A 72089-nucleotide genomic window follows, 5' to 3' on the forward strand; every position below is an offset into this window, starting at 1 on the left:
CTTGCTTCACGGGGGAATGTCTACGCGGAGTGAATGCCCTGTTTGCGACGAAGGACGAATACTGTGTTGTCTCGAGGCCGCATCGCTAGGCGGCCCTCAGAGTGCGCAGGCCACTGCCGTTTCGGCCTGTCTCCTTCTGACCGCATATTTATTTTTATTTTACGCCCTTCTTCCCTTTTCTCCAGTTCAGGGTATCCAGCCGGAGCACCCTACAGGTTAACCTCCCCACCTTTCCTCTTCTTCAGTCTCTTTCGCAAAGGGTGGTGGCACTGGGACGAGCGAACACCCTTTTGTTACACCTACTGGGGTGTCAAAATACCGAGCGATTGTACCTATATGTATAATCCCTGGGCACGATCTGGGCTGACTGTGGGGCACTTTGAGTGTCCATTGCTTCGGACCATTAGAGACTACCATACTACAACTAAGCTTTGCAGCGTGGCCTCTTTGAAGAGATCCTTTGAAGGGAAGAGGTCAGCGCCAATGAAAAGGCTCTTCGCGCTTCATAGCGCAAGATAACTCGACGCGCGAAGCCGAAGCTAAACTCAGCCCGCTTGGAGGAAAGCTATACCTGGCGGTGTGGTCCGAAACAGTTCAGCATCTTTGGAAAACAGTGACAGCGCCAGAGTTGCAGCAAAGAGGGGGGCGTGGATAGGGTCACTGTAGGCTCGGCGGTGAGCAGTCTTGCTGCTTGTGGAGGGCAAAGTGCTTGTGCTCCTTTCCTGCATTGACAGGTGTCGCTTAGATACACTTTTTCCTAGTTGTCGTTTATATCCTGCTGGAGCATATACAGGAACACTGGTTTCACCTGACTTCATCGTACTTTGCGTGCTCTGTATTATTCTGGCCGCAGCTGTAGGTGTCTGTTTCTTCGTCTGCATTCTTTTTTGCATAGTTTGACGGGTAATCCCATGAAACCATAAAGATGACAATCAATCAATCAATCAATCAATCAATCAATCAATCAATCAATCAATCAATCAATCAATCAATCAATCAATCAATCAATCAATCAATCAATCAATCAATCAATCAATCAATCAATCAATCAATCAATCAATCAATCAATCGATCAATCGATCAATCGATCAATCGATCAATCAATCCATCAATCCATCAATCAATCAATCAATCAATCAATCCATCAATCAATCAATCAATCAATCAATCAATCAATCAATCTATTTTAACCAAGTTCAAGGAACAGTTGACAGACATCCATATTTGCTCCGCAGCCTATAATGTGCTACATGAATTTTTTTCATTCGACAAGTTATGATGGTAGTGAATTTTTGTGGTGCAAGGCCATCTGCGGTCAAAGAGTGCCATGGAATAAGGTATTTTCTTTTGCTCAAGGTGGGTTCAAAAACCCATTACCCAAGCATATCACACTAATTAAGCCGAGCATCAGGCCAGGGGAAAGCTCGTACCCATTTTATCACCGGTGGATACGCGACGGCACTGGGGACCGAGCCCCGCGCCTACCGCATGTGAGACGGATGCTCAGTCACTTCAGCATAAGACGAAAGTCATGTAACCTTGTATCTCTCGGCCATCGGTATAAATTAGTCAGTTTTGTCGAGTGACTGAATACGTTCCAGCACTGGCGGGTGAGAGTTTCGCCAGGCAGAGTAGAGCCAGTCGTTAACAGGGAAGCCGAGGTTGTCCCGGTTCAGCTTGATGAGTCCACCTCGGAGCGACGAAGACTGGTGCAGGCGGCATGCAAAGAAGTCTGCCTGGAACTCGAAGTGCCGGCTCAGTGCCGTCATCAGGGCGGTGACCAACTGCAACACATCGCGGCACAGATGAAAATTGCATCGAATATTTTGGGAAATGAAAAGAATGAAGCTGATTTTTAGGAATAAGCCAGAATGTGTACGCTTTGGTGCCAGTCACAGTATTGAGAACAACAAATTGCTAATTAAAAAAAAGCTAAAACTAGAAATTGCGAGATGCTGCGCTTTAAGAGTTAGATACAGTGACATTCTAGACATTTCAAGCCACAAAATTACAGTATGTTAGCATACTCAACACAGGACTCTCTAAAATGCAGCTGCCGTGACCATTAGAATTCCACTATATTGGAAGGAAAAACTGTCAACCCAGCTGCCAAGCTGCCAAATTCCTACAAAATGTAACAATTAACTGGCACAAGGCATCACTTTTCTGAGGTTCTATGATTTGAAGCAGTCAGTGTCGCTCAAGCCTCTAAAACGCCAGAATAGATATAAATGCTTTTACATCTCACAGATTGGACTTGAGATATTAGAGAGTGGAAGAAAGCTGTGGAAGCTAATTTTTAATTGCAGTACTTTTTTGTAGGAATGGCGTTACTATCAACACGTGGAGTAAAGTACCTCCCAAATATGCACGGTAGAAAGGCGCTTGTTTTCAGCAGCGCATTATTTACTTGTGTACTAGTACATATGCACGAGCAACTTTCACTGTATGAAGCTTTTCAGAATAGATGACTGAGATCTTAACTGCATATAATCTATGGCTTTTAGCCAACGTTTTCGCAATACTAGAAGTTGATTTGCGTTCGTAACTTTTGTACTGCCCCACTTATTAACAGTAATTATTTACCGATGGAAAAACACCCTGATAAGGAAGTTTTCTTGACAGAGGGATTAAACATTTTTGCAGGCTGCCAAGTAAGTGATACGACTTTGTTTCCATCTAATCAAAAGAACTGTCTCAAAGCGCAAATTAAGACGCATACCTAGCTGTTTTACGAAATCTTTCATTGCTGCAGAGTTTCCTCTAAAAGTGTCCGATATTTTTTTCTTTTAACATCATAGCTTCAGTTTCTTTTTTCATTACAGAAATCAAAGTAATCCAATGATGAGTCTGTTACATTTTATCTCGAGGCGTATGAATTCTTTGTTTTTTTTTTTTTCGAATGCCAATTTCGGGAAATATTTTAGCAGAAAGCAGTATTACTATTAGTTATGGGGTTACATTCAACAAAAAAAGCTGGAAAGTTTTTGGGTCTCAATTTTTCTGAACCACTGGAGGAAACTGGGAGACGAAATTGGGCTATAACTACTGAAGTCTGGAGTAATTTTGAAATCATTTTTAAGTGAATCTGGTGTTCTCCACTGCAGCTGGAGAAGCTGTTAAAATTAAAAATATAATATGTAAATTTTGGTATATACTATGTAATGCGTGAACAGACATTAGTTGAAAATAAATGTCTATAAATTTACTTCTTTCTGCTTTGTTTTGAAATTAAACTATTCGTTAATTTCTATAAGAGCTGAAGAAACTGTTAACACCAGCGCTCTGAATATGTTGAATTGCACTAGAGTCATGTGTACTGCCTGCAAGAGCAAATTAACAGTTATAAATTTATCTACTGTATTCGTAATAAGGGAGTAATTACTCATTGACATCCACCCGAGAGCAGCCATACGGCTACAAAGGAAAGCCGTACAGCTTTCTCAGAAACTTCGTAGTTAAAGAAAAATTCGTCCTGGTCCGGACCAGGACGAATTTTTCTTTAACTACGAAGTTTCTGAGAAAGCTGTATAGCTTACCTTTGTAGCCGTATGGCTGCGCTCGGGTGGATGTCAATGAGTAATTACTCCCTTATTACAAATCTACTCCACCTTGGGAGATTCCCCTAAACATTTGACCATCTTCTGTATTCATGCTGGATTAATGATTGTTTAAGTTGATAACATTTCAGGCACGTCTTTTAATATCACATGTTGAAATTTTACGTAATAATAATCAAACTAGTTTAATTTGAGTGTTCCCCTCTCAAATTAATGACAGTTGGAAGATGTAAAAGAAATGTAGTGTGAGTCAGCTTATTAATAAAGAATCTAGGTCAGTGCGTGAACAATGCAAAAAGAAACGTGAAAGCAGCGCATGTCAGACAAAACTTCCGCCACTTGGCGGAATCGGGGAAGATTCAAGTGCAAGTAGAAAATGCTGCTGATTTGCGACAGGCCTGCTTACAGTGTTGCACGGCGAAAGTATCAGTCCTAGGATCAGATTAAATCCAATAAAGACGGGCTTGGAGTCGTAGAAGCCAAAAGCTTTATATACTTTTTCGTCTTCAAAAAGCTTGTAGAGAGCCATGAAACAGAAAAAACTGTAGATCTGCAAGAGGAACGCAAAAAATTAATAGGAGCAGAAGGACGTGATTTTCCTTATTGTCTCGAGAAAGAATGAACCGAATCTTTAGACTGCGCTTGATTAAGACTAATAAATAAAATACCTCAATGCTTTGCAAAAGCTGTTATTGTTTATTTGGCAATATGCACTCTTAAAAGAGCAGAAACACTTATGATCTTGACAGTGGTTTGTCACATCACGCGTCTAGTTTACCTCAGGTGCCACCAAATGACAAACATGCTATTCAAACCTATTCTGATGTCTCGTTAAACATCTAACTCCCAGGAACGATAACAAAAAGAACAACAGCAACAACATGTGACTATGTGGAAGAACGTTGTTGATAGAAAACTGGAGCACAATCCGTAATTCTACGCTAACCATTTCATCGTAAGCCTCTTTATGTGCAGTGCAGGGCAAAGCTATTCGTCTGACTTTCTCCCATGCCCTGCTATAGTACGTACTTTCAATACCTCGCTTCACGGTCCTGCATTTACATTCTAATGGCCGATGCTCCTCTTTATGGATGGCGAGAGCAGTTGCGTTCTAAACACATGCATTTATGTGACGTACCTGGCGTATGATGAACATTTTGGTCACGTGGGCATGCTTCCAGTGTCCCAGTTCGTGGGCGAGGATACCCAGAATCTCATCATCATTGCAGCCAACTCTTTTGTGTGGCTTCTTTATGGCTACTGTCTTAAGAGAGAAGGGCAGAGTAAAAAAAAAAAAGAAACGCAAAGAGTAAAAGGAAAACCGTCGATATGTATGATAGGAGATGGAAATTTGAGCTGAGTTTATTAACAAGGCTACGCTATATAACGACTTAAGCTGTATAGTGACTTTTGTATTGGGTTAACAGAATCGCCGCAATACGTTGTAACCAAGAAGTCTTGTGTTTATATGCCTGTTGGCACGTGTATATGCTATTCAAAAATGGGAGGAAGTGGGTGACAATGAGAGTTCAGCCTTTTGAGTGTTACGTATGCTAGGTGGATGTGGATGGTGAATGGGGGCAGTATGTGCATTTAAATATCGTTGTCACATCCCTGCACCAGGGAAGGGTAAATGATAAAGATGGTGATGACGAATTTCGATGACACAAGGTGTTTCGCAAGGTGGGATCAGAGGCCCATTTCATAATCATTTCTTCTCAGTAAGTCGAGCACCAGGCCGTGGAACAGCTTGCATCCTTTGTATCATACGTGGGTACTGGGCGGCACTGGGAGATCGAACCCCCTCCACATCCCGCATATATAGTGAATGCTTAGACAACTACCCTGCCGCTAAGGTTCAAGAATACGTGCTAATTAAATGCAAGTTCCTCGCTCTTTCAGATACCTTAGCTTCAGACGTGTCGTTCCCGCTTGTCACAGCCGAACCTTCATTCCCGGCCGACCGATCTGTTTCAAACAGGGTGTCAAATAAGACAATCTTTTTTTTAAACACGCCGTAGAAGTAGGCGTTGCTGTGCGACGACCTCTTTGAGCCTGCAATGTAAAAAGTTGTTGTTAAGCTTAGTGCACCTGTTCTTTCTGTGTGAACGACTGATTCCTATCATACTATGATAGTTAAAATCTTGAGGACCTTGCATAGTAACTCATAAATAAGCCGCATTATTGAACATGTGTCTTTGGTCTATCACAGGGGCTTTCACAGTGGGTCCTGTAAAACGCTTGCGCTGCTTGGAGTGCTTTTTGGGTAATCTGGTCGCATAAATCCAAGCATGTGCCAGCCCTAATATTTATTTTACCTAACTAGAGCGCAGCGTACGCGCCGAATCAGCATGTGTGTCGTCTTTCCTTCTGTCGGCCTTGCTTTTGCGCTGCTTTGCCTCTCGTTAATCAATGAACGAACTAGCACAAATTGCCAGTCTAAATTACCTACTTTATTCTGGGATGGATAATACTGTAATTGGCTACCGTAGCCAATTTCCGTACAAAGCCATTCATTATTCACTATACTTGCAAATTTCCTGTCAAGTAGAAAGGTAGCGAAGCTAAGACACATAGGGTTTCGGACCGTTAGGGATCATCCACGCTAAAATATTAAGACTTCTGGACTATTAGCAACAACTGCTTTCGATTTCATACTCCTGCGCTCGTTCCTTACAGCAATGAAATGTTGCCTGAAAGAAAACTATGAAGCATATGACTGTCAACAGTGGGGAAATTATGATAGTTGACAATGAGGAAGGAAAATGGTTTAGAGGATTATCACTGTCATTTGGCGTCCCACACTTACTCGGTCATGAATGCTTACCTTCAACTACTAAAATTTCCTTCAGGGGAAAGCCGACGCTACCCGCCAGCTTTTCGATTTCGGTCTTCAGCTTCCCTTCAGGCAGCGGCGTGAACTTGTCGAAGAGTGGCGCAATGTACTCCATGTAGATGAATGAGATAAACTGAAATGTGCCAAGAGCACATCATGAAGTACAGTACACAATCTAGACCGGCAAGCACGCCTGGAATGCCAGCGCGCACGCACGCACACGTAGATACGTACACACACACGCATACACACGCACGTACACGTAGATAAACACACACACACACACACACACACACACACACACACACACACACACACACACACACACACACACACACACACACACACACACACACACACACACACACACACACACACACACACACACACACACACACACACACACACACACACACACACACACACACACACACACACACACACACACACACACACACACACACACACACACACACACACACACACACACACACACACACACACACACACACACACACACACACACACACACACACACACACACACACACACACACACACACACACACACACACACACACACACACACACACACACACACACACACACACACACACACACACACACACACACACACACACACACACACACACACACACACACACACACACACACACACACACACACACACACACACACACACACACACACACACACACACACACACACACACACACACACACACACACACACACACACACACACACACACACACACACACACACACACACACACACACACACACACACACACACACACACACACACACACACACACACACACACACACACACACACACACACACACACACACACACACACACACACACACACACACACACACACACACACACACACACGCGCGCGCATGTACGCACGCGCGCACATACACGCACGCGCATGCGCGCACACACTTACGCACGCATACACGCGCGCACACATGCGCACGCACACACACTTACGCACGCACACACGCGTGCACACGCATGCGCATTGGCATGCAGATATACAGACGTGTACTCTGTTCGAGAGAACAGATAACCACATGACAAAAATTACATGCTGAAAACACGAGAGAAGCCAACAGCCACAGAAACCAAGGGGCACAGGGGATTTTTAATTCATTTTTTTATTTTGTGGTGTTGATCAATTGATAATATTACTGAATATGTTATCGCCTAAAGCTAATTGATTAGAAAAGCAGAAGGAAAAAGAACCACCCGCCGGTGGGATCCGAACCCACGACCTCCGAATTACGCGTCCGGTGCTCTACCTCTGAGCTACGGCGACTTTTTTTTTTCTTTATTGCCTTCAAAGGCGTGGGAATACAGTGCATTACAACATATGTGACTATTTACATGGCTATTTACATGGCTACAGCACTCCTCCCTTCCAGCGACCATTCCAACTTCTTCAGTTGGGATAGATTCTGGAAAAGGGATACAATTTCTTCGTCAAAACCTCGGTCTTTTAACACATCGTAAATTTTCAGGACACTCTCAACAAAATATTGATACACAGATCTGGCTCCAGGATCGCAATGGCGATATGCCATGGCACTACGCCACACAGCATGCAAGCCAAGTAGAAAAATGGTGTCATATGGAGCTCCATCGTCTTCGACAGGCAGAAACCTAATGCCGTGCGGAGTGAGCGGCAAATCTTTCTTTATGGTTCGCTGCAACACGTCCCAAAAGAAGATTGCATTATTACAGTCGACAAAAACATGGTCAATTGTTTCCTCCTTCCTACACAGAAGGCAATGGGTGCCCCACGGGACGTACATGTCTCTTTCATGTAACCAGCTTTTAACAGGTAAGGTACCTGTGTGCAGCTGAAAGAAGAAAGTTTTTGCTGAAGGTGTTACCCACATTCTTCTTACCCTCTTTAACACATTTTGTCCCGGTGAAGCCCCAAATGCCGACCGATACAAGGGAGCGGGAAAAAGGACGTGTAATAAGTCTTTCTTAAGTTGCCTTTTCTTCACAGTTGTCAAATATTCTCTGGAAAAACGGGTGACAAGAAATCGATAAGAGGCGAGTCGCCGAGGGGGGTCTCTCCCTCTCTCACTTGTTTTTAAGCCAATTGGTCATGCGCTTCATGTTTCTCCGCGAAAGAAGAAACCCTTTCCTCCAGTGTTTTGTTCAGTTTATGTTGCCAAATGCACTCCCAGACTTTGTAATCTCCTCTGCCGGAGGTGGTCGCTACAGTGTGTCTCGTTACCTTCGTGAGGTTGTCGCATCTGAGCTACGGCGACGGCTGTCAAACCTTCTGCTTTCGGGGGTATTTATGTTTTACACATAACCTAACCTTGGGAGTGTTCACCAGCGCCACCCACGCACGGGAGACTTGAGGGTAGAGACTATACTGCTGTAGAACCATTGCCTTAGTATGCATGTATCCCAACTAAAGCTAGAGCCAAAGACAGGTGGAGCCAACTTCGACATTGTTGTTGACCATTGTATGCAGTTACTCAGAATATTTTTGTATTTGTTCAGTTGAATAATGAATGAATGGAAAAATAATTTTTCAGCAATTTCATGCCAAAAAAAAAAAAACGTCTAACGCATGGCTTTTTATTTAGATGTGCCCTATAGAGCTTTTTTTCCCCGTTGAAAAGAAATGGCGCGAAATAGGAAAAAAATCTGACGTGATTATGCGCTTGTGCACCGCGACAGCAGCGTTATGAAAAACGCAGCTTCGTGACCGTAGCAACGTTCGATAGTGCCGCAAATAATGCGAGGCGAATGCTATTAGTGGGCGCTGGCAGCAAAGTTAAGAATAATACGGAGTGGCGGTAAGCGGTTCTCGTCTGGCGCCTCGCATGTGGCGTCTTAACATTCCGACGCGGCGCTGTGCTCTTGAAATTGGCGACTTTTCACGAGGGACCGACGACTACGAATGCTGCGCTGTTTTGGCCTGTGTGGAGATAACAGGAATTTGCGAGTCTGGTTTTCCAAACTGCGATTGTTTATGGTTTATGAGGTTTAACGTCCCAAAGCGACCCAGGCTATGAGGGACGCCGTGATTCTGGGCTCCGGAAATTTCGACCACCTGGGGTTAATCTTTAGCATGCACTGACATCGCACAGTACACGGGCCTCTAGAATTTCTCCTCCATCGAAATTCAACCACAGCGGCCGGGATCGAACTCGCGTCTTTCGGGTCAGCAGCCGAGCGTCGTAACCACTGAGCCACCGCGGCGGCAAACCATAAACCATGCATAAACCGAACCAAACTGCGATGGCGCTTCATTTATTGTTTGTATCATATACCATCATTTCTCCAGATAGCAACTGTGCAAGTGAATGAACTTTTTCCCGAAGCCGAACAACTTCATGCAGGATTTAATGTAATTCCTGATCGTTATGCTGAGCGCCTAGCTTTACAACGATTATAAACAGAAACGGAGCATGTCTGAGATATGACACCAGAACTATCAAGACGATGGTAAGCTAAGCAAGTTGACAGAGGTTCATGGCTGCAAACGACGCGCTAACTCAAAATGAAAAGAAAGATAAGCACAGAACATGACGAGTCTGGCTTCGGAAAGCCGGTTCGAAAAATTAAACAGAAGAAGAAATGTAGAAACAAGCTAACAGTCACTGAAGCCAAGAAAAGGCGAAGTGTTTGCCACTTCTTTTTTATAGTGGTGTCGGTTAGGGTGCAAGATTAGCCCTGCAATAATTTAATTAGAGAACCGTTTCACAGAAAGAAGGAGAACGACCACGCAACCGCTGGGATTTGAACTTACGACCTCCGAATGCCGTATGCAGATTTATGAAGGTAATTTTTTTCGCACAGAAACAGTTTATGCTACGAATTTACCCTTGCAAGGCGCTTATAGTAGGGGCTTTGGAAAAGCCAGTCGTTTGCTGCTTGAATACTACTGGTCTCCGAACATGGAGCAGTAACACCACTTCCATTGTGAGAAGATTTTGCTGCCCCTGCTTGAAGGAAGGGAAAAGAAAACTCACAGCAGCGACAGCCAAGGTGAAGAACCACAGGAGGACAAAGAAGTATTCGCCACCAATCTTGACAATCTGGACAATGCCACACGTGAATGGGAGCCTGATGACTTGGCCCAGGATGAACCTTTTCGCTGTGTCCTTTGCGAAAAATCTTGGGGTCTGGAAAGATAGGAAGCAAGAAAAATAAAGCTTAGCGCTATGTACCCCTTTTGCCAAAAGTAACCGAGCAACAGGTTCTTGCTTCTCAAACGTATAACGGAGAATTTGCAGCAGCCCTAAAGACCGAACGGTGCCATAATGTAAGGACAAGGTCTCGCCTTTCTTTACACAGAATCAGGGCTTAAGGGCTGCCATGATTGCTTCGCTACGCGCCTAAGAAACGAACCACCTGTGCCGGGTTACTTTCGGCAAAGACTGTACGTATATGCTCAGCTTGTTTGTGCGCTATCACTGAATTAAGACAGGTACGGGCCTCGTCAAAAGTATACGGCCCAAGGGGTTTGCTTGTGAGGCGTGCAGCATGCCTCGCTATGCACCCTCAGCGACAGTAATCTCTTAAAAGAGGAATGGCATCACGTCCATAAAGTGTCCAGTTTCTAGTTTTTTTGTGTTTTTTTTACTCGCTGAGTGTATGTCCAGGTTCGCTATTTTTGGCTTTGTTGTCCTAAAGACGTAGGAGGCATGCGATGCGGTTTTCGTTGTTTTTGGTTTGCGTGCTATTTATCCCCTTGCCTGTATGTTAATTCTGTGTATCTCATTGTTTGCTATTTCAATTTTTTTTTGTCCTAGAGACATTTTAGCTATGCGTTGTTGTTTCCTTCATTTTTCATTGCATCTGTGTTAATTATGTGTAACTCATTGATCTTTACATATAATTCATGTAGTACGTATGCGATGTTGTTGCTTTTCTTGTTTTTCCTTTGTGTACTTTACTGTGTAATTTGCCACCCGCCTGAGCAATGTAACGGGTGACGGGGCCACGTCAGGCAAAAAATGAATTGCCTTTTGTCCCGTCACCTCTGACAAATCGTTGTCAAAATAAACTTCACTTCACTTCACTTCACGTCCTCAATTCTCCCAAGCTTTGGACTGATAGATAAGCTAGGGAGCCACGCTAAGCAGCTTAGGCACAAACGCCTTGGGCTGTATACTTTTGACAGAGGCTGTACATTGAGAGTGAAACAGTAGTGATAAAAAACTCTTCACAGAGCTGTACGTAGCTACACTAGCCTGTAGAGAAACAGCGGACTGGTAACTGTTTCCAAATAAATCATAGGCAGCCAGACAAAATTTAAAAACAGTAGTCTAATAAGCAGGCTACTGCCTCCAGACAAATGATAGGAGAAAAGTACGATTTTTTCCACCTGTTTGTTAAACCCATGACGCTGCTCAATAACAAATATGTAGTATGTGTTCCAGGGTAAACCAAGTAATGTTGACATCAGCGATCCCGCAGATAGGAACAGACATGTGACCACCAGCTAGAAAAAAAAGGAAAAAAAGATCATCGTGAGTGTCAATCAAATACTATCACAAAAGAAAGAGGAATCGAAGTAGTGGTCTTGAAAGCACCTCATTATTTGGTGCGCCAAACCGTGCTGCCACTTTCTCACAAAATTTCCAGAAAGAGCAGATTCCACCAGACAGAAGTACCGCCTGCAAATAATAAGAGCAAAGATAAGGGACGATCAGGGGTCATATTCTGGACAGTAGATTCATATCAGTTAGCATTCTAATACAATTTTGAAGAACAAAACACAGGCTGAAATGCTGTCAAGACATGGTCCTCAGAAATAAACCTGTTGTTTCACTTTTGCTATATACCGGGTGTTGAGCGAACACTGTTAGAAATTTCTTAAAAATTAGGAGCTCGAAATTAAAAGGAAATCTTTTAACGAATTAAGTCTCAGCCGCGGCGGATGTCAGCCGTTCTAAATAACCCTGATAAAAATATATTTCAGTAAATAACTTTCAAATTAATGCAGTGTAGTGTTAGTGTCAATGAGGAGCTCGGAGTCATGTGCAAGGCGGTGTCAAATTATTTTTCAAAGGAAAAAAAAAAGTCACTCTCTAGAGTTCTGCAACACGAGAAATTTCGGCGCCTTTTTCCGCACGAAACGGAAACTGATCGCATGAGTCGCGCACAGAGCTCTTTTGTGTGTTAACCTGGTGTGCCTGCTTAAGTTGTTCCGTGTATAAAATGTTTATAAATATGCTGAAACATCGAACAGCACGCACGCATTTCTGCAGTGGGGTAATCGAGGCGTAACAAGGATTAGACCGTGACTTTTTTAGCGTGGCGGTCCCTTATTGTGGTAATGCGCCATGGGCCAAGAGCATACGCATTTGGCATAAGAGGCCCCTTTTCTGCTCCAACACCTACAGCTATGCTATCCAGCCGACGAATACAATAAGCATTACTTCGAGCAGCCATTAGCGGGTCCGATACCCTTAATGTGATTTCAAGAAGCGCTTTCCTGCCTTGGCTACCCGCTGGATGCAATGGTACAGGAGATAATTTTCACAGTGACGATCGTCGGATTTGAGGTACAAAGCTGACAGGAGTGCCAAAGACGCACAAGAGGCCGCCGGAAAGCGTTGTTGTGGTCACTGTCTACTCTGGGGCTCGCAACCACTTCGTGCGTGCTGATATTAGGTTCTGTACTATTGCTCTTGTGCATGGCATTGAGACCAGTACTGCCGCAGATACAGTTTACGCGGACCGGAAACGTTTCTCTGTGTTTTTGCAATCAAACGTTCGCGCCGCAATAGTGCATATATATAATAGTTCCAAATAACGAGGGCGCCAATGTAGTGTCTAGTTTAGAATAGGGAGGGCGCCACATTCATGGCAGAGCCCCGAGTGCCGGTCTAGGGCGAGCACCGCGAAACACGAATTTCACGAAACAGGAGAATGTGAAACTTAAAGAGGACAGGGCATAAAAGGCGGATGGCGAGTGCCGAGACAAAATTTGTAAGAATGCGAGGGCTTTAATGAAACCAGTTTAATCTAGCGTCGTCTCTTAGGGATTGCATAGATCTTTTCAGCGAGAACAATCGTAGCAAGGTAATAATGGACGCCACAAAAAACGCAACAATGGTTCGGGAGTGCCAGATTCACAAGCAAGTGGCATGCGATGAGCAGCTTAAATGAGCGACTTACCGTTGTCGTCAGCACATCCCAGATACCGCGGTAGAAACCAAAATCCATCGTGTCCAGCTGGTAGAGCCTTGCCTTCGAGAAAGTCTCTTGGTCTGTAATGTCCCTGAGTTCCGGAGGGACTTGATGGGCAGCGTTGCACACCTTGCGCTGGAAAATAAAGGGTACAGGTAGAACAGGTCAATAAACTATGGCGCAAGTTTTGCGCCTGCATATATGTAGTCAGCCTTACCTGTCTGTGGAATAGGTACCTGTACCAGAGGTATTTCAACCACGACATGATGATCGCGAAGGCAAAAATGTTTTGTTCAGTCCAATAAGGTTGTAGCAAATAACTGACGAACAAGGGCACCCTGGTTAACCAATTCATGGCTGCTTTGAAGCACATTGCTCAGAAATTTAGAAGGGTATGCACCGTCACTGGGGCGAGCATGGCATCTTCTCTCATCACTTCGGTCAACAGTACTGGCATCTACACGATCTAAAAAAAGACATCGACGCGGCGTCAGCGGTTACTTTTACCGTAGAGGATTTTAGGTGGCCCTGCATGCCTTCCCAGCACGCAGGCACCGGCCTGCTATTCGCCCCGGGAACCACCGGTCCCCCCTGCTGTGCCGACCGGCAGAGGGAGGGAGCGTCTTTCTTTTCTTCGTTCTCATGACGCCGAGAATGCGCTTGAGTTTATTGGTACCTAATTGGCTTAAGGAGCGATGCACGGCAAGAAATGTGTTTTTGATAGAAAAAAGTAAACGTTCCTGAATTTTGGTAATACAAGGTTCCTGAGCTTCTGAAGAACCTATTCTCCGATGTTCCGGTTGCGATATGCGCAATAGAAATGTAGAAAATGAAGTTTTTTTTTTGTTTTTCGTGAAGGTGGCGCGCGAAGTGTCTGTCAGGTCCCAAAAACGTCTATTTCAACGCTAAGCGTAGTGGCCGAAAGGCGTTTCGCACCTTGTTTTTGCCCTTTTTTGTGCTTGGTTCAAAACCCCGCCGTGCCAACACTTATTTTTTAGGCTCACAAGGTCCATTCAAGGTCAGGCTTCAACGGTGAAACGGCTTTTGCAGTTTTGATCGTGAAATAGCGCTTTCACTCTAAAAAGTACAGCACGTAATCGAAGGGACGGCGGAAAACGCGCGATTCTCAACTGTTAATTGAATTCCAGAAGTGGCTGAACATGTAGCCATGAGGTGAGGATGGAGAGAAGGGGGAGGAGGAAAAACAAGTATATGTGCACGCGGAATAACAAAGAAGGTACACATGTCCGTAAAAAAATTCTTAAAACATAACTAAGAACTGGCTTTCATTTTTATAAAAGATCAGTGATGGGGTGAAACCAGACACACTGCCACGTTTTCTAATCTGATGCGCCTCTATCAGTTCACCCGCAATCTTATCATTACTTGTTCTTAGTGTGCTGGTCGCTTGAAGTGTTGCTTCAATTCTGCATTAAATTAAATAGGTGTCTGATCATTTCTTCACAGCATTTAATTTGAGAGCCATTTATTTCTACGTTTACTTTTTGTATTTTGCATCTGAGCCTTGTATTTATTGCTGTATTTTGTGTTACAACTTGTATTTAACATTTTTCAATTTTGCTAAACCTGTTCTTTTTTGCATATATTATGTATTCGCCCCTCCTGCTTGGGCCTACTGTAGGCCTGCAGTATGTTCTAAATAAATAAATAAATATAGGCGTCCTTACAGTGGTGCGGCAAATGTAGACCAGTACCATTCTTTAACGATAGCTTGTGCTCTCGTAGGCGTTCATTGACACATCGGCCCGTTTGGTCGGTGTACACTTTACAACACGACAGCGGAATTCTGTAAACAACCCCCACTGCACAGTTCATAGGCAGGTTTGCATGCATCGTTTGACGTTGTTGTTTTTGTGCAACTAGAATAATAATGCGACACAGTGATGCGAGCTTCCGGAGAGCAGAAAAAAATAAACACAGGAACATTGTACTTGACGGCCACATGCTTGAGATTATGAGCAACTTTCTAGAAGTAAGTTATCACGCCTGGTCTGATTTTGTTTTCAGAAAGTTTGCTGTCCTGGCTATTTGTTTTTCTTTCTTTTTTCAACTCTTTCAGTAACGCCTTCTTTATTGAGCTTAGAACTAAAGAAGTTAAACCTGCCTGCTGTAGCTTTCGAATCTGAACATCGAAGCTTTTCTGCACTCCATGGCTGCACGACCTATTAAGGGCAAATTCAAGGCACATCATGGCAATCGCGTGTTTAACATTTTTGAGTGCACTAAATGTATTAAAACGCGAAGTGCATCATGCGCGCGATAGCGTTTGATGCGCTTTAATGCTTTTAATACAACATACTAAATGCAGAACATGTCTTGAAACAGCTGGAAGGGTTTAACTCATCTTTCACGCTGTAGATCAGAGCTTCACAAAAAGAATCACATTAAAAAAAAAACGGTCATGTTGAAGCATCTATCAAATGCACGATGTCAATTGTCATCTGTCAAAGGGCGTCTGCCAAATGCACGCTGATGTGCTTCCTGAAACAGGTGGACTAGCAGCGGCAAAGGAAGCGGCGAGGGAAACGAAAACCAAGCTGGCTGCCTTAATTGCTGCGCGCTCGGTCTTCAGAAGTGTCATTGCATGATTGAATACGGGAAATAATTATTCGACATGTTGATAAACGTCTTGTCTGGGAGGCCACCGCCAGGCTATGATAACCTCGTGTCCAAGGTACTAAGGTACTGAGGTGCAGTTGTGACTTAGGACCAGCCCTGCCGACAACCCATTGGAAGAAGCTGGCTGCCCAAGTGGGACGCGCGCAGTACGTCCAAATTCTGCAGTACCTCGAATCAAGTGGGGAAGAGATGCCATCACTACGACTGCTATTAGTCTAACATAGAATTAATATTAGTATTATTATATACCTCTAGTCGGCACCGACAACAGTGAGCCCCTTTATAAGTTGTCACAACCCCTGGTTCCCAGATGTTTTTTTTTTTGCAGCATTTTTCGTGATTGTAGAACACAACCTTTGATCTAATTAAATTCGAGCTGTTGCCTAAAAATCGAAGCCCAGAAAAGGCACTGAAAGACGAAGGCTTACAGAACTCTGCTAACAAAACCTTATCAACCATTACGAGAACTCGGGAGAGCGCCCGACCAGTGCCGCTAAGCCTATCGGCCTATAACGCGCTTCATTGGCAGCAACTCGGTCATTCTCTTCCTTTCATACGTCACGGATGCTGCCAACAAGCTATCTTTGAATGCGCAAAGCGATAGGACAGAGGCTGGCAGCAAAGTAGCAGCCAAGGGCACTAGAAGCGCCTTTTCCGGAATTCAACACCTATTAGGTGACGCTACTTTCATGGCAGACATGAAACACATCAGTCATAGACGAGGCCACTGACAAAGAGGAGGTTTAATAGGGGATGAAGGAGAGGCTATAGAAGTGCAGATGCATATCATGCAAGATACAAAACTAAACAAGCGCAGGTAGATTTAACCAACGTAGCCTCTGGATCATGGTTTTGTAGCTAAATATACGCCTCCACACTGCAGCCTTCCCTGCGGGACAGTGGGACGGAAGAGAACGAAGAAAAAAAACGGAAAGCAAATTTCAGGCTCAGTGCAAAGTAAAAAGAACCTTGAGACAACCAAATTTCTTGGTTTTTATACCCTCTTGCTATGGCAAATTTTCTTGGGGGCAAGTTGTTTTACGTTCTATAGACATAATTAAAACCATTGTTCATAATGCCCTTCGTTTACGCACCTATTATTTTTCGTTCCTGGCCGTCCGCGCGTGCTTGTCATGAGCCTAAGAGCTTTGTTTCTCCGAACCAAATGTTTTTTTTTTTCAACTAACGTCTCACACGCATCAAAAATCTGTAATAAACGAAGAAGTGCTGCCGACAACTCCGTTCGCACTTTCCATCTCGCAGATCCGCATTCTGTGCACATGCGTTCTCGACGGCGCGAAAGACCTCGCAGGGCAGTAGCGGGCATCTGAAAGCAGTTTTGGAGCTGTGCCAAGCGAAAAACAACGAGAACAAGTGGGGAGGGCAAGCGCCTGTAATCCAATAACAATGCACAGCTCGCGATGTCTGCGCGAAAGCAAGGCACGGCGCACAGCACACAGGCGTCGTACGTCCAAGCAAAACGAACAGGCGTCTAGTAAATATATTTTTTGCTCGTTTCCTGCGGCATAGTTCTGGCCGCTGGGCTCGTGCTTCGAGAGTGGCGCCGACGTCGTCAGAAGAAGAATGAATGCGAAGGGGAATCATAAATAAAGGTTATTACAGCTTTGTTCTCGAGCGTTGACTTTCCAGAGAAAGCGAGTGGCTGGTGAAGGGTGGTCGTCGTCGCTTAACAAGCAAAGAGGCTTCTGTGGGCTCTAAAAGCGAGCGGTTTGCACTTGCAGACTCCTCGTCGGAGCACGAGCAATCCGTGTAATTAATTTGTGTGTGTGTTATAGTCCTCATCTTTCTTTACCCTGCTTTCATGTTCACGTCCTTTATGCACTTCCTCACTCTCTCTTCCCCCCCCCCCCCTTCCCCTCCTTAAACCCCCTCACCCTTCACTTCCTCAACGCGCTTCATTTTTCATTGTTGAGGCTGACACATTATTCAGGGCAGAGGAATAGTTCCGGGATTCTGAGAAGCTTTTACGTCTCAGGAAACTTAGGAAAAAAAGAAATGGTACCTAAAGCAGGGTTTGCCTTTGATGCAAGGAGACCTTGAGATGCCTCGGCTTGAAGCAGTACTTGAGTTATGGAAGAAAGTGGAGGCGGGAGCTTAAAGGAGGAGCACTGTGCCGCTCTTTCCCATTGGCTCTATTGCGGGGTAGGTGGGCCAACATTTAACGCTAAGTCTCTTTTTCATCTTTCTCAACACTAGCGCGGGCTGTTCTAGACCTGCTTGTGTAAGCTTTATAATGCCTCTGTTGTTAAAATTACATTACTTCTTTGAGATTAGCGAGTGCGTTCAAATAGCCGTGTTTTAGAGTTGCAAGATCGAGTCTGCTTCGCGTTCTCTGCTTCCGTGTCATTTTTCAAGGACTGAAAAAATGGAGCTAATTTGCTTGCACTTTTAAACACTGCTAGCATAAAATGACATGCTTCGAAGACTGGTGTTCGTATGCAAAAGCGTATCCTCTGAATTTATCCTTCGTCGTTTATAACTTAATGTGAAAAATATATATTATCTGTAGGGTGAGCAGTCCTTGCCGTATTAACCGGACGACTATAGGCTGTCACCTCTTGGAACTTCCACTGCACTCGAAGCACCTAACAACTGTGAAAATATCTGGCGCGCTCATTTGAATTCAGTGCGAACAACATTTTGCGGTGTTAAGGTCAAGCAGGAGCTGTAGATAAATAAGCTTGGTGTGGACTTTATGGGGCACACTTGGAAGACTGCTCCTTCGTGTCGCCTTTCCATGTTGAAGTTATTTTCGTTCGCCTATCCCATGATTCGCTTCTGTATTTTTCTTAGTTTATGACGCACTGCTTCTGATATAAAATTCTTCTGCCGCTCATTTTTTCTCTTCATATGCTTACCCTCGCCTACAGGGGGCTTCCGTGGCTATCGGGCTGTTTAAACAAATAAATACGTCGTGTGGTCCCAGCGGTCCGTGTCGAAGCATGTGGTGTCAGTGTCAACACTCGAACGGTCGCCGATGCCGTTGGAATGCGCAGCCGAAGGGCCGGAAAATGAAAATGTAGAGACAGCGCCATCGTCGTTCTTGGTGATAAAGTAATAAATGTAGATATCGTACCATCGTGAAGAAAGAAGTTTGATCTTATGAAAGCCAAGAGGAGTGCGGTAGCCACCGCTCGTCATATATGCGCGGGTGGCTTGACCACTACACGCTAAACCCGAATACGACTATATGGGAGTAACAGGGAGTAAGCTGTCCTTTACCGCACTAAAGGAGTGTGGCAGAGGAAATCTTTACTCCCTTTTTAATCCTTTCTTTTTAAGGTGTACTAGCCTAAGTAGGGGAACCAGCAGGCTATGGAAATCGCTTTGGTTTCTACCGTCTTAATCGTTGCTGGAGGCAGGCGTCATGGCGGGTGCACACTAAATAATTATTTTTTATTCACATAGGCAAGTAAGGAGACGTTGATGCCTGAGAACGGCGCCGGCTATTTCTTTGCGCATTAGTGAAGATATCACACTATACCTTACGACATAATATAGAAAACACATCAACACAATATACACAGTGCACAGCATACAGCAGACAAGTGATGAAAGAATAATACTTAAGTGAGGCAAAGACACGCATGAGTCGTCGTAAACAAAATAAACTTATCTAGGGGTACAAATATTTTAAGAATTGTTTCACAGCAAAGACACGATGTCGCAGCATTCGACTGGAATAGTCTCACAAACCAGGTTCTAAACATACGATCTCTGCAGTCGTTTTCTGCCGTTCTTTCCAACATTGAAAACAAATAGTAGCGTCAATAGGTAACATATTTTATTGCCTGTACTGACAGTACTTACTGTGCTTTATCTTGCTGGTTGGGTATACAACAATTTGATGCATATAACCACTCCTGTCATACTATCGGTCGAGGATGGAACGATATTATGTATTTAAAAAATATCAGGTGCGATTCAACATTTACCGCATACGCACTAAAAAAAAAAGACAGAGTTGTAGCACGTCGTTTCCGAATACTCTTACAGTTACTTCCTCCATCGGGTGCCAGCCACGCAGGCACAGAATGCATATGAGAGCTTAGTCGAGCATTTCAGCTCAACGCTACCGTGCTATATGTAACCGCAGTTATTGAGACTTCAAGAAACAGCCTTACGCGCATGCGCAGTCAGCTCCCGATGGGAACGAGAATGGTAGCGGTATACGGCAGCGCTGCGCTAAAATTAACAACTCGGAGGAATGGCGCTTTGAAAACTTCGCTCGGTTGCTGAAACCAGTTGTTTCAGTTTCGCTTTAACTAAAGTGACCCTACAGGCTTCCACCGTAAGCCGTTGTTTAACTAGTGCCAGCTGGTAGGATGGTATTGTGAAATCTGAGATAGATAAAAAACAGAAAAGAGAGAGTCCGCAAAGGCGGCGCAAAGTTTTGGACGAGGCATTATATATTTCGCCTTAATTTTTCACATTCTTAAGTAGACTCATACTCGTCGCTTGACTTTCCCCACAAGAGCCCTGTTATTTTAATTCTCCCTGAAGGCTTGACCCGCTGCCTCTTTCACCTAATCTGCAGTGTTTTCTAAGCCTGACATTTTATTCCCTCATATCATATGATTCACTGAGCAGCCCGCAGAGATTTGCTTGTTCTGCCATCTTGGAACCTATTCATGAGCCGCTGCAACGAATGCAAATGCTAGTGATCGAATGCTGATGTACAAGAGCCGATATCATCTCTCGGATCGCTTCTTGCACCGCCTTCTGCGGTTGGGGGGCTTTGATCGAATGGTTCCCTTTCTTCTACGAAACTTCTCCTGCCTTTTTCTACTTTATTGTGCGCAATAACTGGACTCCACTCATCCGATTCAGGCATCATGACACGCGATGTTCCCCGAAGTAGAGCCGCTTTATTTCTTTGTGTTTTATATATTTTTTTCTGTGGTCAGCTTGGGAATAAACAGGAGTCAGCTGCTTCTGAACGTAATCCGCTTACGCTTCGTTTTTTGTGCGAAAGTTCCTGTCCGTCACCTTTCGTGTTAGCATTTTTTTCTTTTTTTGTACGTGTACTTTGAGAGAGCCCGAAAAAGTCATCGCTGCCGGACCAGTCCTTGAAGAATGCGAACGCATATTGGCACAGCCCGAAGGCCCGACCACGCCCACAAAATGGATTCGCTTCGGGGTAACGTCGTGCCTTTGTTTGAAAAAGTAAAAATGCTTTTCAAGCTTTCTACCCTCGTACTACTATGCCGACAATCGAAGACTTGCGCGCCCTTTCCATCTGCTTAGTCGCTGTAAGGCGGTGTCACGAATATGACTGCTGGCATAGAGAGGTTATGAACAGTGTATGCAAGGTCAGTTTTTATTATTTGAGATAGGGGAAGAGAGGAGAGGACAATGCAATGATGTTCGCAGGAAAGACAGAGCCAACAAACCATTTGACTATGCTGCACTAGAGAAAGAAATAGAAATGAGGGAAGCTAGCCTGAGAGGATTGTGAGCCTTCAGAGTGGAGGGTGGTGGGCGTATGGCCCTGCGGCTCTTTATTTCGCCGAACGTTCCGTGAAGACTTTCGGAAAAGTATCTAAACTAAAACCCCTTCTCTCGGGCATGCTAATTAACTCCTTCGAGATTGATGTGTATGGGTCGAGAGAGAAGAAAGGTAGAGAGAGAGACAATATAAAGGGAACGAAGGAAGGTTAACTTAGCATAACCCGCTTGCTACCTTACACGTTGGGAGGGGATGAATGGAGTTCATGAAAAAGATCACAGGAGTGGAACAAAGATCACAAACATCACGATGACTCAGCTTCTTTACGCCTCTTCAAAAAACTATATCGTGACATATAAAAAACTAGCTAGCTCTTTGCATTTAGCTTAATGTCGACGATACCAAGACAGTTATCGTTGCGAGGAAGAACACGCTTTCATCTGTCATTTTCGAAAAGGTAAAGGAGGAGGAGGGGGAAAGGCGGAGAGGTTAACTGGTAGATGAAACCAGTTTGCTACCTTGCACTGGGGAGAAAGGGATGAGGGGATATAAAGGTGAAGGAGAAAAGGGAAAAATAAGAAATAGCAGAAGGCAAAAAGGCGTCGGCTTTGAACGAACCCAGTACGAAAACGACAGGGCAAAGGTTGATTTCAAGTTGATCAACGCTGACTGACTTAGAGGAAATTGAGTTCCACGCACGCCGCACTTCCTTCTTGAGGCCACGCCCGAGTGACGGAAACACGAACGCGAGAGCGTTGACTTGGAAAGCAAAAATAAATAAGAAAAGTGATAGCACCTGTCCTGCAGACACGCGCTTGTGGCATCCTGTTCTGTTCGCGTTTGAGATTAATCCCGATAGTCTCTCCTCCGAGGGACATTTTTCTTATTTGTTCATGATCTGGTTCTCTGCGTTCGCCTCTTTATTTATTTGTTGTTTATTTCGTACGATGGATCCGATTCTGGGTTAAGATAGCGCAACGCGACAGGTAAAACTTGCACGAGTGTATCTTAATGCTGCACGTTAGTTTGAAACCAGATCTTTAGTTATTACTGTTTCGTTGCGTCTCTTGGTGCAGCGAAAGTCGGATGTGAACATGAGGTCGATATAGAGCTCCTAAGCGTTGTCTTCTGTGATGCGGCGGGTGTCAGGTTAAGCCTCTGTTAACAAGAATCTTGGCAGTATGGGATAGGTGGTATATCATTTGGAAGCAAAGGAAGATGACACCGACAATAAGGGGACAAGGAAAGCGTTTAGCCCTTTGCATTCCATGTAATGTAACTTGAACAGTGTTCCATTTGACCCCCACATAGTTGGGGAAAGGAAGTGGGAAGATAAAATGGAAAGGGCGAAGAGAGGGTTGAAGCAGAGATCTAAGAAGGTGAGTTAAATGTATTCTGCAAAGCAGAGAGCAAAATCTGCGCGTGGTGTCCGCATAGGTCTCAATCTCCGGAAGCTTGCTTGGCGCTGTATCGCTTGGGGAGGGTATTGTGCTTGTGGAACAGGTTGCGAGGTGCTCTTGATGGGCACATCCATCTTGGAATTTCACTTTGTGCACAAGTCTCGAGCCATTTCTCTCACGTCGGATGAAAAGCGGTAACAGTTGCACTTGTGCGACACCACCCTAGCCATCCCATGACATTAGAGCCCCCACTCTGATGGCCCATGTGGATACTTTTCTCATCGGCTAAATTAGCAGTTCATGTACACCGGCCGTCATAAGTTCATTGAACACGACTTTGGCAAAGAAGTTTAATTCCTTTTGTTCGAAATTTAATGTTTAGTACTGTAATTTGGTTATCCAGAATTAGGCTGAATTTTCTATTGAAGGTACACGCAAAGATGGTGCTCTGATAACCTTATCACGTGAGCCATTAAGCGCAGCACATTCGAGTCGTGGCGTGGTTGAAATCTGTCCAAGGTCAGAGATCGAAGCGGCTAGATGATAAAGTTGAGATAACGAATGAAGCGGCGACGATCAGAGAAAAAAGGGAAGAAGTAGGAGAAAAAATGATAGGATGTTGTTGTGGACAGAGGGCCTGGAAGAGATGAAACACAATCCCCAGGAGATAAAAAAGAAGACTGAAACAAGAAGAAAAGAAAGGCGACCAAAGAAGAAAGAAGAGAAGAACTGGGGGAATATGAAGGGACGCTGTTGCAGATAAATAGAAGGATCTGAATATCAAGCTACTGGTTAGCTGCTAAAACTTCCATGCGCGCGACGCCGCCCACCACTTGCTATCTAAGCCGCGCTATCGGGCCTGCGATACCCCCATCCCCCTTCTCGAATGGCTGCAGCTCGGAATCAGTCCTCGGTGAGAACGAGCTAAGATTCGTTCGAAATGCACAAAAACGCGTGTACTTTGCCATGACAGCGCATGTTAAAGAACCCTAGATGGTCCAGACTGATCTCGAGCCGTAAACTACGGCGTCTCTCGAACTGCACGTGCTGCTTTGAGCCTTTAATTACCGCATTCCACCAATGACATCATTGCCATGGACAGCGTTGTTGTTAGCGGCGCTGATATTGGCTACCGTTCTTGATATACCCTTCAATTAAACAAAAAAAAAGAATGTCCCATCATGCCACGCACTCGAAGTTCAGCTCGAAATGACCAACTCCAGACTAGCACTGACCGCTGGCGGGATGGGCTAAGAATAGCTAGAAAATAGAGCACGAAAGGAGAAGAGTGCATATGTTGTAGCGCGTTATATAAGCAACCCGTATGATGGTGGTTATTGCCGCTGGTCACGTGCTGGGCCCCATGTTGCTGACGACGTGAAGGGCGCCTCTGTAGGAAAGGGTCCGCTGAACAGCGTGCCTCGCCTTTGATATCGAGCCGGCACGTGTTTGCCACGTGTGGCCTTTGTCGCCTGGTGAAATGAGGTCGCAATGCGCGGTCTCATTCTTTCCCCTCGGCCCTTTCAAATAAATGCGTGCATTCACTGGATCCACGCGGATTGCGAAGCACAAAACACTTATACATTCTCTCGAAAGTGCCGCTTCGCGTTCAGAACCGTGCGGCGTGGTTTATATTTCGCAATTTCAGGAGGTGGTAGCGCAGCGAAGAGGACGCTTTCTTACAGATTCTGGGCCTGGCTGTATGAAAGAGACCTTAATTTGCCGTTTCATAACGATTTCTAAGAAGATAAATTAATAGTCGCGCACGTCTATGTCGGGAAGACCGGTTTGTTCGGCAGCGCATAGCACAAACTGCGATTTTTTGCAGGCATGCAAGCTGTTTTATGTAATCTGTTGAAATGGTTCCGAATTATAACACTAAAATTGACTGGACTTCTTATATAACCATTCGAGGGATCGTACAACCACACGCACGCCCGCACGCTCGCAGCAGGGGGAAGTAGTATGTTTATTGCAATTATAATTTCGACGCTAACGTTTGGCAATGAAAGGTAAAAAAAAATTATATAGACTATGTACACTATGTACATAGCCTATATATCTTAGTACATAGTCACTATGCACACAACTGCTTACATATCATTTGTAAGGATTGAAGGCCAGTTATATCTCTGCACTGCTAGGCGAGATTGCATATGATTTAAGCGTTGTCATTTTGACTGCTCTGCATGTAGCTTTCGCTTGAGTTTTTTTTTTAATGTCTCATCAGTGGGTAATAAAGACACACACTGCCATTTATATTACAGTTACCAAGCGGGCTCTAGTAGTTCTAAATGTACGCAGTTTTATGATCACTGACTCCACTGGGGCCTAGCTGGGGCTACATCTTGCGTTCCGAGGTAAATACGCCCTACATTTTATGCAAGGTTTCTTATTAGTTTCGTCAGCACAACAACAACAACGACAACAACAATGACGACAACGACAACAACAAGTACAGGGTCGTCCACTTTTAGTTAGAATGCGCTAGCGCCTGGCCGTGCTCTTTGGAGGGTCACTGCATCCGAAACGGCTGCGCATCGAAGCGAAGTGGCGGATGACGCGAAGCACCACGTCCAGGTACACCTTCTCCTGCGCCGCTTTGCTGCGATGAGCGACTGGGTCGCGCGCGGTGGTTCTCTGAAGAGTGCGGCCATGCGCTAGTGGGTTATAACAAAGAGTGGACGACCCTGTACACTGCTCTCATTCCTTTGAATATTGAGGGGAACTGAGTCAAATTCCCTTCAATTATTTTATCAGTAAAAATTGTTTCCCTTGTTCGCTTTAGATGGGCAGTCTTTTATCTGGCAACAAAACACGTGCATATCACCGAGAAAATTGGATTTAAAAACATTCCCGTGGGTCGATCCAAACTCTGAATAAAATAATCTTGATCTGGCTGAAGTACTGCTTCTTGAGAAGAAAAAAGTTCAATGATGGGTAATGGCACAGACCTAAAAGAAAGAGTCGGCGTTGTTTTAAACAGGGTGGTGCTGTAACGTAATTTCTGCGATCCGCGTGAAAAATCTGTATCGACGCATGCACTCTACTTACGAAATATGCCGGTGATGGCGACACTTGTATTTCCCCTTTTATTCCTTTGTAGCTTATAAAAGCTGCGTTTTCGGTCACAGTGGTTGGTCTCTTTGGGATTAGAACGAGATAACCTATCGATATAGGGCAACTTGTATTCGTTCTCAGTGCGCCCTCCCATTAGGTTTTTATTTTAAAGGGGCACTGAGAACAAACACAAGTTGGCCTGTATGGACAGGTTACCTCCAGGCCAACTTGTATTTGTTCTCAGCGCCCCTTTCAAATAAAAACTTATTGAAATGGCGCACTCTTGTGCAGCTCAAGGAGAGGAATACTGCCCATGAGGAAACAATGGCAAGAAATCCTGGCTTTTCGTAACACTGCTCCTAACTTGTGCTTTTCAAGCAAAAAAACAAAAACAAAAACAAAGGAGTCGGCACTTGAGACAGTGGCGAAGAAAAAAGGAATTGAAGCAGCGACAAAAGCGTGAGGAATTGCTTAAGAGGCAACAACGACAACTTGCCCTGTCGTATCACCCTTTCGCAACTCACGCTGAATAGAAGGCGTAGACGCGTGAAGCAGAGCACCCAGCATAGGACGCGCTTCGCAACGGGTAATAATGTTACTTCCTGTCATGGAAGACTGTGTCGAAAGAGCTGAAACAGCTGCGACGACACGTGTAGTTCTCGTCTTTTTTCAACTTGCTGAGCGGAGTACCTACAGCTTTTAGAGCTTACTTCTATACCTTACCTCCATTATTACTGTCTCTTTTATTACAGCCTAGTGTCATGTTGCGATCCCAGGTCGGCCGTACATCCCAGGTGTGCCCTCTCTCAAGACATTCAGGTATCAGGATAACGAACGCGGATTACATGCTTCATCAAATAAGCGAGCGTGTCATATATGGATGAGAAGACAAGTTTTTCTTCAGTTTTTTCTTGAGTGGTTTCCTAGCAGAAAGGGATTATTACGCTGCTTAGCCCACCTCTTGCTTCTCCATTTTTTTTGTGTTTGCATTTTTTCCCGCTGTTGTATTTCTATCTTCTGCAAAATAATGCTCGCCAGCCTGAGGCCTCTGAAGATTATTTTCGACTAGGATTCCCTTGAAACAAGTACATGTAGTGGACTGCGTCCAGTGTTCAAGAAAAGTAGATTGAGAAAAACTAAACAAAACGCAAAAGATAACTGAAAGGAAAACAAAAAGTAATCGTAACCTCCAATTTATAAAGTGTTCCGCAAAGCAGGATGCGATTACTGTTCACATCTTCATGCGTTAATTGCTAACTTAACACTAATTTTGCAAGGCCTACAGTCAGGAATGATAGTAATAATTGCCGCCTTAAGGGAACTACAGTGCACAGGTCTTCTTGTATAAAATTTGGCCTGTATTTGCTCCTGCGTTCGTAGTTCAGTTTCGCACTACGCTTAAAAAGAAATTCGCTTCACCAGCGCTCTCCAGGATGAATTCGTGACGTCACGCCAGCTCAACAGACCTTTCGCCTGCTGGAAGCTTTCGCACGACGGACGAACACAGAAAGGCTGGAGCGCTGAAGAAGCGTTCATGCATGCATCCAAAAAGCCAAACCTTCAGAAATGTAAGGACTCACAAAATCGCACAAATGGTCGGATTATCACGGAGCCCTCCATTACGGTGGCTCAGTTTGCCTCTTCTTTCAGTCACTCGTTTATCCCGTTCCTCAAGGCGCCGTTCAGGTGTCAACCGCCAGTAAGGTACTAGACCATTCCTTTGCTCGTAATAAGTTATTATTATTATTATTATTATTATTATTATTATTATTATTATTATTATTATTATTATTATTATTATTATTATTATTATTATTATTATTATTATTATGTTACACACGCCTGACCCGATCTGCTAGCCCATACTAATGACCCTTCCTGCTTGTAAAATGTTTACGACCTTTCTCGTGTGCATGTATCAGAAAGAAAAAAGAAATCTGAAAAGAGAATATATCTATTATGGTAACAGGGCTTTTGTATTTTTAAAATTCAAAATCCGCTTTCGTAGATCATTGACGTGAATCACATGCTACAAATCCGTGACATTATATCGCGTAATACGCCACCCGCAAGCCAAACCAGTGATTCGCTTCGCGCGTGTGAAATCCTCCTCCGGCAAACATGGAAAGCCATTCAAACAAAGGGAACACAATGCAACCAGAGCAACTTGGCAAATCGCTTGATTCGTTTGTTTGCCCGGTGCCCATTGTGTCACGCTGTGGCGGACATTTTCCCTTCACGGTCGGCCTTCCGCTTTGATGGGATCGCGTGGCATGCATTGTCGTTGAGGGAAGCGGCGTCCAGCGAAGCGGCCCGACCTCCGTGCCCGTGGTTGGCGCAGCTCCAAACCACTTTTAGATGACCACAGCGAGCCGTGTTCATGCCGCAGGCGCGTTGAGCTCCGACACCCGAGAAGCAAAGTTGTCCTGAGTGGCGCCTCTTTTTCTGTATTGCTGTATATTTTTCTCTTCATAATTCGAAAGGAAGTTTGTGAAAACGCGAACTCTTCGCTTTTATTTCCTTTATCTTGGAGAAGACAGCCAAGGATTCTATCAGATAGTGAGGTAACGGTGTGGAAGTCTGCTCAACTGCTGGTGTTTCTAAAGTTTTTCATGGGAAAGTTTAAAATAACTGCAAAATTCGGAAATGTGGCGATCCATATAGCTCACGTGGCCCCGATATACGTAGATCTGGTTATTTTAGATGACATAGTAATGCGAAAACATTATAGGGCTCATACGTCAGGAAATCCGGCTTTGAGGGTCCGTCCACAAGAACCGAACCAAACCACACGTGACTTCATGACATCATCGGCTGTGCCTACGTCATCAGGAAAGATAAAAAATAAAATTTCTTCCGAAGTGCGTTTCGAACCCAGGACGGCGCGAATTGCTCAGCTTCGCTGGTCATTTCATTAGAGCACTACCCCAGCACCGCAGCAAAACATACCGCGGCCGAAACTGCCAGTGATGATGATGATGATGTCCTCAGGCTTAATGGCACATACCCACGGCGGGGGATTGGCCAGAGTGCTTAGCGGATACAAACGCACTCATGTACAGGGAATGGAGTATTTTTAAAATTTTGGGACGCAGAGCTAGAATTTGTAGAAAACAAAAAATACGGAAAAGGAAAAGTAGCGAATTCACATTCTAGCAGAGGAATCTACCAGATGAAATTATCTAATCGTGAATATAATTGCACACTGGTTTCAGGGCATATCCCTTGGCGCTTGCCCGAAGGATAAGAGAATCGGAATAGATAGAGGAAGCCCGAGCCGAACGAGGGGAATATCCAAGTAAATTCTACGGAGAGCAGCGAGTCGCCGGCAGGAGAGAAAAAAATGTTCTATAGACTCAATTTCGCCACAAGACTCACAAAGGTTGGATATCGAAAACCCCGATCGGCATAAATAAAGATTTAGCCGCGGTATCCTGCCGCGCAAAAGGGTCATGGACACCTCACATTGCCTCGAACTACCCATCCGCACACTCCAAGAAAATGCCAGGTGTTGAAAATCCGCTGCAGCAAGGAGAGGCCCATGGCTCAAGGATTGGAGACGCTGGAATCGCTGAAAGCGTTCTAGAGTCAAGTAAACAGTATTTGGGACGAAAGGGACCATAGGTCCATCAAGGACAGACTTTGCTAAAAAATCAGTCCTCTCATTAGAAACAATTCCACAGTGTCCAGTGTCTTCCGCTGGGCTCGGTTATCGTCGTCTTCATCAACTTCCAGTCTGGCAGCGCGAACAGATGAGCTTCGCAGGCTACCCCATTAGAGCAGTACGCCATCGCCGCAGCCGAACACCCCGCGTGCGTGCTTTCGCACTCGCAGCACTTAAGTAGTCTGAAGTGCCCTCCGTAATTTATTTTTATCGAGAACGGTTTGCGCCCTGGACCAACCGCAGAGGTGGACCGCATTCTTTCGTTAATAATTTTTCAATCCTTCGCATACTCTACTTTGCTTTTATACATTCGCTTTTACATTTGCTTTTATACATTTGTTTTATCATTCGCATTTCAGCCAATCTGTTATCACCCCTGCATACCGCCTTTCACTTCGCATCAGTCATCCGAAAGCTGTTCATACACCTCGAGCATCTACTTCTGCGCACCTAAAATCATTCTTCGCCCAGACCGCAAGAGACTGGAACGACCTCCCCGCTGAAGCTTTCATCCATCCTGGCCTGGAATACTTCAAATCATTCATCACTGATTTTTTTCTTCAATGATATGTATGCCCACCCCTCATGTAATGCCCCTAGTGGGCCTTTGAGGTACTAATAAATAAATAAAAATAAAATAAATTAAAGCCCGACCCACATGGAGCGGTTTTCTCGCGGAAAACCAGCGTACGGCCGCCCGGCGGCGGCCGCTTGGCCGCCGGCGGCCGTTCGCCGCCGACCAAGCAGTGCTAGATACGTTCGCCCGGCGGTCAGCCGCTCACCGGAAGCGGCGAATGCGGGCTGTCAGCGCGGACCAATGAGGGCGCTCTCTTCCCGCATCTAGCTTCCGCCCGCGCGCGGCGACAAACATGGCGGCGCCTTTCGAAGCCGGACCCCTCGCTTTGGACTGAATTCTCGTTGTTGCTGCCTTTTTCACTGTGTTCACTGGCCGTAAATGGAGCACCGGTCTTTCGCTTCGTCTCGCCTTTCCTATAATAAAAATTATAAGTGATAAATTTGCCTTTTTTTTTTATTTAGAGTGACGATTCTCCCCCTTCTAGGCTTAAGAGGAGAGCCAGTTAGTTTACAATAATGGTTCCTGTCCCGAGAACCAGATGGCGCTACTATAGGCTGAGTCTATTTTTGCGTCTCTGCTAGCAGCAGCTGCCGGTGGCTCGGCGCGAAACCGAGTGGGGGTGGAGTGGAGAGGGGAGATAGCATACGCTGAACTAAAAAGTGAGAATGCGCCCTCCAATAAACAATGGCTTTAGAGTAAGCTTACAAATCTTTTTTTTTTGTTTTTGTCGGCAGCGGTTTGGCGGCAGCCGCCCGTTTTCCGCCTCTTGTGGTGCGGCACAGCGGCGGTGCGTCCGCGTTCCGCCGCGCCGCTCAAAATCCGCAGCGCAAGTTCGCTCCATGTGGGTCGCCCTTAATGTATTGCATAGAGTCATGGGGTAACACGTATCCTACATATCTCGAACCTGTAATCCGATTACAGAAGAGAGCGGTAAAAATTATTACTTCTTCAAAATCATCTGACTCTAGCAAACCGCTCTTTAAGTCAACCCGTATTCTGCCTTTTCTCTCTATATTCACTCTAAAGGTAGCGCGGACAATTCACCAAATCTTAAGAATTAATGATCCACTTCCGCATAGCATATTTATAAGACCTAAAAGGGAAACTAGGACGGCTAGTGCCAAACATTTCAACTTACCAGTGTGTCGCAATAGTTACGGGCAAAGACTAATAAAGTTCAGTGGTGTTTGGATTTGGAATGGTATACCTGATGATATTAAACTGAAAAGAAACTTTGTGCAATCCTTGAAAACGTTCCTGATGAATATGTGAAGTTATGGTGTATTGTTTTTCTTTTTGTGACGATGTGTGTATTGTGTGCGCTTGCTTTTGTTTATCTCTAAATTGTTGAGAATGTGACTTTTACTTTATGAACGCAATGTGTCTTCTTCGCGTGCCGCTTTTGAAATGTACAATATTGTGATGGACCCGAAACTAGCCTCTGGCTATGGGTCCTAGAGCATTGTGCATATTGTATCCTTGTAAATGAATTTTTGTTTGAAAAAAAAAAAATGGCATCACTAAGTTTTGGTTACGGAAGATTATGACAGATTTACAACAAATTATGACAGATTGCGACTGATGGCAAAACGAATGCTGTAACCCATTTTGCATTCTGCGGCTCACGGACCTTAAAAGTCCTTTGACGTCAGTGCCGTGCGCGGGCTATCCCGATTACGTTTTTCTCAAATGGTGCCGTGTACTTTTCAGAGCATGCTTATCTTAAACATGGCGTGTACCACTAAGCCATCCGCACGGTGGCGCAGCGGATGGAACGTTGTTCGGCAGACCACGAGGTTCGGGAATTTAATTCCGGGCACGGCGGCCCCATTTTGATGAAGGTGAAACGCCAATGCACTGCGCCATGGCAATGCTCGCCAAATAACCAAAGACGTCTAGGTTTCTCCAGAGCCCTAAAATGCGGTGTCTCTAAACAACCACGTGATGCTGGTACCGTACCGGACCGTACCGTACCGCACCGCAAGGTACTGTACCGTACGATTAACAGGCAAGGATAGTCAATTGATGGGCTCGTGACAATACACATACTCGTATGAAGGAAGGCAAAGGTCACCGAAACCGGTGAAAGCATACGATAGTGTTTCGATTTTCTTCATTTGTGGTGTTGATCAATAGAAAATTAGAAATGTAACCATATTTTACCCAAAGATAATTGATTAGAAAGTAGAAGAAAAAGCAACCATATGCTCCAGTGGCATCCGACCCTAAGACCTCCGCATGACGTGTGCGGTGCTCTCCCAACTGAGCTACGAAAGCGGCTGTCCTATATTCTGCTTTACGAGGCGTTTATATTGCATATAACCTAACCCGAACCCGGACATGCATCTCCTTAATCTCTGGGCTCTTCATCGCAGGGCGGATCATTATGCTTCTCGTAATCCCGACGACCATTCAGCTCTTCCAGCTCTTCATCGGGCTACTGCACGTGCGCGGCGCTACTCAAAGCGACTTAGCAGACAACGCTGGGCTGCATGGTGTGCCCGCCTCTCCTCTACACAGGGTAATAGACATCTTTGGCGGGTATTTCACGCCATGGAACGCACTTCTCAAGTAGCTGATTATACCGAGAGCATTCGCTTGGCTCTGAATGTGGATGAAACTTCATTTGCACAACAAGCAGCCCGTCAGTTTTTCCCACATCATGACTGCCTCCCTACCCCTTCTCCCATATTATCGATTTCTAAGCCCCCTGATGAGGTTACTTCAGATTTTACCATGGCAGAATTGCTGGCCTCCATAGATCGCCTCAAAACAAGCACTGCTCCCGGGCATGACGGTGTACCTAACTCGTTGTTTCGCAACTTGGAAGGACCTGCTCTACATTCCCTCCTTGATACATTCAATGAGGTGTGGTTGGTTGGTTGGTTTATGGGGTTTAACGTCCCAAAGCGACTAAGGCTATGAGAGACGCCGTAGTGGAGGGCTCCGGAAATTTCGACCACCTGGGGTTCTTTAACGTGCACTGACATCGCACAGTACACGGGCCTCGAATTTCTCCTCCAAAGAAATTCAACCGCCGCGGCCGGGATCGAACCCGCGTCTTTCGGGCCAGCAGCCGAGCACCATAGCCACTGAGCCACCGCGGCGGCTCAATGAGGTGTGGCATTCTGGAGTTATTCCTGCAGAGTGGAAACATTCCATCGTTGTCCCAATCCCCAAATCAGGTCAGCCGCCGGTTTCTCTTTCGGCCCTCCGCCCTATTTCACTTACGCCTACTATCTGCAAGCTTTATGAACACATTCTAGCAGCTCGCTTGTCGTGGTGGCTGGAATCGAATGATTGTTATCCAGAATCTCAAATTGGGTTCCGCCCTCACATTGGAACAGAAGACGGTCTGGCTGTTTTGGCTGCGGACGTACAGGTGCCTCAAAAGTAATACGGAGCACGCGAGCGGTGGCCGAAATGGAAAAAACTGCATGCCAGCGCGCTCTATCAGCAGATGCGCGGCAAAGAGCGAAGGGGCGTCGGCCCATCCGGCTGACCCATCTCGATGACTTGATGCTCGCGTTATCGCCGCCACGAGCGAAGCTGCGCTGCTACCATCCCTGCCCGCCAGGGGCGCTTTCAATACATCATGCAAGGGTTTGTTGTTTGTCCGAGCCGTGCAGAAAAGTTTGCCATGGGCACTGTGCGCTTTATGCTTCGTCAGAAACAGCGTTACTTTGTGTGCGGAACAGCCGAAGTTTGTGCTACACATGGCGGCGAGTTTGTGCGCTGACGAGTATATGCACTCGAGCAACGTTTTGGCAAATGCGGTGAAAGCTCTAGGGAACGCATGACAAAAAAAAATAGCATACATGTGCTGTCTGATAAAAATAGGTGCTCAACGGCATAGCAAGTGGGCTAATAATTCAAGACCATTTTCTTCAACACAAATTCACTTTCTTACACTGGACAACCTTCGAGAGCAACCCGGATGCGTCGACTCATTATACGAGTCTCTTCCTCGGCGCATGGTCGGTGTCATTAACGTGAGCGGGAGCTTCACCCGTCAGTAAACTTTGAGTTTGCATGAAAAGTGCCTTTGGAAGTTTTTTTAATCGCCTCCACCCTGTTGCCCTTCTTTCCTTGCGTATTTGCAAAATATAGCCGATAGGGGACGACTAAATTAGAGACAAGCTCGTGTTTTATTTGTCTTTTTTTATGCGAAGCATATTACTAGAGCTACACTACAGCCCGTCGAGCGCGGCGGTGGAGCTACCATTGACCGTTAGCGTGACCACGTGACACCACGTGACAACATGACGTCACAGCAGAGGAGAGATGGGCTGCCGGCTCGCGCGGTCGGCCGCGGCGGTGGAGGCTCCTCATCAGCGGCGCGGCGGCTGACCACGTGACAACATGACGTCACAGCAGAGGAGAGATGGGCTGCCGGCTTGCGCGGTCGGCCGCGGCGGTGGAGGCTCCACATCAGAGGCGCTGCAGCTGACCACGTGACGCTACAGCAGCGGTATAAAGCTGAGCTCGCCTCGCTCTCCGGGCACTTACGAGGCGGCCAGGTGTTGGGATGCCGCCTAGAAGCAGGGCTGATTTGAACGAGAAGCGAAAGCTTCAGCGTGCCACAGAGACCGATGAAGAGCGGGATGAACGTCTGGCTAAGCGGCGTGCTCAATATGCGGCTCGGCGACAACGTTCTATAACAACTGAAGAACAAAGCGAGGAACTTTACCAAGCCTAGCCATCAATATGCTTCGCATCTGACTAGGCTTAACCTTAGCTAAGCCTCAGCCATTTTTTTTTGCACCATTGTAAGAAAGCAAATTTGTGCCAAAGGAAGTGATCTTTAATTAGTTCAGTTGCTATACTGTTGAGCCCCTATCTTTATAATGAAAACAACGAAGGCAACACATGAATGTTGATATTTTTTTCACGCACTTCCTTGAAGCAAGAAAAAGTTGATCGCACTTGCCAAACCTACGGACGAAACATCTGTATTCTATAGCTCCCGCCCAAACTCGACGAACACATCGTGAGCTTGTCCATCACGATAAAAGCAGCGCAAACTTCATGGCGAACGCAGAAAGGGAATACGATCAGGGTAAGACGTTCCATGGTTATATGAGTGCCTGTGTCTCGTCATCCCTTTCTGCATCCTTCGTGAAGTTTGCTCTGTTTTCATTGTCACAAAACTCGCCGCGAAGCGAAGAGCGAACCACGGCGGTATCGCAGGCTGAAAATGGTGGCATTCCTGAAAAAGCAAAAAGTGCAACTTGCCGAACGCCACTTTCTACACGGCGCGGACAAACAACAAACCCTTGCATGATGTATTGAAAGTGCCCCTGGCGGGCAGGGATGGTAGCAGCGCAGCTTCGCTCGTGGCGGCGATAACGCGAGCATCAAGTTATCGAGATGGGTCATCCGGATGGGCCGACGCCCCTTCGCTTTTTGCCGCGCATCTGCTGATAGAGCGCGCTGGCATGCAGTTTTTTCCATTTCGGCCACCGCTCGCGTGCTCCGTATTACTTTTGAGGCACCTGTACCAAACCATTCTCCCCATAGTCATCTTGTTCGTACGGTGATCGCGACTGACATCACAAAGGCATATGACAACGTCCTACACTCTTCTATTCTTGGCACCCTTCAAGATCTCGGTCTCCCGCATCGCTTTCTCCTTTCAATTCACTCATTTTTAACAAACAGAACCTTCAGTGTACGTATCCATGGGAAGCCTTTTGGTCACTTTACCTCCAACCGCGGTGTACCCCAGGGCTCAGTCCTCGCCCCCACATTATTTAATGTAACTTTTATACCTCTTGTCCGAGCCCTAGAGAAAATTCCTTCTGTGCGCGTCCTTGCGTACGCCGACGACATAACCTTGTGGTCCTGTAATCCAGATGCGTGTGTGCACCAGTCGGCGCTTCAGCAAGCGCTGGATGCCTTAACATCACGACTACCCCCTTTGGTTCTGACCCTCTCGTGTAATAAATCTTGTTTCATTCGCATTGGCAACAGAAGTGGCTTACGGAAAGCAGCACCTTTTACCTTTACGGTAGACAATTCTCCAATTCCTCAAGTTGAAAGTGTGCGTGTTCTAGGTCTTCTACTTCATACATCTGGGACTGGGACTCCGTGGCTAAACGCGACCCGTAAATCGGCTCACGCTACTCTCGGTCTGATTCGACGCATAGCTATGCGCTCTGGCGGAGCGCGTTTTGATACTGCCCGTCAGCTCGTGCGCTCCATCCTTCAGCCGCGGATAGTGTACCAAGCGCAATTTCATCGCCTCACCCGACGACAGTGGGACTCCCTTGAATCAACCAATCGGGAGGCTATGCGCGCCATAACTTATCTTCCGCGTATCACACCCATACCCATTCTGCAAGAGTACGCTCAACTTAATACATTGAGTGAACTTATCGACCAGCGTGAGGCAAACAGAGCATGCAAGATGTCGCTTCAGCTTCATCGTTTACAGACTCTTCCCCCATGGTCATACTGTCAGCTCACAGACAATCGCCCCTCTGCTTCGACGCCGATATCAGCCGCCCATCTTCCTTCAGGGTGCATAATATACACCGATGCATCACACACAGCAGTGCAGGGAGTTACTGCAGTTTACAGTCCCTCACATCCTCATCTCAACTCCCGCGCTACATATAGCACGGATACTTGCCCCCCCCTGGCCTTGGAGCTTCAGGCGATACACAATGCCATTGCTTCCCTTCCACTCGTACCTACTTTCGATATTGTACACATTTACACCGACTCCCTTGCCGCCCTTAAGCAGCTTAAGGCTGTCCGGCGCACATTCCAAGTTACACAATCCATTCACCAACTTTGCACAAAATAGCCCTGTCCTGTGCGTATACACTGGATTCGCGGGCATGCCCAGGATCCGCATAATATTCATGTGGATGCGATGACACACATTGACACATCCGATATCCCGCCACCTTCCCCTCTTCCCTCAGATCCGTTCATGTCCCATGTTTCCGAGAAACAGTCTTTGCGTCAGCGAACACGCGCTCTAATTCCTCCGTGTTCGTACCCTCTCCCCCGGAGTCTCACTCGGGAGGAGGAGGTATCTGTGCGCCGGATTCGGGCAGGAGCGGCTCTGACTCCTTGTGTGCGTCATCGGTGGCGTGACAAACGTTACGAAGTGACATACAAGTGTCCCCATTGTGGTGCTGCGCCCGACCAGTGTGATGAAAAACACTTGCTGTGGACTTGCCCGGCTACAGCTTCCGTGAGACGACGTTTACTAAGAAAGGTTGGCCTGCGATGGGACGTTGCAGACGACCATACCAAGTGGACTCTAGATAATCGCTATATCACGAACTTTTGCCGCTTTTTAAGCGAGGCTTGTTTGCACTCCTTTTTATAACTTTCTTTCCTTTTTCATTATGCCTGATGGCAAACAGCTCGAATAAAAAAAATATAACCTAACCATGAGAGCGTTCACCAGCGCTGCCCTCGACCACAGCGCCGGTTACGCTACTGATTGTTGCACTGCTGATGGTTACACTAATAATTTCCCATTGATCAACATGAGAAATAAGAAAAAATGTAAATATTCCTTACACTTTCGTCGGTTTAAGTGACTGTTAGGTTGCTTCATACATAACATACCAGGTATCACCTAGCCATTCGTCTACGGGTCAAGAGTCTTATGGTGAATTCCAATGGCAGATCGGGATCAAGTTTTTCTGCTCGGTTTGGATCAGTCGTATTCCAATGGTAAAATGGGAGCGCGAGTTGTATGTTCCAATGGCAGATCGGGATCAGGCGTAAATCCCGGATCGCTCCGTGGAGCAGCGATTCTTGATCTGCCGAAATCGGCGGATTTGACCGGAACCTCGCGTGACGTTTTCTTTTCCGCCGCGTCTACTTCCTGTCGCGACCGGCAGCAGACGCTTCGTTCCTGTCGTCGCTACGTGATGAGCCGGGCGAGCCGGGACAGACGGGCACTTTCCAGTCAACAGTGGACGGCAATGATCTTGCTTCGAGCCGTGCGGCACTAATTTTGCTTCATGGAAGTGACAGTTCCGACTCGGGCACTGAAAGCTCAGAGTCCAGCGGGTACGTCTCACGAAACTCTGCCGGCGGCTGGCCTGCTGTCTGCTAGCTCCGCTGTTGGAGGCGTCGCAGAAATCGATCATGTCTTTATTTTATTATGAGACGAGGAACACAGTAAAACGGTGACGCGAGTAGCACCTTTACTACAGCGCTGGCCAATTCCGAGGCGCCCTCAGCTGCGGCATCGATGAAAAACAGTTAGGCTTAGCGACGACTACGGCAGCCAGGGAGAAACGTTGGCCGGGGGGCAGCGCAGTTCGTCGCTCGGCGTGTCCGCGGGCGGCGTCGTTGCCGAAAGCTCGACTGTCTCGCTGATTGGTTCAGCGGCTTGCGTCTCGCAGTCGCAAGGCTGGAAAATCGAGCAGCGAGCAACTTGCCTGCGCGTCGTCCGCCACTTCTTTCGTGAACGGTAGGGACAGGCTCACCGGCTCTCCGAAGACCGCGGCCGCATACTCGCGTGTTCACGGAGAGTGGACCATCCTGTACATACGCTTTGGTTTTGGTTTTACATTACGGCCTTCGTACTACCTCCTTTTTGTTTCGCCGAGACGGCGTCTGTCAACGCGGAGATCGCGCCTCGCGCAACTCCTGTCGCACTCGAACACGAAGCTAGCAGGGCGTCCGCTCCGGCGGCGCGCCTAGTTTCCGCGGTCGCCGCTGCGGCGCTGGCGTCGCGCTCCCGAGGGATCACTGGCATTCCAATCGCAAACTGGGAGGTGGCAAATCTACGCGCTCCGACGCGCTCCGTACGCGATCCGACGGAGCGGTCTCGATCTGCCATTGGAATTCAGCATTAGTCCCTAAACGCTTTGCCTTTACCATAGCAGAAGCAGGTATGCGGGAAGGAGCTGAAACAGAGCATAATCCCTCGTAAATTGGCGGCATCGCACGCGGAGCAAGCGACGAAGCGTCTTACAAATTAGAGATCGCTTTCTCCTAGCCATCAACACACCGCTCGTTTCTCCCCCTGGCACCCCATAACGTCTCCCCCTTCCCCTCGTCCCTCTCGCGCACGCGACGCGAGTGTTCGACGTGCAGCCGGGGCCCTGCGAACGACGCGCTCTATGCGGGCTTTGCGCCCCAAATGAGATCGTGACGCCGCGCGACAATCCGGAATGGAACTCGTTAACTGCTGATTAGAGCCTTGCCGGATGCAATTAAGCACCGCAGAGCGGCCCGCCTTCCTTTGGCCTGTGCGTTTGCGAGAACATTTCCAGGATACAACGTTTCGTCGATACTTCTGCTACCGGAGTCGGTACAGATGTTTATTTGGCCGGCCCCAAGGCTACTGCAGTCTTACTCTTCTTTAGAGACAGCTTGGACTTATGCGTATTCAACGGCAGCAGATGCACGCCGTGCCGTTTAAGATGTTCAATTCGAAAAAAGTTTTCTAACGCAGTTGGCTACATGTAATCGCAGTTGGCTAGTCGTGCTAGTCAACGAAACCGTCCCTCACTATTACAAGGAAAAAGCATGTCAACGCCAAGCCGCATGCCGCATTATAAAAATAAATTCAGTTTTCGAGACTAACCCTTAGGATCGAAACTTTTGATTATCAGTGTGCCAAGGTCAAATGTATCTTGGTTGTTGTGGTGCGAGCGTCCAACTTTAGACTTTTTCTAAGAGCAGGCAGACGCTTGCTGACCCATAACTGTGGCAGCAGTAGCCTTGGTAAACTTCTTAAACGATAGTGCTGTGTTCAGTGCTCTTGAGGTGTTACCGTAATATGCTAGCGTGTCAAGCTTATATAGTTAAGAGCTCGTTGGTCGCAGGGCCTCAGCTATTTCTGCACGTCTTGCATCGAAATCACGAACCGTGTTGCCGATTGAGCACCTCGAAGATCATCGTTCATTGTCTGTGTCGTATGTGTCTGTCTGAATGTTTGTTCAGCACTTTTGAAAGCAAATGCAAATGAAGACGAATTGCTAAATCTATAGCTGTAAATGTAAATTTGAATATGACTTGGTTGAACTTCATGATTGGTTCTGCATTACAGAGTTCGACCGTTATTATATGCTGGTATAGGAGGTAGGGAGGAAGATAAGGAACATGAAGAACGTAAGTAGGGAAGACAGGTTGAAATATCGTTGATCCCAGCAGTATCACGTGAACGGCAGCCCTTGAACACTTCAGTGCTACCTTCGCATCGAAGCTGAAATATACCTATTGACATATTTTTGTGTTGCATTTGCGTGTGTAGAAGCCATTGCAACATAGCAATCACTCCATCTTGCAATAGGCGCTGAGGAACCGTTGCTGCATGATTCGCCAGCTGGTGAACCGTTTGAAATGGGGCAATGCCCCACACAGCTCTTTATTCCTTGCATTCCTGCTTTACTGCAATATCTCAGTGTTCTTTTGTTATTATTTTTCCCGCAATCCCGCCTGCCATTCGTTCTCCTGATTACGACCAATCGGACAATCAGGCTTCTTTCTAGCGCCCTTTCAGACCACACCAGCCTGGCTGGCAGGGCAGCTGCCATGGTCCCCGCGGATAGAGCGCTTGGCGGCCCTGAAAGAGCGGATTCCAAAGCCCCGCAGGGTCAGCGATCCGTCTTTGTCAGCTCAGGGTTGTCGGCAGGAGACGTTTTTCCTTTATGTGGGCGCAACCAATACGTGTGCACGCATCCGAGGCAGCTGCCCCGAGCATCTCACTGGAGATCCGTGCAAACAAACGGCGCGGAACCGCCGCTCGCCCTGAAATCAAGTTGGACGCAGCTATGCACGCATCGACCTCCCAAACCATTCCGCTGCAGTGCACACCGCTAATCCGCGAGGCTTCGAGTTGGGCGGCAATGCAGATAGATTTCAATTCAATTGATTCGTCTAGAGTATGCGCTTTGCTGGCCTATTTGTGTAGTATGCAGAACGTCTGTGTCCAAGCGGTTTTCTCTAGGTGTGAATTTCGATTTGGTAGGTCTAGTTATTTGGTATAGGGAGAAGCCTTTGTTCTCGCCCCCCCCCCCCCCCCCACAAAAAAAAGAAAAAGAAAAACAAAACATACTTTTGACGGGCATTGTACGTACCTGGATTGAAGATACGACGGTGATGATAATGTAGTGCCCTCGAAAACGGCGCGTTTGGTTTGGTGTCTAGCCGCACTAGGATATTGAAGTAGCAGCAGAAAAATTCGCGTTCCAGTGCTTTGATGTGCGAACTGCTTTTCTTGAATATTTCTTTTCATCTGGACAGCGCGGTGCTCGAAAGAAGAGCTGTCCAGCACCACATAGTACAAGCTCCTGTCTCCAAACTAGCTGTCCTTTGCAATCGCCTTCCTTAAAAAAACTAATTAATGAATTGCGGGTGTTTACTGGTGAATGGGATTAAAACTAATCGAATTCCCTTTTTGTGGAACTTTTTTTTTTTCCAAGAGAAATGTAGCATGCAACAGCCACCTCCTGTCTTATACTAATGGGAGGCGGGCGTGCAGATTTCGCGCTAACTCGATTATGTATGAATCGCCTGTAAAAGATGGCGCACCGGTTAAAACTAATTTTGCTAAATTCTACTCATTTGCTACATAGTTGTCGAAAATGTTGGGCGTTTGTTCATTGCTGAAGACAGACTGCGTAAGCTGAAAATCACGGCTCGCATTTACAAGGATGCTTGGCGATAGCTGTGGAAAAATATGAGAGGGGCCTTTGTCCTTCAGGCTGATGGTGATGATGATGAATTCACCCATGCACGGGCGTTCACATACCTTCGCTCAGCAATTCGATGAGTGCGCCATCACTGGCTTTCCTGGCGGTTCTGAAACGAACACGTTTCTTACGACTGCCAGCAGCTGGAAAGAGCGCAGAAGCCGCGATCAAGACGTTTCTCCCAGGAATGCCGCTGGGGGAATCTCCTGTCACTCATCGTTTATGCCTCGTTTTTCTGCTTCTCACCTTCCGAGCTCTTTTTATTGTAAGTTTCCTTCACTGTGTCTTTCTCTGCAGCTTTGAGGAAGGCCGCCGATACGTTCTGTCACTTCTCCTGTCCCGTTTGGGCGAGGTTAGCGTTCCTCCCGTCCACTTAATCCCCACGAGGCAGTGTCAACCGGGGGCCATCGTTTTGCTTTGCTGGCTAGCCCGTATCTCTTGCTGCTCTTCTATTTTGTTCGTGGGATGCTTTTTTCTTGAACACACGTACTTAGAGTCTACACAGAGATTTCAGGAAAGAAAAGCGATACCCTTCTTGAGGCAGCCGCGTGAGGTAAATTTGTAACGAATTCTGTGCTTCCTTTCGTACTTCACCACAGCTGTGGCTCAGTGGTTATGGCGCTCGGCTGCTGACCCGAAAGAAACGGGTTCGATCCCAGCCGCGGTGGTCGAATTTCGATGGAGCCAAAATTGTAGAGGCCCGTGTGCTGTGCGATGTCAGTGCACGTTAAAGAACCCCAGGTGGTCGAAATTTCCGGAGCCCTTCACTACGGCGTCCCTCATAGCCTTAGTTGCTTCGGGACGTTAAACCTCCCTAAACCATAAACCACGACTAGGGGGACGCTGTCGGTTAGGGGAACAGGGTAATAGCGGGGCGTCATTGCGCATGCGCAATGCAATGTAAGCCCTCTGGTTATTGTTGTGCGCATGCTCACTGGGGCGCAGCTATTCCCCTATGCCCCTAACCGGCAGGGTCCCTCTAATTTAAATGTCTCTATTATCTCGGAAAGTACAACGCCTGAACGGGTTGCTAATAAGTAATCTGGCGGCAACGACACTCATTTGAAAGAAGGTCTCGATTTGTTTTTGAAGACAGAGACACTACATCATTTGTGACTGTCAGCGCGCAGTTGGCCTGGCACTCGCGCCGACTGTGTTCATTGTAATTCAGTTTGACTCATTTCCAACATGTTTCTTTTTTTTAAATTACATGCATTTGTCTTCTTATTTCCGCTCTTCCGCTATGCGCGGCGTAGCGCAGAGCGACGCTAACGTGTGAGCCGCTGCAGAGAGCTCCTGGAATGCGTCCGAGCTGGTCGAATACCTCTCGCATCGACACCTTCGGCGCGAGTCGTTAAATGAAACGCCGTTTTACGCTCCATTATCCATTACGTCCGGCCGGTCCCCTTAAACCGTAGCGCGCTCGCACGAGAACGGCACTGTATTATGCTAGGAGCAGCGCGCGGAAGCCGGAAACAGGCGTGATGGGAATGAAGTCATCTCAAGGACAGATAAAACGAAACGAAAGGGTCTTCGGAGGAATATAAGGATGTCAGAAATGCAGTGTGCTGGGCTCGCGAGATAAAAAAAATAAACGACTGGAGAAAACATAAAGCAGAAAAGTTCGCAGTGGATAGATGCTGACGTAAAGGAAAAGGAGTACACTCAGAACAACTGACGAAAAGCGAGTTCGAGCTCTGGAAGGCGTGCGTACACTTGAAACACGAATACGCTATATGGGAGTATAAAGGGAGTAAACTCTCCTCTAGCGCGCACTCTTATGAAAGGGAGAGCGCTGAATGACAGCTTGCCCTCCTTTTACTCCTTCGTGTTTAGAGAGTACGGAAGCGTTGCACTCTGCACAGCATAGTGCTGGTAGGTGCGTTGGTTTCCTAAACTTTTCAAATGAAGTCGAATATAGGTAAACCCTTATACTGTACCTTCAGCTTGGCGCATGATGGCCTTAGCTGCCCATGTGCCATAAAACACAACACAACACAACACAATACAACACGACACGACACAACACGACACGACACGACACGACACGACACAACACAACACAACACAACACAACACAACACAACACAACGCGGGTTCGATCCCGGCCGCGGCGGCTGAATTTCTTTGGAGGAGAAATTCGAGGCCCGTGTACTGTGCGATGTCAGTGCACGTTAAAGAACCCCAGGTGGTCGAAATTTCCGGAGCCCTCCACTACGGCGTCTCTCATAGCCTTAGTCGCTTTGGGACGTTAAACCCCATAAACCAAACCAAACCACAACACAACACAACACAACACAACACAACACAACACAACACAACACAACACGACACGACACGACACGACGCGACGCGATGCGATGCGACGCAACACAACACAACACAACACAACACAACACAACACAACACACAATTCTTTATACTGCAGGTATCATTGTCCTCGTCACCTCCCACTTTTTTCTGACGATCGTACCAATAAAAAAAAAGGAAAACCTTGATGTGCTCTTATCTGCACTCTACTCACCTCTCGACCCAGTGCATAGTCTGTGCAAGTTAGCGACCCTGCGCATAGTCTGGTACCCCATCTGCATCTCTGTGACTTCAAATTGCGGATTCTTAAATTAACGTTATTAGGATACATAATATTGTAGTACGATAACAGGACAGTTTAAAAGGCTTGGATTGGCCGAAACGAATATCAGTCTTATTAAAACGGCTTACAATTTAACATAATCAGTCAGACTTGCAAACTGAGAGAATCAGTACACAAGTTCCTATGACGACAAAACATGTCCTACTGTGGGAACATTCATTTTTCAGTGTTGAGACAAAAATTCAGCCGCAGTGGTTTCTCTTTTCGTTTTGCATTGGAAGCCGCGCCAGCGTTATTAGACACCTTTAGCATACCGTGTACCGTGTTACTGTTACCGTTACCGGAGTACCGGGTGCCCGCCCACCGCCGCTGAGCCCGCGCTGATTGGTCCCGATGCTCCCCGCGCGCGCGTAGCTGCCGAGTACGTGGCGCCATCTGGCGCCGTCAAGGCGATTTGCGCATGCGCATTGGCTGCGCGCGGGCTCACGGTACTCCGGTAACGGTAACGGTAACACGGTACACGGTATGCTAAAGGTGTCTATTCACTCATGTCCGGAAATCGCCTACACGGCGTCAGTGGACTCGGCGTGCGCCGCATTCGAGTTACGAAATTTATCCCCCATATACGGTTATGAAACGCAGGCTTACCGGCAAACGGAAATGCGTGTTAGGGAAGAAACTGTGAGCGCTTTCGGATCAAGAGAAAACAAAAGCAAAAAGCGACCGGAAATTGCGCGCTCGCAGAAGTGATGAGTGCTCGGGTATATTCGAGAGTAAACGAGCTTGCGTCACTCCTCTTTTCGTAAACAAGATTCTTTTCTCCATTTACTCCTCTTACCAAGAGACCACTTCGCATGGAATGAAATTGGGATTTTAAGTGCTTTATGAAATTTTGCGGCAACATTATTCGATTTCTTCACTCCCAATTCAATTCTGGACAACATCATTTTCGAACGAGAAACCGTTTATGAACGCATTCTTTTTTTCATATAATGCAAGATTTCACTACGACAGTCAATATATCCGCAGATCGCCCAACGACAGTCTTGTATTTTTTCCCTATTAATATTTTTGCTGTCGTCAAAAGCGCCCCCCTTTGGTTTTCTATCGCAGTCTAAACTATTCTATGCGATAGATGGAACCACTTTGAAAGAAAGATCTTGCTGCATATCAGAAGAATAGACCATTACGTTCAGTATTTTCATAACAGTGTTTTATAACTCTCTAATTTTAAAAATTTCTGTCTGAGATTGTTGGACATGTAAAAATTTGAGCAAAGTCGTGTTTCTCAGCTGCGTTGCCTGTGTTAGGCTCAAGGAGAAAATCATGCTGCCATTCAGACGGTGCTCCAAGCTGGAAAATTCTCTTATCGTCAGCATGCACTTAGGGTGTAGTTAAGTAACATGTCTGAAATACCAATAAGAAAACTATTCTTAACTCTGAGTTGTCATATACTAACATAACCATCGCCATGAGTCAAAAGCTGATTTACAGAGACAGGAAATTATTGGAAGAAGGAGGGGCATGAATCACAGTAAGAAAAATGTGAGAGAGAAAAGTGGAGAAGGCAGCTTAGGCGAATGAAAATCAGTGTGCGCCGGAGCAAACATCGTAGCATTTTGCGCAAAGTTTCCGAAGTTGAAGGAAGCGGGCAGGCAATTGACCTATTTACGCAAAATTGAGTACCTCTCTGAATTTATATTTTATCAAGGAGGTAGCAATAAAACCCAGAAGCCGACAATAGCAGAGCTGGATTATAAAACCTAACGACCCTTTCTGTGCGGTATGCTTGCGTTTATTTTAGCTACTTAGAGGAAAAAATACGAGCGCAAGCCGCTCATTTTATGTAGGACTGTAAAAGTATGAGGTGTTAGCAGCAACCTTAAAGCTTACCATGTTCTAATGAAATTCATACTTTAGGTTGTTATCCTGTTCCTGATTACTTCCAACAAGTTTGGTAGCAGTATGAAATTTGATTCCGGCGCAAATTGACCTTAAAGTTTGTCGTCCCTGTGCCTAATTTTAGGGGATTTCTGCTGGCAAACACAGCATTTCGTAATCACAAGCATTCCCTGAAAATCAACCCCCCCTCTCTGATTCACTAACAAAATTTTGATGCTTGCATTAGGTCACCTCAGGTATCTAATGAAAGCACTCATCGTTTTCAGTTGTTACTTCCGCCATTGAACACACTCACGAGTATTTTTGTAGTAGTGTTTGTGACGTCAGCGCTGCGTCACCCAAAGCATCGTGCCTAGCCGCGGGACAAGGTTCAGTTTCCGTTTGTTGCTTGCGCTGTTTTAAAATGGTTCCATTCTGTATTTTCAAAAACGGTTTGACGTTGCAGAGAGAGTGAACTTTAACAAATGAGATCTGTCTTGTAATCTCAAAATGTTCAAAAAGCACGCGGAGTTGCCTTTTAAAGCTCACGCTCCGTCGCGTATCGGACACTGAATTGACCTGTTATACCCTTTATGCTTGTTTCTGGCCATCGAAAAATAAAGCTTACTTTTCATAGTAGTAAAACAAGAAAAGGAGTTGCATACAAAAAAGAAATCGAGCACAATTATCTTGCCTCCCCACACGTAATGTTCTATTTTCTATCATAATATTAAACTCCTTTCTCCATTCTTTCCATTTATTTTCCTTTCGGCATCCGGTAAGCATTGTGCTTGTTCAGTTGCAACTTTCCGGCCGGTTCCTTTTCCACCTTTATACCCCTCTTTATACTTTCGAACTAAAAAACGAAACATCGGTAATAACAATAACAAAAGCTTGGTGAAGAGGAAAAAGAGGCGGAGGAGAAGAAAAATGAAGCAGGAGAACAATTTGAAAGGGTTTTCGATTCACTTGCACCAACAACTGATGGCGATAAAAACTTAGAAATCGGTTAAGCGCGCACTCCACATAGAGCATCAACATCATCATTACATATCGTCATCATCATCAACATAGAGCATCAACATCATCATCATCAACATGATCATCAACACCAGCATCATCATTTTTTCCTTCAGGAAGGGAACGTTGCAATCTTCATTTCTTTCTTTCTCCACCGTGGTCCTTAAGCATTCGATCTCTCTTCACCACAACGCAAGCAATGGGCGTCACGTACATCTCGAACGCTGCTGGCTATGATGCACAGGAGGGAAGCCCCTGCGCGGTGTTTGCCCCGAAACTGGCCTCCGAGGACATGCGGTAATTTCAGGCGCTGCTTTTCTCATCTATTCCCTGAAAGAAACAGCTATAAAAATGGCACATTTCTTAACGCGCAACTTATCATGGCGGGGAGTCGTAAAAAAATGTATGCATTGATGATAGGCAGAAGAGATACAACCGAGAAGGATGGATAAAAAAAAAGAAAGAAATCATTCCGGAAAGAAAGTACATACAAAAAGACCAAACGCAGATGTTCACATCGACGGAAGCGGCGAGATTTGTGCGTCAGATTGTTTTCCATGCTGCGAACTTTGTAATGACAAAAGGACGGGTCTTGGGAGTTGTTTAAAAGTATGATGCGAAGGCCGATTTGGGAGGGCGGGAGAGATTTTACGGCATACAATGCGTAAGCCGGCTTTAGTGGTAAATAGATGTCGGAATAATCGCATATGACTGTATCTTCAGTCGGGGTAGTCTGCAGGGAAGGCAAGGCTTATTTCCTGATAACCATGATAACAAGTTGCACATGATAGCATGATAACAAGTTACAGCCAGCACAGCCTTTCTACAAAACATGGCTCTCACACTGATGAAATCAGAACGACATGACGGATGGCGATGGCATGAGTTAATGGCTGAAGGCGTGGCGCGAGAGCTCCGTCGCGCACCACTGCCTACTGTGTTGTGTTCTAGTCCGTGAAAATATTGTTTCACAGCACAAGAGAACATTGTCGGAATACAAACAAGTACCATATTAACTCGGCTTTTAGTGAAAAGGACAACACATACTGATCGATTCAAAGATGTTAGATATTCTTGGTTGAAAATATGGTGTACGTGGGACTCGTTTATGAACTTGTAGAGCCACAGGTGCAAACGCAAAACGTGAGAATGTAAGAGAAATAAGAAAAAAAAATCAAATAAAGCCCGTGTTTCTCTATTTAGGCACATGGCCACAAGCAGTCCCCATAAGAGGTGCGCTGGAAATGAAACTCCAATTCAGCTGGAACTGGTATTTTTGTTTTGTGCATGACTGTTGGGCAACGAAAGCTAAAACTTTGCAAGACAAAAAGACTGTATTCGTCATGGCACGTTTTATAACAAGCCCACAGTTTTATCGCGTGCGGCTAAGATAAAAGGATACAAACAAAAAAATCTACTTAGCGTAGTTGTCTTTGTTTGCTTTTGCTAAGGAAACATGCGTCCAGTGTGAATAATTGGCATGACAAGACACAGGGACCGCCGACCATAGAGGCAACTCGTTTCGTGTTGCTTGTAGAGATCATAAATAGGTTCAAGAAATGGAACACATTAAGCGACATTCGGTGCAAAATAAAGTGCCTCCACGAGCATGCTTTCACATTAATGCGTTTAAAGAGCGCCGCTGGTTGTGTTTTTTCTATTTGTGTTTTTATTGTCTGTGATGAAATGAAAAGACTCCACCGTCACCTGTGGGGCGATCTCTCCGGCATGTGATGTCACGTGACCACGACAGGGTCATGTGACGTGTTACACCAACGACGACGGCGCTCACCCTATAAGGTACCCGCTGTTACAGCTTCGCTGTAAAAGAAAATGAAGGGAAAAGGCGAGAATCGAAGCTTACTATACGCGACGAAATAATAGGGAAGGGAACTGCGCACGCAGATACATAGGCTACGAGGCTGGTCCGTTAGAAGGATCTATGGTTTCGCGCTAACCAAAGAAGACGAAGTAACTATCAGAAGCAATGCAGAAAGTTGGGCGAGTTGGTAGTACATGTTGAACTTAGCAAAGCGCAATTAAAAGACAGGGACAAGAAGAAGAAGCACACAGGACAAACGCAGGACAAGCGTTTGTCCTGTGTGCTTCTTCTTCTTGTCCCTGTCTTTTAATTGCGCTTTGCTAAGTTCAACTATCAGAAGACAAGACTTCAAACCATTACACTCCAAGTTTTCTTCCTCATGAATAAAGTCTACCTCATCCTGTACGAGATTTACTGCCAATTTTGCAAAGAAAAAGCAACTTTATACGGCATGGTATGGTTATTTCGAAAGAATCCAAACACAGCTAACATAAGCATGAGCAGTAGGAAGACAGAGTGTCCAGCATGTGCCCAGACTGTCAGCAACAGGTAACGGAAAGGGCTATGACAGCAACAGCTTTCAGTGGAGCCCTGGAAAAAGCATTTTACCCGCACCTTTAAGAATAATGTTCAATAAAGTTTTGTTCATTCATTCTTTAGCGATAATTTCAACTCACAGGAGAAAAAATCCTTCAGCGCAAGCCAGCGTCGTGAAACGCGTATCCGTCGCTTCTGATGAGCTTTCGATGAGAACTACAACTCAAGTATTGGTACGAACTAAGAGAGCGAATTCAGGCAGTGGTTCTGCAACTAAGCACGCAAAGGGGGTGTGACGCCTGTACTGTGTAAGGTGTGAATACGTACCCCAGACATGCAAATGTGGAAAATGGTAGACGACGCACATAAACGTGATTGATCGGCATTATAAGAGGAGAAGGAATGCCAGAAAAAGGGGTGCTGGCAATCTGTTTCGGCAAAGGTGAAAAAATAAATAAATTAGAGCGTGAGGGGAAAAAATCTAGAAATTCTCAAAGGCCTAGTTTAGAAAAAAAAAGGCGGGGTGGGGGGAGGATTCCAGCGAAATTGTGCAAAAATATAAAATTGGAACGAACTTCTAGAAAGAATCAAGCAGGAATAAAAAGGCACTTTCCTGCGTGCTCTGTGATTTGAGCTGTACGTCTAATTCTCGAACAAAGGCGATAGACAGACAAAATCTCCTTTCTTTTCATGTTTGAGGTTGAGGTTGTTTTTTTTCTGTCAGAGACGTTAAACACAAAAAAAAAATATGTGAAAACATAAGCAAGGGGCCCCGAGTTAAACGATGGAGATCAGAAACAAACCAGCGCTAAATTTCTGCGCATGTGCTATGCCATTGCTGGCTTACGACAGTCCGTGAGTTTGAGCTGGTCCTGAAATTTTTTTTTCAAACTTCTCCACTTCCTTCTGGAAGTCTTCCAAGGGTGTGGAATCGGCGCGTTTCTCATTCTGATCGAAAACCGGCCGTTGTGTCAGTGGCGCGGGTTCATTTGGCGTCATCTTTGCTCCATCAGGAGGCCATTAATCAGTAAGTGCAAATCACGGCATGTGCCGTTACGATGGAATAGTTTGTCAGGCGGGTGGTCATTTGTCGCTTTTCTTTTGCTTGTTTTGTTGATTGAATAAAACAAGCAAAACCTCTACTTTCGCCACCCGCGTTGCTGCTGTTAAAGTTACCCGTTCGTCGTGCTTCACGAGCGAGACACTTGAGGACTATCATTACCCGGCTCCCACTGTCTTCAGCACTATGATCCCGGTTCCAAAGTAGTTTAAAACGTAGAGCGCACTCTAGGGAGCACTGGTCGCGATTTCGGCGATCATCAGATGCTTTCCGTCCAGCATCACTCATAACGCAACTTCCAGGCTTAGTGAATGTCATGAAATAACGATAAACGAATTGTCAAAAATACCCATGCAAGCGGAGTCAGTCGACACACTTCTGTAAAGAAGATCGCGCGATGATGTCAGCGGGTTATGGGGGTCCCTAAGCATGGCACTGTGCCCAACCTCGTCAGACACCAGCATACCTGACCGAACGCTTACCGAAAATTGTACGAGCGTCTATTCGACGTCAGCGAAAGCAACTGAAGCGGAGTGTTCGTTCCTTCACTGTAGCCTTTGTTCAGTTATTATTTTTTTTTAATGCGGAGTACCATTTAGGGGCTGCTCCCCGAGGTTCCCCATCCGCAATCTAAGAACGCAAATTTCTAAAGGTCCCCGCCGTTTGTACACTTACAATAAGTAGAAGAAATTTACCTAGGGTGCTGTGACTGGCATCTGCGTGAATTCCGGTCCTATAAATATCTGAAGACAAAGGTAGAGAGAGGTCATGAGGATGAGTTTCATGACAACACAAAGTGAACGTGGGATGGAAGATCCTCATGGTGCTTAAAATTTTAATCAACATGGTCATAACTTCAACTAACATGAAATATTCATTCTCTAATAGGCTTCAAATCTGCAAGAAGCTGAAAACGCACAGAGACAATCGTAATCCTCGATTTTAAAACCTTACTACCAGCAGAAATCAACATCTACAAAGGAAACTTGGAATGTCTCATGTATATTCACGCAGTGATGCGATTCTGTAAAAAGATCTTGCACCTGGTCAGAGCAAAAATAAAACTGCAAGGGAAAAACACAATACACCGGTCTTCCTAGTGCTTCATATACCCTTTTCATTGTTTCTTTCACCTTATTTGTATTTTTCCGCTTCACCGTATATTGTTCTCCATTGCTCTTCAATAGCTTTATAATAGTTTTTCCATGTCAACCCGGTCAGTCCTACCATGCCACTCTTCGCAATAAGCGGACACAGCCTTTCAAGCACACGTTCGCTTTCTCCCCTCCGGATTCCTTTCTGCCGAGCTGCCGTGTCTCTTTATCACAGTTTTTCAGGTCAACCGGTTAAGCCTCTTCTTTAGCACCTATCCCGCCTGGGCAGCAAATTTCAACTTCATGCTCCCCATCCCACCACCATTCCCACTTCACGTCTTCCTCTGCTACCAGAACTTTCTCCTCGGGTTAGAAGGACCTATTTAACTGCCACCAATGATGAATGCTTTGCCCGGACGAAGACAAGTCCTCGTGTCGAAACGCTGGCTAAGCACCGTGAGGCTCCCCCCCCCCCCTCCCCCCTATTTTAAGGCGAAAACCTTTAATGCTTCATCGTTGTCGACAGAAAGTTGTCAGCAGAGATGTCACGCTTTTCGGTTGGTCGAAATGGTTATGACGTCAGAATGCGCGGATTCGAAGAATGAGGTCATCCACGGATGCCTGTCACTCCCTTTCGGAGCACACGACAGCTAATAGAATAGCTGTCATCCGCTCCGACAGGCGGCGTATGGCGTCCATGGGTGACCGCATTACATACCTCATTACTGCGAACAGAGCCATGGATACAACCGAACTCATTGAAGCAGAGAGAGAGTCGTGCTAAAGAACCAGTCAAAGTCGGCAGTCAAAGTGTGTAGTCAAATAAAGCACTAGTACAGCATTAACGGTCTCGCAGTCAATGCCAAACAGTGCGCCAGGAAAGGCTTTCGCCTTGCAGCACTTTAGAGAGCCGAAGTGCCCCCTGTTCACTTTGCTTGTGTTATTTGAGGACATAGTTGTAAATGGCTAACTTATTTATTTTATTTTATTTATTTTTTATTTATTTAGTACATACTGCTAGCCTCATGCCGAGGCTGTTGCAGGATTGGGGCATAATATACAAGGGGAGAAAACAACAGTAAGAAAAGTACACTTAAATTATTGTTATACAGTTCTAGTTGGCACAGTGGAACAGAAGAAAAAAAAAGGAAAAAAAAACTACAGTCAGAGATCATAAGTCACAAAAAAAAAAAAAAATTCAGGTGGGCAAAAGTAACGAATCGACAACATTCTGCAGTCAGGGTACAGTTGACAGCTTTGAAATAAAACTTTCCAGGGACGGGCACTTGACCACGTCATCAGGTAAGGCATTCCATTCACGGACTGCTTGGGGGAAAAATGAGTACTTAAAAGTGTTGCTGTGCGCCCGGAATTCGATTAAATGCTTGGAGTGTTGTGTTCTAGTGCTGCGGTGAGCTGAGCGGGAAATGTAACTCTCACTGTTGATCTTAAAGGCTCCAGACAAGAGAAGATACATATATTTGATGCGTGTATGCTTGGCGCGACTACTAATAGTGCTGAGACCAGCCTGGGTGAGAAGTTCGGTTGGCGACTCGTGGCGGCGATATTTGTTATAGATGAACCTAACTGCCTTGCGTTGTATGTTTTCTAATTTGGTAATTAAATTATTTGTGTGTGGGAACCAGCATATTATGCTGTATTCTAAAATTGGTCGCACTAGGGATGTATAAGCAAGCAATTTTGTGTCGGGTGAGGCGAAATTGATGGAGCGCCTTAATGAGCAAAGAGCGGAAAATGCTTTGGATGTTACGTATGCTATATGCTTGTCCCATTTTAAGTCTGAAGAAATGATTATGCCAAGGTACTTATATTTATCGACAAACGTTACTATGTTATCTCCAATTTTATACGGGAAAGTGAGTGTTCTTTTTTTCCTTGACACGGTCATCCCAACTGTTTTTTCTAGATTTAGTGTCATCTGCCATTCCTGGCACCACTTTGATATTACTTCGAGATCGGCGTTTAATGTGATCTGGTCTTGTTTACTGTTAATGTTTTTATATATTATGCAATCATCCGCAAACATGCGAACAGTCGCGTCAATACCACTTGTTATGTCATTTATATATATTAGGAATAGAATCGGCGCTAATACCGTGCCTTGCGGGACCCCTGAAGTAACTGTTACGCACTCGGATGAACATCCTTCAAACTGAACAAACTGTTTGCGGTCAGAAAGATATGCTGTTATCCAGTCAGTAGTCGTATTAGTACCGAGAACGTTTTCGATTTTGTAGATGAGTTTGGGATGGGACACGCGATCAAAAGCCTTTGAAAAGTCGAGGAAAAGCATATCGGTTTGTCCGCGCATGTCAATTGTCGATGCCAAGTCATGTATGGTTTCCAATAGCTGCGTTGTTGTGGACAGGCCCTTTCTGAAGCCATGCTGGTTATTGTTCAGTAATTCATTCTCTTCACAATAGGTTACAATGTGTTTAAGTATTATATGCTCTAGGATTTTGCATACTGTACAGGTAAGGGAAATTGGGCGATAGTTTGCAGGGTTATTAACGTCTCCAGTTTTATGAATTGGAATTACTTTTGCAACTTTCCATTCACTGGGTACATCGCCAGTATCCAAGGATTTATTGTAGAGAAGGACAAGATATTTGGACATCCACTCTGCGTACCTTTTCAGGAACTGGTTGGGGATATTGTCGGGGCCACTAGATTTCTTTCCATCAATGTTTAACAGTAAAGACAGTATGCCTGGTTCAGTTATCAACAATTCGCCTAAATGTCTGTTGCCATTTTGCCGGCTTGAAAATTGAGGCCTTATGTTATTATCCACCGTAAAAACGGATTTAAAGTAATGAGAGAACCTGTTCGCTTTTTGTAACGATTCTATTTCGGGTGTGTCACTCTGTCTGGGCTTGCGTGGGTTTAGGTAGCGCCAGAACTTACTAGGATCTGATCGTATGAAGTTGTTTAAAGTGACGTTTACGTATTTATACTTAGCAGTTTTAACAGCACTTTTTAGGGCTCGTGATAGTTCATGCATTTTGTTATTGTAGGCAATTACTGGGTGCTTGTTTTTAGATTTCCTCAATCGCGATATTTTACGCTTCAGGTGAATAATTGGTCGGGTGATCCACGGGTTTGTTTTTCGAACTTTTTTTAGTTTTTTGGGCACATAGAGCGACAAGCATTGTTCTATTATAAGCTTAAGCCGACTCGACTCGACTTCGACTCGAATGAACTAGTTGGCACGAAATGATGTTCCCAATTCCCAAAGTTCCACTGCCCCACAACTGTATGAGCACCTTTCTCTTCTAATGTATGTCGTAGAAAACGCTCTGTGTTTCGTTCTTTCTTGTACATTTGCACATACGTGTACGCATGTCTACTTATTAGCAAAGTACACACATTTTCCACATCTCAAATTTTCACTGTGGAGCTTTTTTTTTTTCTTCATCTAGCGGTGCATTTCTGTTTCTCACTGGCTAGTGTGCGTAACGTGCAAATAAATTTGAATGTGTGCGCGCAGTGTCTCCTCTATACTTTGCACAAATGTACTTACATAATTCAATGTCGATCATCTATCTTTCAGCACATTATGCTTCTACTGAAATATTCATTTTATGAACAGGATACATATGCCTGGCATGTTGAAACGCCATGCTGCCAACTCCAACTGGTTCTATCGATGCTCACAGTGGTGTTGAGAAGACACACTTAGATGACGGGGAAATGAGGTGGCGTAAAGAGTTTGCTATTTTGGAGCCAGCTTTAACATGTTTGGTAGTATCAACTCCCCAAGGCGGCAAAGTTCGTAAGGAAGCCGCGCAGTGACGACATTTGCACGGTTTGTGGTGACGTTATAATCTTTATTTTTATACCACTAAGGAGCCGAGATAGACGCGAAGATGTGTGATTAATTTACAAGATGAGGGTAATCTCTCGTTTTCGCTAGTTAGAGAGGGCGGTTTTGTGTTTGAAGAAAAAAAGCCTAGGATGCGAAGCATACCGCCGGCGGAGGCTGCGCGTCCGCAAGCGAGCGCACGAGTTGAGCCCCAGCTTTCACAGCTGTTGTGACGTCATATCACGTGGTGCGCCGATGTAGGTCAAGTGGTAGCTACGCGGCCGCGCGCGGCGCAGCAAGGAAGAGCTCGGTTGTGCGGCTAGTATGCTTCGCATAAAAAGCATTTTACACACGTTTATCGATCGCCGGAGATAGCATCCGTGAAAATTTTTAGCACTTATATTAAGAACGGCATTTATAAGCTGCCGTCTCGCTCGAAGCGTGTTGAACACTGCGCTTCGGTAAAACTTGACCTGTCAGAATTGTTCGCGAGCACTTCTACATTCCTGAGCTCCAAGAGTCCCTTAGTTTATTCGTATGCTTTGGTTGTTAGTAAAAAGAATACCTGCAGCTGTCGGCAACGAAAACCCAATAAGAAATTTTGTCACAGCGCTTGGCGCATTAACGTGTTTTACTCGAAGCTGTGCTATTCGGTTATAACTAGTAGTTACTAACGAGCAGTTGCTCCATTTTCTTCTACTCTCTTACTAAGCCTGCTACTCAGGAAATAGTTCTGCTCAGCTAAGCGATAATTCTCATTTTTCTATAACATCATCAGAACGTCAGACGTGCGGAAACTTAGAAGGAATTCCCATAGCCTCTGAATGAAAAAAAAAAAAATATTAGCTGAAACTGCAAACGGCAACGGATGAGTTTTGTAGTTCCGTCGCCGCTGGAAGCTTATTGTGCGCTTGACAGCAAACTGTATTCGCACAGTGACTCTGAGAGCCCAATTATCGGCCTGCCCTGAACGTACGACTTCTTTCAGACAGAAGAAAAACAAGGCAAACACCGAAATACCTGCAATTTCATTATACAAGCTGGAAACATAGTGACACCAATGGAAGAACAAACGGCGACTGGGAAGACAAAATAGCCTACGAGAGTCATGATATAAAAGGAAAAAAATTCTTAAACGAGACATTTGAAATGAAACAAAAGCTGGAACAATTTCTTACCCGCTAAAGGGCAGGAGGTCGTGGGAAGTAAAAATCAAGGTGGGCGCTGCTAAGACCCTCATTACGGCTTATCGCCGCTTCCGAACTGAGTAATTAAGCGGAGTGTGGAGCCAGAGTTCATAACAAGCCCGGGCCGCAGTTCGGGCCCTGCTATGCGTACATGACGTTTAACTCGGCTGGCCGACGATCGAAACCAGTCGCCGAGCCCGTTCGCCGATAACGAGGCGCCCTCGAGATCCGAATAGAAAATTTTAATTCTCGAATACCGGCCGCGGCACGCACGATTATTGATTTAGCGCGCTTTCGCTGCGTTCGCTCCCTGCCTCATTCTTCATCTCGTTGAAGTGTTTTGATTTCAAAGACTTACTTTTCATAGACTTTTTGCTTGAACCTCAGTGAGATTAGGGGCGCCCTTTTGTTTAGTCCTGAAGAGAGTAATTAATCCTAAAAATGTGCCCCAGGTTTTCAAAATTCGTGAGAACATTCTTCAGAGAATACATTAATACATGTTCTGTTTGTAACGTCGTTCATTTGCAGTAGACTTGCTCCGGTGCGTGTGTGTCCACCCCCCCCCCCCTCCCCCTCCTACGCACATGTGCACACGCATGCACACCCGAGCACCCGGGTTCGAATCCGGCAGCGGCAGTCGCATTTGGATGGAGGCGAAATGCTAGACAATTGTGTACTGTACGATGTCGGTGGACTTTAAAGAACACTAGGTGGCAGGCACGTATCCAAGGGAAAGCCAGAGCACACCCCCCCCCCCCCCCCCCCCCTTTCCCGAAACCGAGCCCCCTGCCCCCAGGCTTCCTAGAAATTTCTCGCTAAGCATGCACATCTTCGCCCCTCCCCCTTTCAGGGTACATTAAATTACCCTGGGCCCCTCCGAAACAAATTTCTGGCTACGTGCCTGCTGGGTGGCCCATATTATCCGGGAGCGAACTTTCTGTTTCTGGCACTGTTTTCTCATCTTCACATATCGCGAGCTCGTATGCAACTATGCTTTCGCCGTTGACCATTTCTCTCCCTTTCATCTGAGCGGAGCTCCAAAACTAAAGATGCCACCCTAACTTGATCCGACAACACTTCTACTGCCTTTCCCTCTTCTTTTTGGGGAAATAAACGCTTTAAAGGGATACTGAAGCAAAATCTGAAAATTGAACAAAAAGGCTGAATATATATTCTCGGAATGTGATTACACCGAAATCTAGTCGTCTCTGCGCATATTTTTCAGCGGATGGGTTTATTTTCGATGTTTCATGAGCGCGCGCCAAGCCCTCCCGCTCGGCGCGAGGTGGAAAGCGTGACGTCATGGCACCCTCCCGCGGCGACAAATATGGCGGCGCCCTTCGATGCATGAAACGTCGCTTCGGACTGGTTGCGTCGTTGTTACTGGCTTCTTCAGCGCGTTCACTGGCCATAAATGGGCCACCAGTCTTTCGTTTCATCTCCTGCTGCACATAAGAAAACTTACGAGTAATAAATTTGCTTTATTTTTTATTTAGAGTGGCGATTCTGCCCCCTTTAGGCTAAGAGGGGTGTCGGTTTGTTGACAACAATGCTTCCCCTTCTAACCACCGGATGGCGCCACTAGTCTGAACATCGTCGCGCTTCTGTTTTAAAAGCGAGAATGCTAGAAATGGCACAAGGTCTGGAAAAAGTACCTGCATTTAGCGGACGTAAGCGTGCATACGGTTATGGTATGTAGACAGCATCGATTAACATTTTGACATATCTGTGTACGCCGTGAGCAGACGACAAACATGGAAAAGCCGCGAGTAGCGATGGCAATCGTGCTTCTGCGGGAACGGTGGGCGCGCGGGTGTTATGACGTCTAGTCGCAGCTTCCACAGACGGCCACCAGGTGCAACGATACGGCAATAAATCGCGAAAAAAAGCGTGTTATCCGCCTTTTTCGCTAAAATGCTTGTCATATTTATCAATTTTAGCAGTCAAGCTCTTGTTTACATGCAAAAGAGCAGCTCCAAAAGTTTGGTTCAGTATCCCTTTAACAGCACCACCAACTCTGAGCCTAGACTCAGCATTCGCTTGAGGTCACGTTCGCGGCAACAATCTTCACATTATTCTTCTGAGCACTGCTTCAGCCGGGACGTCTTCTATGCACTGGTAGCGAACGATTGAGCGATGGCACGCACATGAGCTGCGGTACCACGCACGCCGTGACCCTGCAAAATATTGGACGCCGAACGTCGGGAAACTGGCTCATCTTCTCCTACACTGCTAGATCAGCAGTAATAATAATAATAAAAAAAAACTTGCTCTGTCTGGCACGAGTCTTTTGCTCGTTTTTGCCGCGTGTCTGCATTCTGTGATGCGTGCGCAGCAGAAAGAGAAAATGTCGTCGTTGTAGAACGGCAAGCTGCGCGCGGCAAGCGTGTCGCAAGAGGATATGGAGCAGCGCGACAACGTCAAACGCGCTTTGTCCACCTGCTTCGAGCGCCGAGAGAAGACGACACCCCCCGGCGTAGATTCAATAAGGCCTACGCTCCACTTTCTTCGCGACGCCGTTCCTTCCTTCCCTCGCGTCTCAGCTCAAACTGTCTGCCCTTCGCGACGGCTTGTTTGTCCTCTCGCGTTTCACCTCCGCTGCGCCCTCTCGTGTTCACGAGATGAGAGTGTGTGCGTAGCCTCCACTGCCTGTCGGCAGGTTAGAAAATTTGATTTCATGGAGCCGGCGACGAGCCTTTTTCAGTTTTCTTTTACTTTCCTGCCAGAATTTTTTTGCTTCCATCTTTGCTTCTTTTCTTTCAGCTCTCTTGATCTTCTTCTTGATCCGTGGCTCGTATGTTGTAAGGTTGTATACATGTTTGCTGACAAATAATGCAAATATTCAGGGCGTCACAAATAACGTGCGTCGAGCGGTTAAATAAAAAACAGCCTCGCATTGCTAGATGGTAACTTATTGTATATCGAACAGGAGTATGCGTCACGTTACACTACGTACATAAATAATCGGCTAAAATCAATTTATGCAAGTTTTTGACAGTTGCACATGAGCCTGGAACTTCAACTAAATAGTCGCAGAGTGTCGAAGGAAACCAAGGATCCCGCGATTTCGAAAAAGTGAGCGTTATCGTGAATAGTTTTTTTCTTTCTGCGATCTGAAGTGGGTGCGCGAATCTACGAAGAACAAGAGACCAACTAGGGTTTCTTAACCTGCAGCACTTGAGATACTGGTCTATCAGAGTACGGGCATGACCTTCGGTCGGTTTATACAGGTTATCATCATACACAGGCGCCACCTGGTAGCCAGGCAAACAGCTATTTGTAGCGCCCTCTAAATATTTCCGCACCGCAGCATTGTAAGGAGCAGCTTTGAACAGTTGATGTGAATGCCGCAGGTGGCGGGGCAGTATGTAAACCTAGAAGTTTTACACCCATCAAGGCGCCGGATTTTGATGCATGAGTCTACGGGTAGTCACGCGACTGATGTAATAACATAGCTTTCTCGCCAATTTAAGCGCGTCAGTCACCGGCGGCTACGGAGGTATTGATGTTGACTGTCTCGTTGAAGCGGGATGGTCAAAACTGGCACCGCTTTTGTGCAAATTTTTTGATTTCGCGCGCTTTATTCAGAGAAAGAAAAATATCTTTGTGATAACGCGATTGCTTAACGTTATCTCGCCGTTGTTAAAATAATTAATGGTTTTGAGCAACGAAAATGCCGCAGTAACCGTCTCACTTCTCCTCGGGGCACATCAGTTGCGCCGTTAGGGAAGGCAGGAAGGGGGGGGGGGGGGTGAAAGATGAAAGAGAGAAAGAGGTTCATTTCAGGTCGTTAAAAAGAGGCCCTTTATGATCGCCTCGCGCTGCAGTGTATGCTACAGAGCAGACAACAGCAGCATCAAGTTGATTAGGATGACCAGTTAGCGTCACCAATTCTAGTCGCTAAATAACAAAGTGTATGCGTGCGAGCAACCGAAATCTGCTTTTCGTGTCGTAGTGACACCGGCATACGACGGCCACCGGAACTACGAATGCGGCGGAGTGCGCGGCAACGCCAAGAGATGGCACGAGAGATTCCCGACATATTGAACCGGCTGGAATGCATGCGCTGTGTAAGCCCGATACAAAAGAAACAGCCATAAGCCATCATCATCATCAGCTAGAATGACTCTAGCGCACGCTATAGCGTTTAGTTGCCATTAGTGTTACCAGTACGTTCTCAAAATTTTGTATTTTTGAGCGCATATGAGGGGAGCGCCAATCAGTCTTTTCTTTTGTTTTGCTCCTGATGATGCCACCGCGGTAATTAACAAGCTGAGGACATGCATTCATGACTTCACTCTCGAAACAGCTGTGTTTAAGGCTAGAACATCATACCTCGCATATAACAATGTCTCCACAAACTTGTCTTTCTTCTCATGGTACGATGAACATGTTCTAACAAAAAAAAAAAAGCGAGAGACAGCAGAGTTATACTCACTTACTTCCGTACAAAAGCAAGCAAACGAAGACCAAGAACTAAGACAGATGCTAGAGAACATGAAAGGTAAATTAACGGAGCCTTTTATGTAATCTGCTTATTTTCAGTGCCGTTTTTTCATCGTGCATTACGATAAACACGCTATCTCCGCAAAGTGCACCGATACACCTTCCGCTTTCTGCCATTGTTTGCGTGTCCCAAAAAATCAATTGAGAACGCCGTACGAAGAACAAAAACAAAGAAGTGCAGCAAGGATTGCGAGAGTTGTTTGCTTCAGCACCTGAAACTTCAAAGTCTTTTTATTTTTTTTAAACCAAATTTTCTACAGTTTGTCCGGTCGTTCACGCTGTGTAAGGTTGTTGTTTTTCTCCTCACGCATGCAGAATTCAAGCCTCGAAACGAGCACGTCGGGGTGCTGATCTCAGAGTAGCGTGCGTATGCGTTATGCAGGAATCTATGCACGTAAACAGTTTCAAAAGGGACGCAAAACTCCTTCAAATTCCAAAGAAGCTAACTGAGGCATGGCTAAAGCATTCTGGCTGTGAACAACCTCTCATTCAGCGAGGTGACTGGGGCCATAGACAGGTGCTTTTTAGGTGTCTCTTTGCTTGATAGAAACTTGCTGAAGGCAAATGTTACAAAAGGAACCGAACAACAACTTAGTGCGTGCTCAACCCGGCGCATATGGCACCATTAGGCGGTGCGCTGCCTAGGCATCTTCCATCAACGACCATTAGTGCAGATTAGCATTTGCGCCTCTGCACCGTTATCGGCGGAAAGCTCTCCTGCGTGGCAAACAAGCAAACATAAATTGACGGTATCAAGAGAGAAAGAGGCGAAGCCTAAAAAGTGGTTGGTACTTTGGCACGGTACCCGTACTTTTGTGCCCAGATCAATGCAAACGAGGGGAAGAAGTTCCTATCCTGACGCGTCCAAAGCATCTGTCGCGGGTGGCGCACTTCAGTTCCATAGCATTTGTATTTTGTTTTGGTTGCCGTTCTCTTTCCCCCTCTGTCTTTATTCCTTTCTTTTTCACCATCTCTTTATTTCTCTCTGTCGTTCTTTCTTTTCTCTAGCGGTTTCAGACAAGGAACCGTTAGTAAAATTCCTTGCTTTTTTTTTTCTTTACAGCAGCGATGCTGTAGACAGAGCTCGTTCCAGGAAACGATTGGGGTGCTAAGGCATAAAGTAGTCCGCTTGAGGGTGCTTGTATAGAAAAAAAAAAAGCGTACTATTAGCACACCTGCTACCACATTACCGTTAAGCTTATTTAACACCCATTTTGTCAAACTTAGGAACAAACAGACTTGTGGCAGCAACACAGACATAATGTACGTTACAGCAAAGCGGAGTATGGGAAAAATGAAGTGGTGAATGCAAATAAATAAACGAACGACTCAAATGTGGACAAGAAAAAACCGTTTGCTAGCAGGAAACGCTTTTTGAGGGGAAAAAGTACAAATCAGTCAAAGCTGATTCCGGATTGGATAGCTAGATTCTGAAGCTTGTAAATTGAGGTAAGGGCTATGTTGCTTCGCGTTTAAAATAAAATGTTGAAATTAAGGTTTCATGAGCACATACAGACGTTTTTGCATCTAAATCAATTGCGGATGGAAAAAAAAAGTGATGTACCGCCAGTTCAACCAATACAGAAGTTACAGAACATAAATATATGTTGAAATACAGGAACCTCCGCAAAACAGCAGAAGTAGCAGTAAATAAATTATGTACTGAAGTACCACAATAGCGCTCTTAGAAAATAGAGCACATATACTTGCCACTGGTCTACTCACGCCAAGAGCTGTGTTTCCAGCATTTTTTCATCTGATGATTTTCATTTTCGGTGAGTGTAACACAACCCCGATCTTGTTCCCCTGGAGCAGCAGATTTGAAACAGCTCTCGATTGTTTAACGCCAACAAATAGACTGCAAAAAATAAGTTCCAGACGCGAAACGTCGCACAGAAGCCTCAAAGGAATACCGGCACCGTCTAAGTTGAACCTTCAACAGTTTTATGTTCACAACCATAATTGAATCAAGCGGAAAGACTGCGTGAAACGAACATTCGGCTTCATTAGTCTCCGTGGAAAGGAAAATAAATAACCGTACACATGCATGGTGGCGAAAATAAACACCGACTCATGAGAGCGCTGAAGGATCGACTTGAACCTTTGGAAGTATGCGCGAAGTATACTGCCATTAGTTTGCTTCTGTAAATTCGCTTCAGATTTACTTAGTAAGCGCTGAAAGCCTTCACTGCAAAACAACATAAGAAGCAGGTCGTTTAAGCACTGGCTCAAAGTTTGTGTGCTCGACACGAATCATTTAGGCACTGACGCAGAACGCCCCCTTGTGGGAACGGATCTGTCGTTTTGCAGTCTTCCTCCACCACAAAGTTTGGTCATGACGTGTACAGAAAGTTCGGTATGTTTTTCTGGCTCGATTCCTCGGGGGCGTGTCCGAAGAATCAGTATGATGGGCAGAGTCCGAGTCACACATGCTTCTCTCTTCGGGACGCAAGGCACGTCGTGTCTCCACGATGTTTTCGATCAGTTTTAAAGGTTGGTATTGACGTTTATTTATTTATTTATTTATTTATTTATTTATTTATTTATTTATTTATTTATTTATTTATTTATTTATTTATTTATTTATTTATTTATTTATTTATTTATTTATTTATTACAGATACCTGCAGCGCCCAAGGGCATAATTGCAGGGGGGGGAAACAATAACGCCTGCTCATTTTGCCGAAAGATACAAGTAATAACAGAAATATAATCACACAACTAATAGATGAGAAAAAACACGCACTGAAGGAAGACAACCACGCTCCAGAAATAAAATAACACTAATGAAATGAAAAAGACACGCGCAAGACAACTGCGCGCCACGTCACACATCAGATAAAAATGCGCGGAATTGACCTTCCGTGCAGCACTCAGTGACGCCGGCTGGTAGCCTGTTCCACTCATTGATCGTCCGTGGAAAGAACGAGGTTTTATAAACATCTGTGCGACACTTAATCTCTCAAGATTAAGATTAAGTGTTCAACGGAAGCAAGAGATTCTGCTACCGGCCTAACAGCCGCTTTCTGGCATGTACCGCATAAGAAGCACCGCTTAGCAACCAAGACGACATAAGGAGACACCTTCTCAACAAATGCGCAAAAAAGGTTGCAGAAACCGCATCGAATTAGAGCAACTCTTTGCCCTCAACGCAAATTTGCATAGATCGACGGATATTAATTTGAAAGAAATGGCGAACCGCCCAACGACACGTAAAGCTTTTGCAACGTGGACTACACTCACCAGTGCCATACAGAGTGGTTATATCTGCGGATGGAGGCCTTCGACTGATCACATCCCTATGGTGCGTGCCAAAACATAAACATGAACTTGACGAAACAGGTATTGCGAAGAGCAAAAATTTTTTTATGAACTAATGAAAATTAAGCACAAAAATACCCAAGTGTGTGCTCTTTACGCCATAACTAATCGTTCCCTGTCTTCTGCTGGGGATTTCTCTGCGCTGTATTCACAACAGCGGTCGCAAGAAGCTTAATATAGGTATCGCGAAACAAGCGCTTTCGGTCACTGGACCATAGTACTGGCCTCAGATAAATTTGTTTTCCCTATGTCAGTCTCCCTTTGTGAAGGACCAAGATACGTGACGCGAGCTAGCTTCCAACCTCAGAAACGTATGCTATATAATACGAGAAATCGCGTGTCACCTCCCGCAAAGGGGTACGATGAACGGTCGCGTCCCAATTTTAAAACGAAAATTAAATTGGTTTTGGGTGGCTCAGTGGTTAAGGCGATCAGCTGCTGGCCGGAGTTGCCGGGTTCGAACCCGACCGCGACGGCCGCTTTTCGATGGAGACGAAACGCAAAAGGCGCCCGAGTGCCGTGGTCTAAATTATTCCGGAACCCTCCACTACGGCTCCTCTTCCTTCCTTTCTTCTCTCACTCGCTCCTTTATCGCTTCCCTTACGGCGCGGTTCAGGTGTCCACCGATATGTGCGACAGATACTGCGCAATTTCCTTTCTTCACAATTTCAATTTCATAATAAATAGCGCACTACTTTCTCACATCATCTTGGTGGACACCTTAACCACGCCAGAAGGCAATGAGGTAGTCTGGGAAGGCATACATTTGAAGGTGTATATGTCTTCGGTTCGAATCCCTGTTACAAGCTAGCCTGCAACTTGACTAGCATATGCAAGATATATGCAGAAAGAAAGCGTATGACACCACCTGGAAAGCTGTTCTACATACGGTTGCTGTCATTTTTGGTACGAATGTAGTCGGCAGTTCTGGCACAAGATTCCCTTAAGCTAAGGGTGGGGGGGGGGGGGGGGTATATAAGACGAATCAAATTTTGCTGGTTATCTTTATATGATTGCAGTTCATTTCCTGATAACTAATCTTCATCAACCCTGGGCTTTCGCTCCGAAGACCTCTTCATCGCTACAGGCTTTCACTCTCTCCGGTCTACGAGAGAAAGAGTGAACGAGCAACGCGACAAAACGCTAAACAATAGGGTGAAGTCATCAAGCGGCCGTAAGACGCACGCAGGAAGCCGAGAAGCGCCACTTCAGACAGTCCTATACTTATCTCTGGTTTGGTTTTATGGGGTATTCTGTATGTACTCGCCGCTGGCCGACCTCAAAGTGGTGCCATTTGTGTGGTGACATCATCATCATCAGCCTTACTACACCCAATGCAGGGCAAAGGCCTCTCCCATGTCTCTCCAATTAACCCTGTCCTTTGTCAGTTGCCGCCACTGTATCCCCGCAAACTTCTTAATCTCATCCGCCCACCTAAATTTCTGCCGTCTCCTGCTACGTTTGCTTTCTCTTGGAATCCACTCCGTTACCCTTAAGGACCAGCGGTTATCTTGCCTTCGCATTACATGCCCTGCCCAAGCCCATTTCTTCCTCTTGATTTCAACTAAGATGTCATTAACCCGCGTTTGTTCCCTCACCCACTCCGCCCTCTTCCGATCTCTTAACGTTACACCTATGATTTTCCTTTCCATAGCTCGCTGCGTTGTTCTTAACTTAAGGTGAACCCTCTTTGTTAGCCTCCACGTTTCTGCCCCATAGGTGAGTACCGGTAGGATACAGCTGTTGTATACGTTTCTCTTCAGGGATATTGGTAAGCTACCATTCATGATCTGAGAGGATATGCCATATGCGCTCCACCCCATTCTTATTCTTCTAGTTATTTTCCTCTCATGATCCGGATCTGCGGTCACTACCTGCCCTAAGTAGACATATTCTCTTACTACTTCCAGCACTTTGCTACCAATTGCGAACTGCTGTTCTCTTGCTAGGCTGTTGAACATTACTTTGGTTTTCTGCATGTTAATTCTTAGCCCCACCGTTCTGCTCTGCCTGTCTAACTGATTGATCATGCTTTGCAGTTCTTGTCCTGAGTGGCTTGCCAAGGCAATGTCATCAGCGAATCGCAAATTACTCAGGTATTCTCCATTACCTCTTATCCCCAACTGTTCCCCATTCGAGTCCTGGGAATACCTCCTGTAAGCAGGCAGTGAAGAGCATTGGCGAGATCTCGCCAATGTGTGGTGACATTCCTGCCCTAATTGTAACGCAATTGCTTGCTATATAGCGTTCCGGGTGGTGTCATGCAATTTCTCGTGGCATATAGCTTACATTACATGCTTACATGTGGCAGTCAAGTTGGAAGCTCGCTTGCAACAGGTACTCGAGCCGACGACATATGCACCTTCAAATGCATGCCTACCCAGACTCTTTACCTCTTCCCTTAAAGGTGCACTGAAGAGGATTCTGAACTTGTCTTTTTGCCGCGGGAACTCGACCTACATGTTCCTAGCATTCTTAGAAACTGCAACTTATTGCCCTGTATGGCCGATTTCCCTAATTAAATCGAATTAACGTCCGGCTCCCACCCTTTTTTTTGAATTCTGCCTCGTACGATGGGCGGAGTCGACCAACGCGTGAAGTTCCTTTCAGCCAGCTCCGTGGAGGCTTTGCTTTCGCTTTATTTTGTTTTTTAGGTTTCCATGAATAAATAGTTTCATTCGCAGATAATATAGCCGCAAAATAAGCCCGCAGAAATAAAAATACGCGCGGACTATTTGCTACTACGGACTACTACGTATTACTCCGCCGATGGCAGAGCGGCAAGCCGCCACGGGACTGGGTGAAAGGCACTCCACGCGTTGGTCGACTCCGCCCACCGTACGAGGCAGAATTAAAAAAAAAAAGGGCGGGAGCCGGCCGTTAATTCGATTTAATTTGGGAAATCGGCCATACAGGGCAATAAGTCGCAGTTTCTAAGAATGCTAGGAACGTGTAGATCGAGTTCCCGCGGCAAAAAGACAAGTTCAGATTCCTCTTCAGTGCACCTTTAACGCTGAAATAAACTCATTTCGCAAACAGCAACCAAACGTCTATATCTTGCGTCCATCACATGCTTTCGCATTTCCACACATCGGCTGTCGTAAGTGTCACTGCCAGTTTTTTTTTTGTACACGCTTTTTATGAATAAAAACGCCTTCTACGAACCTGGATGCTTTTTTTCGCACTCGAGATTCTTTCAAAATAGGTGTCAAATACCTCCCTGCATCAACAATATGCGATGAAAAATAGGTGTTAAATACCTTCCTGTATCAACAATATGTGATGCTTTCTCCATTTCAGTGCACCACTTGCAACTCCATACCCTGTAACAACCGAAGAAGCTCTAAATTAGAGTAGGCTGTTTCATATTTCCATCTCTCGGCAGGCAGTGCGCCATGCTTGAAAAGAAAAAAAGACGCTAAAAAGCGGGGGCCAGCCGAACACAACCAGGTGCATCCAATGCATTGCATTCCACCCTAGTCTCGTGCTCGGTTATGCGGGAATAAGAGGCAGCAGGGAACACCGGTGAGCGATGACGTCTGGCCGCGGAGCGACATCATTAACGTCCTGGTAAAGAAACGGCCAGCGGCGACCCCAGGTTCATTACGAGTGGCCACACGACGATTTATGGGCATTCGTCGCAGAGGTAAGCTTCGTAGGATGCGACAGTAGGCTATTTGCAAGCGAGCTGTCGTCAGCGTGAGAGCTCGGCTAGCAGCCGAGAAGATTACATGGTAATCACGTTCCTGCCGCTGCAGTAAAGGGTGCTGCTCAAGGCAGTTGGTGCGTCTGCGGTCGTTTGCATGATACGCCAGCTGCGATTTCACTCTTCGTTTTTACACGTTTATTTTAGCGTATACTCCCGAGATGGGTTGGCTTGTTATAGCAAATCGCTGTAAAACACAATTCCGCGAGATTGAATCCTTGTGCGGCGGCCGCATCTCAATATAAACTAAGTCCACAAGTCAATCTTGCGCAGTGCATTATCAGTGGTAGCAAAGGAGCCCCACGTGATCAAAATTCACCCGGTAGCCATCCACTAAGACGACTCATTCTATATCTCTCTCTCTTTTCAGTTCCTGCGTTGCCTCCTTCGTTGCTGCGAATTTTGGGACTTCATTTTAGTGAGATGACTACGGTGCCTTTACAGATAAAAGATGCAGTTATGTTCTAAGCACAGGCACGGATACAGCTGCAATCATCCCCATCATCATCATCATCATCATCATCATCGTCATCAGCCTGACTACACCCACTGCAGGGCAAAGGCCTCATCCCATGTCACTGCAATTTACCCATTCCTTTGCCAGTTGTGGCCACTGTATCTCCGCAAACTTCTTAATCTCATCCGCCCACCTAACTTTCTGCCACCTCCTGCTATGCTTGTCCTGGTCGTGAGTACAGATGAAATAGTTACCGGTTCTGCCGAGCGTCGTAGGACACTGTTCTGGAAGCTCGTGAAGGGTGGCTAAGGTGTTTTATTACTTACTTTGAAAACTCCAACCCGGTAGTGAAGAAATAGAAATGGGGGGAACTGAATATACACAAGGCAAAAAACAATACGTAGTCCAAGCGGCCCTTGTCAAGTTGCATAGACGAGTATGCAGAGTGTTTTGCGGTATTCGACCACCTTGAAACCGCACAGTGTACTGTCCGTAGAGTAGGATGGTGGTTTAAGATTGTAACTGCGCGCGTCTTCGATAATGAGGTTTGGAAAACGTGAAAACTGTGCACTGTACTCGTTAACGTGGCTTCATCGCTCGGTAAAGTTGGAGGTCAACCCCGGCATAGGCCACACAATCTAGTGTGCCGCAGCACATGAAACACACATCTGCCATGTTTTATTTTAATGAAATGAAGGTACTTAAACCCAGTTAAAGAAATACGTTAAGATTAAATATATACCGAAATATAAAAACATAATTACAGAATGACGTTTGAAGAAACGATGAAATGCATAGATACACAGGCGCACAGAACAATAAGCAAAAGTAAATAAAGAAAAAACATTGAACGAATTGCTATTGAAACGAATATGTAAATGAACATATAAATAAAAATAAACACCAAAGCAGACAAAAAAGAAAGGTGAACAAAAATAAGTCATAAAATAGGAATCTATACAGCCACTTTGAAACGAAAGAAAGACAAAAAATAAGGGAAGCACCCAGTTTAGAACGTTGAAACAAGCGCTTTGTGACTGCACAACATCGCTGTCTATCTCCTATTCCCTACTTGGAACCCGTTCCGTCGACTGATATTGCGCGAGCGAAGGAACAAGAAATGAAAAAAAAAAGAACCGTCTTCTGAACCTTAAAAAATAAAAACTAAAATTAAAGTTGTGCTTTCGGCTATCCGGCGGGACGCATTAGAAACAGACGGGCCGAATAGCCGACTAGAGCCCCACTCAATTTCAAAGGGAAAATAGCCTCTCATGCTTTTCCGTCGACGTCTGTACGACACAGAGAAGAAAAGCAGGAGGTTGTGAATGCTACGAAGAAAAAAGAAATAATCGTGGCCTCGAAAATTGCTTTCTATTGCAAGCGCCAGTGCTGATACCCAGGCAAAGGAAAATTGGTTTTGAGGAAAGCGGGGACGCAGTAATTGTCTCATGTCTCAGTGGACACCCCCACCGCGCCATGTGGGAATGGAGGAAGAGGGGAATGAAATAAGAAAGAAAAAAAGGAGGTGTTGTAGTGGAGGGCTCCGGAATGGTTTGTGGGGGTTTAACGTCCCAAAGCGGCTCAGACTATGAGGGACGCCGTAGTTAAGAGCTCCAAAAATTCTGACCACCTGGGGTTCTTTAAATTGGTCACATAGTGGTGACTGCATTTTTGGCTAATTACAGGGAAACAGCGAGAAAAGCTTCTAAACAAAATTCTTTATCTGGCCTATCTTGCGCCCGCAAAGAACTGAATTACTCGGTGGCGGCGTAGCAACAGGCGAGCTCGGCGGTTGTCGAACAGAATGCCCGCCTCTCTCGGTAGTGCTCTTTTTAAAGCTTATAGCGAAATTTCGAGATAAATCTTGGAAAGTTACTAGACCATTCTGGAACAACGTAGAATCGGCTCCTCCTGGATGCGATCAATTGAGCAAAATCTGGGCGCGTATCCCAAACAAAGCAATAAAGAGGCCTGCTGGTATCTTTGAAGAATGAACAACAACAACAAAAAACACTTCAAAGATTCGCGGCGTTATGCACTGGCATCGTCCAGTACTCGGGCCACTAGGATTCCGCCTCCATCGAAATTCGACCTCCGCGGCCGGGATCCAACCCGCGTGTTTCGGGTTAGCAGCCGAGCGCCATAATCACTGAGCCACCGCGGCGGTATTCTCCGGAATGATTTCGACCCCCTGTGAAACTTTAACGTGCACTGACATCACATTTCACGCAGCACACGGGTGGGTTTTAATGCGAAAACATTACTAGTCTCACTACGAGAAAAGCCGGCGGCGTATGTGTTGTGTGTGTGCGTGTACTTGCAGATGATATAGAAAACCCCAGCAATGGCAAGAAAGGTAGAGTGACGTCATCAAGCAGCTTTATGACGCACACAGCAAGCCGAGCACCACCACTTCAGTTAATCCTATGCATGTCGTTCGTAGACATATACTCCTCATTGGCCGACCTCCATGCAGCGTCATTCATGTGCTGACAGTCGTAGCAAAATTGTGACGTAACCGTGTCTCGTACAGCGTTCTGAGTGATGCAAGACGATTTCTCGTTGCATATATAGCTTACATGTGTTAGTAAAGTTGGAGGCTAGCTTGCGACAGGGATTCAAACCGAATACCTATGCACCTTCAATTGCATGAACTCCCAGAGTTTGGTATAAACATTTTGATGCAACTGTTCGTCGTACAGCCTTTCGGGTGGTGTCATACACATAAAATTGTAGAAAGGAACTTTAATGCATGTACAAAGATTACTCTAAAACAATGCACCCAGGCATAGTAATGCTTTTTCCTTTCGGCTCCATCGTAATGCGGCCGCCGCGAGCGGATTCGAATCCGGGTATCGGCAACAGGAAATGACGAAAGGAACCCAAGGCGGTGACGGAGGTTATTAAGTTTGTAAATACGAATTTCCTAGTCTGGGACAAATCTTGCTGCGCGAAGACCAAAGAGGACCTGCTCTAATGGGACCGGTGCACTGT

The 72089-nt window shown here is 45.8% G+C and overlaps 1 pseudogene; it reads right to left on the bottom strand.

The window, feature by feature from the left end:
* Positions 1–1565: 1565 nt before the first annotated feature.
* Positions 1566–14032, bottom strand: LOC149358690 (CAAX prenyl protease 1 homolog; annotated as a pseudogene).
* Positions 14033–72089: the final 58057 nt, after the last annotated feature.

The sequence above is a fragment of the Amblyomma mixtum genome, chromosome 2 (genome assembly GCF_055824585.1).
Source record: "Amblyomma mixtum isolate Tamu chromosome 2, ASM5582458v1, whole genome shotgun sequence".
NCBI classification, from domain to species: Eukaryota; Metazoa; Arthropoda; class Arachnida; order Ixodida; family Ixodidae; genus Amblyomma; species Amblyomma mixtum.